The following is a 72,089-nucleotide window of genomic DNA, read 5'->3' on the forward strand; positions in this document are numbered from 1 at the left end:
CATCTGGTGGAAAGAGGACTAACACCAGTCAAAGGTAAGTTAACTAGATCTTTTATATATATATATTGTTTGGGCAATGATACAAAGTTCAATAGTTGGATGTAATTTTCACTTGCGAATTAGTTCAACTGCGGGACTACGTATTAATTATTTATATTTTGTATTGAAAAAGAACTTCCAAAAATGTTCTTAGAAGAGACTCGAATTTTATATCTTTCACTGAGAGTAGATACTATTACGAACTTGATAAACTAGATCTTATACGAATTACTTCAATTTGATCTTGTGGTATATTTTCATATAATGCTAGATGTCATCAAATTTTATTCATGATTGTTGTTACAAAAAAATTATTGTAATATCAACTAGCTAGTGTATCGCCTTAATCTCACATGAATGAGATTGATCGTATGAATTTTCTCTCTTTAATTGCATAACGTTTGAGTTACTATATTCAACTAGTTTACCAAATTACCTAAATTTTATGAATTAAAAGAGAACTATAGATTGAAAATTCGTCAAGTTCTATTCGGTTTCATAGGGTGGGATAATTTCATGAATGGTTTCAATTCTTGTGATTTGATGTTATGACTGAAATTGTATAGATCAAGTGGTCAAACTGATAGTAAATAAACACTAATCCAGTAAGCAGTTTGTTTTGAATTCTATAGTTCATGTGATAAAAACATCTGGATCACTTTTTATATTCAAATAATAATAGTTCCTAATTATGCATTACTTAAAGAATCTCAGTCTATGAGGGTGTTATTCCGGGCAGATCCAACTTTTTGTAAAAAACTCCTAATTTTAAATTTGAACAACGTTCATGTTCTTTCACGTAAGTATTCAATTAATTTTGACATGTTTAGTTTTAATTAAAACGAGATCAAGACAAGAAAAGTCCTTCTAGCAAAAAATTCATACGCTTCTGTTTTTTAAATAAGACAAAATTAATGACTGCCAATAAATTAAATAAGTGTGACAACAATAAATTAAAGAGAGTATTTTTTTATTTTTTTAAAATGGAAATAGTATCTAACAAATTAATGAATAAGAATAAAATCTCTTTCTTCAATTATCTCGATAATTCTCCCGTACATCAGTTGATAACAGAAACTGATTACAACTTCTTTACTGTGATAATTTTTGTTTTGATTTACAGATTTGAGCCATTTAACAAATGAGTATCTGGATACAACTTTAGATTGGGTACCAGGAATGAATAACATTCGGTTGAGAGACTTTCCAAGTTTCATCAGAACAACAGACTCAAAAGACATCATGCTCAACTTCCTCATCAATGAATCAGCTGTGTCCATCAGCAAAGCTTCTGCTATCATTTTGAACACTTTCGACGCCTTGGAACAAGAAGTACTGGACGCTCTCTCCGCTATGCATCCTCGTCTGTACTCCATCGGTCCTCTACACTTGATGGTCAACCATATTTCGGACGAAAGATTGAAATCTATTGGCTCCAATCTTTGGAAAGAAGAACACGAGTGCATCGAATGGCTCAACTCACAACAAACCAACTCAGTGGTGTATGTAAATTTCGGAAGCATCACTGTCATGACACCCAATCAACTCACTGAGTTTGCATGGGGACTTGCTAATAGCCAAAAACCATTCTTGTGGATTATAAGGCCCGACATAGTAACAGGTGAGAATGCAATTTTGCCAGCTGAGTTCTTGCATGAGACTAAAGAAAGGGGCATGTTGGCAAGTTGGTGCCCCCAAGAGCAAGTCCTTACCCACGCGGCGATTGGAGGGTTCTTGACACACAGTGGGTGGAACTCGACGATTGAGAGTGTGACCGTTGGGGTGCCGGTGATCTGCTGGCCGTTCTTTGCAGAGCAGCAGACGAATTGCCGGTACAGTTGCGTGGAATGGGGCATAGGCATGGAAATAGATAGTGATGTGAAGAGAGAGGAAGTGGAGAAGCTTGTGAGGGAGTTGATGGAGGGAAGGAAAGGAAAGGAGATGAAGGAGAAGGCAATGGAGTGGAAGAGGAAGGCAGAAGTGGCTAGTGGACCTGGTGGTTCTTCTCAACTTCACTTGGACAAATTGGTCAATGAAGTTCTCTTGTCAAAGTGATTCCACGAACTTCGATTTGTACTGGCTTTGGTTTATTTCCCAATCCTTTTTTTGGTTATATATTTGCAAGTACAATATCATTATTCAATAATGCAAAAAAATATTTTTAATGTAAGAAGTGTTAGATGCTAGATCAGTAGATGTAGAGAATTGACACTTGATACTTCAAAGTTGAGGAGAGACACTAATCCATTGGGTTATCGAAACATTTGCGAAGAAGAAAAAAAAAAAAAAAGGAGATAGATTGACTAATGGACCCATAGTTATCATTTGATGGAGTTAAAGTCACTTGAAAATATGATGTTGACCAAAATGTTGATGTGAATATGAAAAAAGATTGTTCGCTGTCCAAACTACCCTTACTATTTTCACGTACCACTTTTGTGCAAAAAAGTACAACTCTTATGCACATAGGTACCACTTTTTATGCATAAAAGTACCATTCCTTTTTGTAGACCATATATGTCTGCGTACACAAAAAGTGGGACCTGGTGACATGGTTTATACAAAGAAAAAAAAAAAGGAGGAGGAGGAAGGTACTTGCATACATAATAATGGTATCTTTGTGCACAAAAATAGTACTTACATGCACAAAAGGGGTACATAAAATTAATAATAAGGGTGGTTTGGACAAATGAACAGTGTTTTTCATATATACGTCAGTATTTTGGCCAACTTCATTTTTTCGGAACATTATGACTTTGACTCCATCAAATAATAAATATGGGTCCATAACACCGTGTATTCGTAATAATCCAAAAAAATATAAGGTGTTTTTGTCAAAGTGATTCTAAGGAGATATTTGTTTTTAGAGGTGTACTAAAAGAAGTTACTTTCTAGTTTAAAGAACTGAGGTCTAGGAAGCTAAAAAAAATAATCTTAAAACTGTAAGATGACAAAAACCAACAACGCTTATGAAACATTCGTCACATAGTTTCACTAACCGGATTAAATATTCCTAAAATGTAGTGTGAAGACCTTTTCCTTTTCCTTTTCATTTTTTTGTATTTTCATTTTTCGTTTATTTTTTGAGTTTGGGTCTTGTCAAACCAAACCGAGTCAAGTGATCGGGAATAGTTCCTGACATTTCTTTAGTTTCATTTTTGCGTATTTTACCCTCGTGTCATTATGGATTTGTATGGCACTTATTTATGTTTCACCTTTTGTTACTTGGGGCTATTTGTATGATTGAATTTTGTTAACATTTCCACTTTGGGGTACTTGTGCGATTATCTTTTGAAGATATTTTTATTTGGGACAATAGTGCGATTATCTTTTGAGATATTTTCTTGGAGGTACTTTAGTGCAAATAGGAAAGGTTGGAGATAAGTGTTGTGTTTTGATTAGATCATGTGTTAAAGTTGGATTGGTGGCATATAGAGGGTTATGATGTTGACAAGTTGTGACGACCCTGGTTTTTAGGCCAGCGTGTCCTGTGATGAACTGTAAGGATGATCCGATAACGGATCCGAATGCGGAAGCGAAAACAGAAAACAAGACTCTAAGAAGTCAAAGTGACCTTCCATGAGGTCGTGGAACTCAACAAGAACTGATGCGGAAGCAAAAGATCGAAAATATGACAAATAAGCCCCCAGTGGCAAAATAGTCATTTCTGAAAACTATAGATTCGGGTGCCACCGAGCACACCACTGGAAGGACAACGAAAAACTAATCAAGATGGACTCAAGAATCGCATGATTCGGAGTCCGGATGAAGGAAAAACGGCATGACGAAGAAAAACGAGCACTTAAGGCAAAAAGGGTAAACTGGTAATTATCTAGAAAAAACCGGGTGCAACTGAGCACACCATTGGAAAGACAGCGAAACATTAGTCAAGTTCAAAAAAAAAATTTACTTGAATCGGAGTCCGGACGAAGGAGACACGCCCAAAAGAAGAATTGACGTCGCAGCGGCCCGACAAGGGGCTATGGCGCACACGGTGCCCATGCGCGAGCCCACCGGCATGCATGCCGGCGCCCAAAGACATGGCTGGTGGAAGCCCTTGGCTGCTGCTACATTTTTTTTGATCTGCCCAGAACTGAGGCTTGAAACGGAGGTCAAGATGAGTTTTTCTGGAAAAACACGAAGTAGAAACCCCCCCTAAAATCGAGTTTTCTACCCAACAATGCAGACAGAATCGAAAAAAACTCACTGTGAAATCCCCAAAATGCCCCTAGATCAGAACTGAACAAGAGGGTCATAAAGCTGCTAAATGAAAACTGGAAGCTGAAACTTCACGAGGGATTTCCGGTAGCAAGACGACATTTTCTGAAAAAACACGAAGAAGAAACCCCCCCTAAAATCATGTTTTCTATTCAATCATGTCAAAAGAAGAAAACAAAACTGATGTGAAGGTTCCATAATGCCCCTAAATCAGAATATGCAAAAAAAATGCGAAATGAATTCACAAGAGGCTCAAAACACAAACAATGAGGTTTTGTCCGGAAATGACTATGCACACAAACGTAACTTACCTATTTACACGCGCTACAATGGTCCATGGCTTAAAAATATAGCCGATGCAAAATCCGACCCCCCAACGGGCAAAAAGGCAAAAATGGAATTTGGAATGAAAACTCGAAATCCAAAAATACAAAACGGGATCAAATGACCGTTTGGCCCTTAGCCACACTTCAAACATGATTAATAAGACACTATGAAAGAATGAAAATGGAATTCCCACACCCAATGCAACCATGGTGAAGCAATGACTTGCGATTTTTCAAGATATTCACAATATTTCATGAAGTTAAAAAGTTGTATAGAATACAATACACATGTCATTGGCCTCCGGCCTCATCTCATACATGTCAAATACATTGAAAGGAGTGCACTTATGTACACATTACATACATGGAATCAAATATACATAATTTGACATATAAGTCTACAAAATGACATTTCATGCTAACATTTGCATGAAATGGAAACTTGAAAGCTACACGACATCCAAGGAATGTTAGACTTCACAAACCAAGTCTTCGTACCTGAAATATACCCTAGTATCATAGGGGTGAGTAGCATAAAGCTACTCGTAGGAGATGAGCATGCATCGACCTAGCATTTTACAAATTTATCACCTTAAGGTGAAACATGTTAAAGGGGCTCATGTCACTTAACGTCTATGTCCAAGTGAGACTCGGGGAGCATCTTAAGCTACCTTAGAGTCTAAACAACAAGAATCATGATATACATACGTGTATGAAACGAATCATGGTTGGGATAATCCAAAAAAAACACGACAAGAAGAATGCTTGAGCATAGATTAACATGAATTAAATTTTCAATACAATTGAACTAGGTTTAGAGTAATCCATATAACATGACAAAAGCATATTTGAATACAAGTTAACAAGAATCACATTATCCATGCAATTCAACAACAAAAGAGCATGGTATACAATGCAACAAGGTTTAAGTTCTCAAAGACATCAACTTAGAATCTAAAGCACAAAATAACAGTAGTGGTTCATGCCACCTAATATCTATGTTATAAATGAATCAATAGGATCAATCCTAAGCTTTATTAGAACGTTAAAACACGATTTTCAATATCGATGCAATTTAACCAATATTGGAACTTCCAATACAACGCATAAAGCACAATTTCGCAAAGTTAACATCCTGTAACTTAAAATGGAACAACAAATAAGAAACAACAAGTTACAACATCATCTAGTTATCAACTTGAAAATGAAATGCGAAATCAAACAAAGTGGATACTCGGACGTTACGCCGGATCAGACCGACAACATAGTTACTTTAGGGTTACTAGCCTATAGGTAACCTCCCTACGTGCGCACTAGACCATATAGAGGGACTATCCCCCATACTAGAACCACGTCCTAGCCATAGTCAAACAACGACATCCCCAAGTTTCCAAAATTAATAAGTTGTGCAACAACGCATATATTAACAGGAATATGCAAGATAATCAACTATCTACCAAGCACAACCAAATTTAGAAACCTATACAGTACATGCTCTAAGTCCACAACTAATATGATGTGATGAATGTCGAATCTTCAGTGTGCGATTCGTTACACGCTATGCATGAATGATGTTAAATACAAAATGTGCAAATCATTACACAAGGTAACAATATATTCAATAAGGAAAACATATTCTCATGAGTATAAACATAACAACTATGTTATCCAATGCTCAAAACATAACCAAATGAATATACAACAAGTCCATGTCCAGGATTTTGATATAGAAACAACTTTCAAACACAATTAAATCTATGGCTCAATTCGATAGAATTTAATTAAATAAAAATAATTAAATTCCCTAGATTCTAATTCAATTCCAAATAACCTCAAATTAATACATATTAAAGAACATGGCATGGTCATCACCTATATCCATTCTAAAACTCAATTAGGTTATTGGAACAACAAAGTAGAACTCTAATTAAATCATGCTAATTTAATTACCAAGGTTCTAAAGTAACTTCAAATGGTCCACAATTAATAAATACTAGTAAACAAGTCATGACCAATACAAACATCAAATTAAAACCTTAAGCTAATGGGACCACAAAATAGATTTTAATTAATTCTTTTAATTAAAATCTCTAAATTTTCTAACTTAACCAAATGCTCTCAAATTAACCTATGTTGGAAAGCATGCCAAAAACTAATGTAATATCACATTACAAGTTTATTTCATTCAATTTAAGACCATGTGAATTAAACTTTCACTAAAGTTTAATATAAATTAAAAGTTGCAATTCTCATGCAATTAATCCCAATTTAATATATGTGAACAACTATACCTAAGTTTAATTTTCTAGCATGCCACAATTCTCATGCAATTAATCCCAATTTAATATATGTGAACAATTATACCTAAGTTTAATTTTCTAGCATGCCACAATTCAATTCCAAGTTGTATATCACCATGAGGATTAAATCTTAAACAAGGAAATTAATTAAATGAAAGGTTTCAAAACCTCACCGAATATTCTAAATCAAATATATGTGAAGCTATATGGCATGTAGATCAAGAATATCAAGTCTGAATTCAAATGGAGTGAATAGTGCACTCGGGGCAAATTAAATAATCAAATTAATTAATAATTACTAATTTTCAAAACACCTCCAATTACTTTCAAATTCAACTATGTTGAAGAGCATGCTAAGGCCTAATATAATATGCTAACACATATTAATTTCAAGCTAGTTAAGGCTATGTGAATTAATCTTTCACCTAAGATAAATATTAAATAAAATCTTTAATACTTATTCAAATATTCCAATTTTAATACACGACAATGAGCATATCAAGGGATAATATAAAATCATGTTACATATTTAAACCAAGTCATGAGCAACCGGGAAAAATTAGATCCCGTACAAGAAAAATAAATAATAAAATCTCTAGATTTTATATTTAATCATGCAAACAAGTAGTATAAGCATAACAAGTATGCTATATAATAAGAATTTAAACCTAAAACATCTCCTACCTCAATTTGAGATGAAAATCTCAAATGCCATCAAAATGGAACGGCTCCGAATCCGACAAAACTACTAGGTTTTGTCGGGGACAACGTCGTGAACATAACCCCCATGAAAGCCCCATCAAAATCATAACTTGGCCTCAAAACCAAACTCAAGAAATGGTCAAAACTGAATTCTAATAAGGGGGAAAGGTAGAGCACGGCGAGGGGAACAACAAATGTTAAGGCCGAAGACTTTCCATCAAGGAAAAGTGAACCAAAAGAGGAGAGAGAAGATGGAAGCACCCCTTGGGCTGCCATGGGAGCTCCAGGTCATGCATGAAGAGGGGAGAAGATGAAAAATGAAATATCTCACCCCCCTTTTATAGAAATCTCAAAAAGTGCCCCGAACGGGTCCCGCCGGGTTTGAAAAAGTAAAATTTGAGCAGACGCACTCAAATGGCAAAACTTTATGAACAAAAAAGATTTAAAATGATAAAATATGAACAACGGAAGAAACGGCATCAAAAACCGAGTCCCGAGCAGAAAGTTATGCTCAAAACAAGTTTGGCGAAAACCGGGGCCAAAAACCCTGAAACTGGAAAACATCGACCAGGAGGAAATTCCAATAGTACACAACTCGACGAAATGTGAAAATGAATCCCGTACGAGGATCCAGGCTCAAAACAAGACATTTTGCAATAACTTTCATTAATTGCACAATGGCCCCTCCAAAAAGTGAAAACTGCACTTATGGCCCAGAATGAAAATATCTTCCTAAAATATTTTCTTAAAAACCCCTGAAATAAAATATCTTCAAAAGATATTTACGAAAAACACCCCAAGAAAAGAAAATAATTTCAAAGAACTTTGCATCCATGCACCTATGGACACCGGAAGCAACCAGAGTACTTTCTTGCAAAAGTAAAGATACGTATTTCGAGGAAACCACTCAAGATGAAGGCACGTGAAGTCAAAAACCGACTCCGAGCATGAGAAGTGAGGTTGTGCCAACAATGTGACATATGGGGAAAAGACAGAATAGGGAAAAAGACGAAACAGGGAAAAGGACGAAAGGCGCATAGTGTTCGAAAAGTGAAAATGCAGAAATGACTCGGTCCTCAAAAGAAGTTGTCAATTCACATGAAAGAGTCTCAGAAACCAATTCTGAGCACTCGAGATGACACTAAGCGATACGAAACAGAGCTCAGAAAAGAAAATTAAACGAAAAAAAATTCATTCGTAAAATTTCAAGAAAAAAGGAAAGAGAGGCAAATGACCGGGTCATTACACAAGTGGAGAGTGGAGATATGTGTGTGTGTGTGTGTGTGTGTAAGGTGGTGCTATATAGGTGTATTTGATTTATATCAAATTCTCTTTAGTCACTTTTTCTCCTAATTAATCTTCTTTTTCCTCTTACCTTACTTCGATTCACCATTGTTGCTCAAGCTTATAGCTTGTTTTTCCTTGCCTTCCACTCACCTTCTTGATTTGCCAAATGAGGGAGAAAGGTCGGGGACACTAAGGGCTTCAAAACACTTGTCCCCATTTTCTTTTTCAGACCTTTGTGAGGTTGATATGAGTTAGAGTTGTATTCTTGACTCGCCATAAGAAGGTTTTTTGTCGGGGACACCAAGGGCTTCAAAACCATTGGCTTTGTTTTCAGCTCCAAACACTTTAAGTTTTGGGGGCAGAGTTCAAGTTTGGTTTCGAAGGCGACTATAGGAGGCTTTGTCGATCCTCTAGTCTTCCTTGTAATCCCTTAGAAGTTTTGTCGCATTTGGAGCATCTCCGTTTCGGTGTCATTTGAAGTTTTTACCTTAAAGTGAGGTAGGGGTGTCTTATACTAGTAACTTGCACTTTCTTTGGGTCTTATGGATGTGGGGAGGTGTAAAGTATGTTTAATTGTTAATATGATATATAAGCCATGTATTTGCTTTGTATGTATGTGATATATGCAATGTATAATGTGTAGAAATGACATCCTTACCACTTGGCTTGTATTAGGTATTAGAATTGTTGAGCATGATAGGAAAAAAGGGGAATTTGAATACTTGGTTGCTATATAATTACCTATGCATGCTTTATGAGGAAATGATGACATTATGGATATTTGGTGCTTATGGTGTTATATGAATTGGAGGACTTGATTAAGTGCATATTTGAGTAGTTTAGATATTCTTTTAGCATTGTGATGCATTGAGTTTATTTTCATCATGTGTAGGTCATGGTGTGATTGCCATTTTCGCCATTGTGGTTATCATTTGGTTTATGGGTTATGTATACGTGACATACATGGCATATTTGACAAATAGATTCTATCCAAGTTTTAAAGAGGGGAGCTCAGTGCCCAATGGTTGTAAACCCTTATGTATATTGGCTAATGGAGTGCAGAAATGCACCAATACATTTTCATGTGTGGAATATGATTTCTGGCATGGGCATTATCATGTACATTGTCGTGGTGGTCATTACATGATAGTGTACTATATGTGATTTATGATTCGTATGTGGTTATTACTTGACAATGTGTTGCTTTTGTGACATGATTTGATTATGTGTCATACTTGAGTTGAGTAGGACTATCATGCCATGGAAATTAGATTTAGGGTGTATGATCCCCTTCATTTCACGGAGCTTAGAATCTTAGGTAGCATGACCTTTTATCATTGGGATGCCAATTATTTCTTGCATGTCCTTTAGGATTCCAAAGGACACACTTTACTTGTATAATTCACAAATCCTATTAAGCCGTTCTGCTCACCCCTATTATATAACCATTTTTCAGTAAATGAGTTCTTGGGGTGACTTTTGGAGTTAATGAAATGCCTTGATTCATTTGTGGATGTATTTTGTTGTAAATGTACCTTAATGTATATTTTGAGGATTTTAACCCCTATGTTGTATTTTCCTTTCCTCGTAGTTGTAAATTCATGTAATTGGTACTTGTAGCTAGATGACATGATGTATTGAGGTCGTGAGGCCATTATATTTGCAATGTATGGAGTTATATCTTGTGTGTACTATGATGTATGTTGCATACACACACTTGCTCACTTTTGCCTTTTCTATGTTTTGGATTTCATATGTTGTAATGCATTTCTTCTTGACCATCTATGCATGTGAGGTTCAAGGGGGACTATTTTAATTTCAAATGAGAAGAAATGCATTTTTTGAAAATTTGGTTTTGGTTGAGATTACTATCCACCAGTGGTCAAAGTGCTTAACCGAGCGCTCGCAGGCCTTTTCCAAGCTCTCGAAGCATGTTGGGACCCAGGCGCGGGGGCACCTCTTGTGTGTGCGAAGGAGCATCGAGACACTGTGCGAGCGCTGGCACAGTGTCCTCCGAGCGCTCCCAGGTCCCTTCCTTGCACATTTTGTCCTTACATATTAAAAAATCGGATTTAGGTATTGGTGTTTGCCATTCATGTTAGTATTGGTTCATAAAACTTGTATAGACCTATTTATTTTCATTAGGTTGTTAAAATGACCGTATTAACCTTCGCTTCCTCATTCGTAATTGTTAGGACCTTTTTGTCGATAGGCCCCGCAATAGTATCGTGATGGAGTTTCGTTGACTCTATTTGTGTTTTCATTGTTGCCTTAGATGTGGCTTCCATCTCTACTGACGTCTTCTCTTATAACGCTTTCGCATTCGGACTTGTTATCGGGTCAGGGTTTAGGGTTTTTATCAATGATGTATCGAATCACGGGATTTGGGGCATCACATGTAATGATAGGACCACAAACTGAGATCCTTCGCATCACAATACAGGTATTGTACCAGAATGGACAGCTCACTACACATATATACAACATCCATGATCGATATACCATAGAGAATCCGTGTTCTAAAACTAATGCATTTTTACTTATATGATAAGATATAATTTGTTAGTGACATCTTGACATGTGCGCTAAACAGCCAACCACATACTGAGAATGCCTTCAAAAGGTCAAAAAAGAGTATGACATATATCATCTCCAATAATGCGTACACTTTACTCCACTTGACGAATAAGCTTGGTAGGTTTTGAACCTATAAATTTATCTGTTGAATCATGGGATTATTTATCTTAAAAGCGGGGATCCATTTAGATCTCAATGCATATGTGGGTTATGGGTGTGACCATGCGGTGCCTGCATGGAATTAAACAAAAGTCACATTTGTAGAAAGTGAAAAAACATTTGCGTTAGCAAAAGTCAAACCAAAACACTTTGACTTAGAAAAAATCTTGAGAACTCCAAAGAAACAAATAAATTTAGGTGTGACCACGCGGTGCCTGCATGGAATTAAACAAAAGTTACATCAGCAGAAAGTGAAAAAACATCTACGTCAGCAAAAGGCAAACCAAACACTTTGACTCAAAAAAAGTCTTGAGAACCCTCGAGTCCTCAAATATTAAGTCACAAACCCTAAGAATCTCCCAGGTCAAATAAACCTTGAGTGGCATCCCTCGGCTCCCAAACCTCGAGGGTCAATCCTCAAGTCCTAAAAACCCTGAGACAATCTCAAGTAATCACCATAAACCTCGAGTGACACTCCTGAAGATCTTTGAGTTCTATAAATGTTATGAGTGGAAACACAAAAACAACGATGTTTGAGGAGTAAAACAAACAATCACATATAAGGATACAAGATATATGTGGCTAACCCAAAAATTATGGCTATTTCCACAGAGTGCACTGAACAAAATCCACTATGAAAAATATACAGAATCACAATGAAAATTTTCTCTCAATCTTTCTCAATTGCACTCTCTTGTGTGGGCACAAATTAATTCAATTATTCACACATTCTCTACCCTAAAATCTTATTAGGGTTGGTATAAATAGTCGCACACAAGGGAACATAACTTGCCACACAAGTCTTTCCTTTTTGGAGAGTCAGAAACCAACTTGAAAACAATTCACGCACCTTCCTAGGTGACCTAAACCAGTTCCAAGAAAACACAACCGGTCCATCTTGACGAAACACCGTTCTGGAACCTAAATGGGACCAGTCATGAAAAACAAAATCGGTTCATTTTGGCTAATAGCCAAAAGCACTTTGCAACACCACAAGTGGAACCGGTCCAAAATACTAAGGATTGTCCATTTTGGTCAGTACCCAAAACGAACATCAAAATCTGTAAATTTGACACCTCCAAATTCTCCACAATATGATCAGACTCCACAAACCTCAACAATAAATCCCTGAGACAATCTTAGGTCAAGAGAAAACCTTGAAGAGTAAAGTCCTCAAAGATCTCCTTGAGGCCCTAACCTCGAGTAGGCAAACCCTTGAGCCTTAAAAGGAGCACAATAGAGCCCCATACTAACACAAACTACTTAAGACACTTAGAATGACTTTGGAATGGTGGATAAGAAGTTGGGCTAAGCAAAGGGAATGGTGAAACATGTGTTATGACAAACTCTTACCATCATAGTTAATGTTATTGTTGGATCATTAATGCTCAACCACCATTGTAGTCAACGAGCCGTATGGATTTCAAACTTCTTGGTACTGACCATGAAACTGAAAACTATAAATATAGGCTTAGTAGAGCATTAAATTAAGGACTAGAACTCAGGCAACTAAGAATCACAACAACCTTAAATTGTTCTCTCTCCTTCATTGTCACAAACATCTTTACCTTCACCATTAGTTCTTTTGGTTAGTTTACTTTTTCTCTTTCTAACAAAATCACTTTCTAGATCCTTAAAATTGCATTGTGATATTCCCTCTCATTTATTACTTATTTCCCTATGCTAAGAACCCATTACCTACATAAACAAAAAAAAAAAAAAGGTTCATTCTGTGCCACCACCGGGTTTAAGGTATTAGAGAACTTGTATATGTTTCTCCTTGTTTGCATAGCAAAATTTCTTCATATGAAGAATTTGGAGGTGTCAAATGTAAAAGTTTTAAGTCTTGTATGTATTTATTTACCTATTGGAGAAATATATATATATATATATTTATATATATATATATATATATATATATATCACTCTACTCTTTATGCTTGGCTGGATATGTTGATAATCCTTTATATTTCCATGAGCTTATCCAATTAAGAACTAGGCTCATGTTTGTTTGAATTTGTATTAGAGTTGATGATTGAACCTTTGATCTTACCTATTGAGATCTTTTTAAAATTAGAGGAGAAGAAATGGCAAATCCTATTATTAATTTTTAGAAGTAAAGCTTATTGTGGATTTTATGGACAAAGATTATGTAACAACCCACTCCACCATATGGTATGATATTGTCAGCTTTGGGTCTGAGTCTGCACAGTTTTGCTCTTGAGCTTTATCCTAAAAGGTCTCATACCAATTGGAGATAACACAATTACATATAAGCACTTCACCTTTCCTTTACCCGGCCAGGCGATGTGGGATTGTGCACCCGTAACTCGCCAGTGTGGTAGCCTGCCAGTGTCTCGCACCCGCCCACAGGGTCATCATAATCCACCCCCTTGGAACCCCGACGTCCCCGTCGGCACACTTTCGGTTAGGTCAGGCTCTGACACCATTTATAACGACCCATTCCACCACATGGTATGATATTGTCCGCTTTAGGCCTGAGCCCGCACGATTTTGCTTTTGAGTTTTACCCAAAATGTTTTATACCAATTGGAGATAACACCATCATATATAAGCACTTCACCATTCCCTTACCCATAAGATGTGGGATTGTGATGACCCTGTGGGTGGGTGTGCCGTGGGCGGGTTTGAGACACTTTCAGACTACCACATTGGCGAGCTACGGTGCATAATCCCACATCGTCTGGGTAAGGGAAAGGTGAAGTGCTTATATGTAGGTGTGTCACTCCAATTGGTATGAGGCCTTTTGGGGTAAAAGCTCAAGAGTAAAACCGTGCGGGCTCAGGCCCAAAGCGGATAATATCATACCATATGGTGGAGTGGGTCGCTACAAATTATCTACTCCAAGAAGGGTATAGAGCTTCATTGTGTATCTTTATTTTTCATCCTCCCTCCGTCCCATAAAAAGTGTCACTCTTAGAAAACCGTGATTCTCACAAATTGAATTGACACGGTTCCCGAAATATGACACTATTTTTGGGACGAAGGTAGTATATCTTATTTAGGAAAAGGGAGGTTGTTGTTAGAGTGTGCCTCAAATTAGTTTCCTTTTTCGTTTGGGACTTTTCAAAGGATCTAAACTTATGGAGGAAATTGTTTCTCACTAGGATACTTAAATTTTAAAGTTAGTGATTGATATGGTAACTCTTTATTGGCAAGTTGTGGAATTTTTGTCCAACAAAGATTTGGTAGTTGAAGATTATAAATAAATGTGAGGTTTAGAGAATATTATAAAGAGAAGAAAAGTGTGAAGAGTGAGAGAATATTGTAGACAGAAAAATATGGTAACTCCTCGTTTGTTTGTGTGTGTGCTTTCATATATTAATTTTTGTTGCTATTATTGAGTGAGATCTTGTGATAATTCCTAAAAATTGGCATTAGAGTCAAGGCAGAAAACTATTACAGATGTAAACTACGTGGTCAAAAAGTTTGGTAGAAGAAGGAACGTTAGCCTATGACAACTTCGGATGCGGGATGTACTGATTTAGTATGGTTTAGAGGAGGCACTGGGTAACAAACAAGAGGAAATGTATGGTGCAAAGTGGGAGAAGATCAATTTAAGGGCGATGAGTGCTATTGATTGACGTTAACAGATGATGTGTTGTACGATGTGGTGAAAGAAGTTTTAGGCAGAGACGTGGAAGAAGTTGGAGGGTGTTTACATGGGAAAGATTTCTTGATTTAGAATAAAAAGGCAGGTGAACTTCCTTTGAGAGAGGAAGGGGGGAGGGGAAGCGGAGTGCGAGTGTAAAAAGTGGAGTGCAAATATCGCCTCCTGAAATTATTTTGGCAATAAATATAATTCAATTCATGAAATAAAAATTCACATTAACCCATAATTAATATAGTTTAAATTGTTTTTTTATTAATATACTCCCAACAAATAATATATATATATATATATATATATAATAAAATAAAAAACAAAAGAGGGAAAAATAAAGGAATATTAAAAGAAGCTAGGGAGGAGAATGTGGATTGAATTGAACAATTTTCTCTTGTCCAATTTGGTGGGGAGAAAAAGGAACGAAAAATTAAAATAAAAAATTATTATTATTATTATTTTCATAGGCAAGAAAGACACACTACTTTGTCCCTTATTTGGTTGAGAAGTGAAAGTGTAGGAAATTAAATATTTTTCTATTCTAGACTTTATAAGGACAAAGTGAGTGTTATTTTTAGGATAAAAATTTGATAAATAAAAAAATAAAAGTACACATGATTAACCATGACGATAGCCTGATCTTAGCATGAATTAAAAAAAAGTTGAAAAGCATTCTGAATGTTTACCATTGCTTGCTTTCACTGTCCAAGTGTTGGACCAGGTCTTTTTATTATTATTTTTTATTATTTTTTTTTTTTTGGGCCAAATGAAAAAAAATGAAACAATTTAAATATGACTTCAATCTTAGAATTTAATTTTGTTTATGTACAACAATAAAGAGGTTGCTTTCTATTTTTAATTATATATCTAATTGATTTGGTTAAGAGCCAGAGAGAGATTATATATATATATATATATATATATATATTATTTTTAGAGTGAGAATGTCTCGATAAAAAACAAAATATTATGAGAGGCAATTAGTCAATCACAAGCATTATGTCACATATTTTATAATTCAGATCTATTATATGTGGTGATCGATCAAACATGGAATTTTGTAACATATCCAATTTAAGTTTGGAAAGTCAATTCTAAACCCTTGACTTTTTGTTCTGATTTTGATTTTATTATATTGTATTGTGATGTATTATATTATTTTACCATATCATTATAATCATATATTATATGTACGTATGTGTGTATGTCATGTTTTTAATTTATTATTGAAATGTATTCAATAAAACGAATAAAAAATGATGCTTACGGACATAACTTAGACGCCAGCTATTTAGAGTAACTTATACCGTTGTAGTTCAACGATGCTTGCGGACACAAGTTAGACGCCCAGCTATTTAGAGTAACTTATACCGTTGTAGTTAGTGATACGTCCTTGTCTACTTTTAAAAAATAAATGTATTATAATTCTGGATATTATGGTTATTGATTTTATTTATTTATTTATTTATTTTTTATAGGTATGTGTATCCAACTCATAACACACGAACCATTCAAGTAGGAATACGATTCGAAAGCGAAATCTCAAGTTTTTACCTTTCCAAATTCCTACCAACGTCGCTAAAAAACGAAACACGAAATCCCAAAAATTTACCTTTTCGAATTTCTATCAACGCCGCTAAAAAACGAAACACGAAACCTTAAGAATTTACCTTCACAATCCCTACCACGCTACTATACACCTGGAGCATTTATCCATATCGTAGTAATTCATAAAATATCTCATTTTGAGAGCAATTCAAAAAGATTATTTTATATTGTTTACTCCACAATTATCTAGATTTAGAGGAGTCGCTTAAGTTACCAAATGTTTTAGGTACCAAACATCCACAACAATAGTCATCACATTTTATTGTTTTCCCAATAAATTAATTTTTTTTTGGGTAAATAATCACATTTAATTTTTTATCGTACCATTAGCATCATTTTAATAAATTTTTGTTTATTAGGGTTATATTTGGACTATATATCAAATACTGTAAAACCTAAACATATTCAGTTCAATAAAATTTATTTTCTTAGAGTTACATTTAGAAATTAGAATGAGTTTGATGTTGAGAAGTTTGGGCAGGTGAGAAGTTGCAAGAAATTTATTTTAGTTTTTTTTTCCCCTGTAAATGAAGTTACAAGAAATTAAGCTATATATATATATATATATATACATATATATATTTATATATAAAACTTCTTAAAAATGATCATAATCAATATATATAAATTTTCACTTAGGCCAGCAAGAAGCTTAATAGTCGAGTGATATTTTATCATTTTCTGAAACCGAAGGTTGAAAGTTCAATTAGCAAGGGTGATTCAATATAATTTAAGGTCTTAAGCGAAAAATATAAAACTGACATTTTAATATCTAATATATAATCAGTCCAATTAATCTTTCTTATCATATAATTCATCTTAAAGTTATACAACTTATACTTAATAAAAAAGGAGAAAAAATATGTAAGAAATAAGAAGGAAAAAAAATAAATAAATAAAGAGATAAAAGTTAAAAGAAGATATGGAAAATTTTACAAATTCCAAAATGTGAATGAGAAGCTATGAGAGAGAGAAAAAAAAAAAAAAAAATGCAAAAGAGGTAAAATAAAGATAGAATTCATTTGGCCTTTATTAAATCTTTTTGGGTAGTGTTTAATAATAGATACAAATTAAGTAGATTTGTAAAAATTATGTAGGTCCATGCATAACATTATATTTACAAAAAAAATATATATATATACATAACCGTTGGAGCTCTAACAGTTTGTTATAACATTATTGATACACAAATGTGCAAAATTATTGTGCATTTTACACAACCATATCAGCATATTTCATTTCTCATCCTTCTTTCTCATTCCATTAACGAATCAACCTTTTATTAAGTAGGTTTGTAAAAATTATGTGAGTCCAAGCATGACTCTGGTTGATTGTAAATAAGAAATATATTTTTACACAAAAAACATAAAATAACCGTTCAAGCTGAAAATAAATAATCTAAAATTTTTGTATAAATTTATCATGACACATTATAATTTAAAATTTTTGTATAAGAGTTGGAGATGGGTCGAGCCGGCCACTGACTTGAAGTCCCAAAAATAAAATGAATATGTGAATGTTATTCTTTTAAATTGAATAAAATAATAATAATAATAATAATAATAATAATAAAAAAGAAGATTGCAATCAGGGGCAACTAAACTTTCAACATCAGAAAGGAAGTCCCAGTCCCACCCAATATAGCCAGCCTTCTTGCTCGGGATATGGGCAACACAATTGCCCTTGCGCTCAGCTCAGCTGAGATCACTGATGTAGAAGAAAAGTTATTTTATTATCGTTATTATATTTTTAGAGTCTCGTTCAATAGTCTAGGTGGTAGCTTTTAGAACTTCTTGTCCAAACGTTGATTCCTGATGGATAGTGTTATATATATATATAAAACCAAGCATGCAATATTACATTCACTTAAGTATGACCTCATTTTATAATTTTTTTTTTTTTTTTAGAAAAGTGATAAATATCATGAATTGAATTTTATGATCTTTATCTTGGAAGGCGTTACAATTTTCTTGTTGGTCAATAAGTGACTACAGCCCAAAGATTCTTTGGAAAATTTAATTTATCTTATTCTGGATCCAATATTTTTTCTTCCTAGTTTTTTAATCTATTGAGAAAAAGGAAAAAAAAAAAAGTAGTTCAAACTTTTCCCCGAGAAACGAATGAATAGGCCAAGAGTATTCTCTACTAAATTACATAATTTTTCTTAATAGGTATCGTTCTCACGTTCTAAACGCGCTTTCGCTCTCACGCTCTGCGCGTGCTCTTACCCAAATTCTCATTACTTATGACTTAATTTTGCCACTCTTACGCTTCCGATCTCGAATACGCTTTCGCTCTCGCTCCCTCTTCCTCTCTCGCTTTATGTGAATCAAATTCTCTAATGAGAACCCATCAATAAACTTCATATTTATTTTATGCATTCAGGTTCTATAAAATTCGGGCCGAAATCGTGGATTTCGATTTCTCTTAAAAGATGTGAAGAAAGAAGAAGTGGCTGCTAAAAGATCAGTGGGTTAACGGTACTAGTTTTTTATTTTTAAATTCTACAAGAGTTATTTATTTATTTTTTGTTTTGTTTTGTTTTATTTTTTAATTGTATATGCGGCCTATTAATTAAGAATTTATCCACGTCACCTTCACGTGAGTTCAAAATATGGATCTTGAATGCAACTCAATTTTTTTATATTACAAATGAACCTGAATACAAAAAGTTTAAAAGGGTTTAAACTATGAGTCTCTAACACCATGCGAGACCCCATGCACCCTCCAATGTTGTCATTTTCCATTATCCTACATCAGTAATATTAATCCATCAACTCTAAAGGCAAATACATAAAATGTGAGTTGCACCATGTAAAAAATAGTTTAGAGGGGATGAGTAGGTTCTACTTGCCCCTTTGTTCATTATTTTAATTTTATAATATAATTTACAAAGCATTAATGATGTACAACTAAGGTAAATAGAATTTGAGAGACGATACTGGATTTTTATGTGTGAAAAGTCTTTTTGAAAAATTCAATCAATCGAGATGAAAACCACAAATACTTTCATAGCCAAACAATTCACTAATCTTCGAAACAAAGTACGATAGACTTTGATTCAGGTTTACGCCCACTCCATTCTATTAAGAATCAATTGCTAAATGTCTTCGGCTTTACAATTTTCCCATCTAAACGCTCTGTTGATCCCTATAAAAGGATTGTTGATAGGTGTCACGAACATTTCGCGAATACTTTAACGTACCTCTTTGTAATGTGATCGATTCCTCCTTCAAATTCTGAAATGGTGAAGGCAAAATAAAAACCCTACTTTTACTTAACATAATCAAACTAAATCTTCAATAAGTTTGAAGAGAGCACCACTCAAAGATCACTCTTGTATAAAAGTACATACTCTCAAATACTAGTATATAAAAATATACATAAACATGAAGGATGATTTTCTGAAAATATAAAACAAAAATACTTTTGACCTCAATTTAAATACCATACAACTAAGCACTCGGGTTAAAACAAAAAATGACTGAATATCATTTTCCTCTTTGCTTTGGGTCCATGGGGCCTGGCTCTCTTCATTGTAAAGTTCTTCATATATAAATATAAATATATAATTTGGAAAGCCAGCAAAGCAGAAAATTTTCTGTTGCATACACATCAAAGGACATACCCTACACACACTGTGATGACTCACGGATTTCACAATGACGTAGCAGAATGAAATTGGTTAGGTTTATATACAAATTCTCATGGATTATACCATCATAGGATGAAATTGATGATGAGCATCTTATTCGAAGGCAAAACAACAGCTAATTTTTATGTGCTGTAATCTCTATAAGAATTTTTTTTTTGCCTCCTTTACTTTAATCATGTAATTGACTGGTTCTGGTAACTCTATGACGGGTCTGAAAGATGTGATTGAAAAAGTGAACAAGCAGTTCAAGAACCTAGTAAGATCTCCTTTTCAAGTTCTCTATTGGAAAATTATAATAATATACACTCCATTGTTTATATGTGTGTTAAAAAAGACAAAAGGAAAAAGTCTAATTCTATCATATATATGTAAAAATTATCCTAAAAATGGTACTGGTCATTTAATCCCAACTATCAAAATGATTTGGTTGTATACTCTTGGGTGAAATTTTATGTTTCTCAATTGAAGGCATAATATATATATATATATATATATATTCTGAAGTTAATTATCAAGATTTTCGGTCTCTGTGGTAGCATTGTGGCTTTTATGGTGTTTGTGCTCTTAGGTTCTTAGGGTACTTTTTCCTTGTATTAATCTTTGCTTTGATTAAAGTGATAGACTCACTGATGCGTGGGTTTCTTTGGAGTTTTTAGTCATATCTCATCACATTGACTTTTTAAATTAAGAATAGGGATGATCCATTGTACTATTATCGGGTTGTGTAACTGGTGTTAGTTGGGTGTTTTTCTTAATGGATAGGATTAGGATCATCAAAATCACCTGGTCCTGTCAAATTCAATTTGTTTGCAGGCATACCTTACTGTTTTAGAGTAGATGGTCGTGTGAAATTATTTTGACTTGCTTAAACCCATATGATTCAATTGTCACGTTTCCGTAATTTAGAATCAACAAGCACTACAACAAACGGGGCCTTTTGCGACCAAATTATTTGCGACTAAATTGAAAAAGTCACAAATACTATGTTATTTGCGACCAAAATGTGTTGGTCGTAAAAGTTAACATATTAGCGACTAAAGTAAATTTTGGTCGCAATTGAGAAGCATATTAACGACCAAAATAAATTATGGTCGCAAAATGATTGATTTTTAACGACCAAACTTTGTTGTTGCAAAATGATCAAAGTTTGGTTGCAATTGGTTAAAGTATTAACGACCAAAATAAATTATGGTCGCGAAAGGATTAATTTTTAACGACCAAACTTTATGGTTGCAAAATGATCAAAGTTTGGTCGCAATTGGTCAAAGTATTAACGACCAAAAAAATATTTGGTCGCGAAAGAATTGATTTTTTACGACCAAATTTTATGGTTGCAAAATGATCAAAGTTTAGTCGTAATTGGTCAAAGTATTAACGACCAAAATAAATTATAGTCGCAAAAGGATTGATCTTTTACGATCAAATTTTATGGTTACAAAATGATCAAAGTTTGGTCGCAATTGGGTAAGGTATTAACGACCAAAATAATTTTTGGTCGCAAAAGGATTGATCATTTACGACCAAATTTTATCGTTGCAAAATGATCAAATTTTGTTCGCAATTAGAAAATGTATTAACGACCAAAATAACTTAGGGTCGCAAAAGGACAAATTTTGTTAAGAATACAAGATGACTTCTAAATTTATTATAAAAAAAAATGTGTTGACTAATTAATGACTCATAAAAAATGCCATTAATTGCAAGATAGACAAATTAGTCAGTTATTGTTTCGAGCTTAATTAATTTGTAAAAATGTCAATATAAGAAAAATATAAAGAAAAGTATGAATATATAATTACAAAGTGTTTTATTAATTGTCAATCTAAAATGACTTACACCTTAAATATTTTAATAAATAACTATTGTTAGTTAATAAAAATAAAATATATATATATTATGGAGTATATTTTTAAGAGAATTGACTAAAGTTTAAATATTGAAAATTTTAAGAGCGATATCAACATCGCAAACACTATTATTTTATTTTCTTTAAATATATTATTGTATAATTATATTTTATTTTATTAAAAAAGTCATTTAGATATTGTGATAGAGTTTTATATAAACTAAAATAACTAATTTATGGTTGATTTTATAGAAATTATTTTATTTTTATATCAATAAAAAATATTTTTTATATTAATAATTTTTGTCGAATTAAATTTTCTTTTATTAAAAAACTCATAATAAATAGATAAATACGTAATTTGTGTTAGAGTTTTATAGAAATTATTTAAAAAACTCTTTTTATATCAATTAATAATTATTTTTAATCATTCTTGTCTAATTAGATTTCCTTTTATTAAAAAACTCATAATAAATAGATAAATAGGTAATTTATATTAATTAATAAATATTTTTTATATCAATAAATAAATACTGAAATACTGAAACTCGTCATACTTTTAATAATTTTTATATTTTATTTATATGTATTATTATATATATTATATATTTTCTTTAAATATATCTTTCTTTAATGTGATCAAGTTTTATAGAAAATAAAATAGGTAATTTTTGGTAGAGTTTTATAGAAATTATTTTATTTTCTTTACATATATCCTTGTCCAACTAGATTTCCTTTTATTAAATAACTCATAATAAATAGATAAATACATGATATATGTGATAGAGTTTTAAAAAAAATAAAATAAGTAATTTGTAGAGGAGTTTATAGAAATTATTTTATTTTCTTTAAATATAATCATAATAAATAGATAAATACATGTTACATGTGATTGTGTTTTATAGAAAATAAAATAGTTGATTTGTAGAAGAATTTTATAGAAATTATTTTATTTTCTTTAAATATATTATTGTCTAATTAGATTTTATTTTATTGAAAAAGTCATAATAAATAGATATTGTGATGAGTTTTATAGAAAATAAAATAGCTAATTTGTGGTAAATTTAATAGGAATTATTTTACAGTTGTAGAGAAGACATTTTATTTTTTATATCAATTAATAAATATTTTTTTACTAATAATTCATGTCTAATTAGATTTTCTTGTATTAAAAATCTCATAATAAATAGATAATTAGGTAATTTGTGTTAGAGTTTTATAGAAAGTTTTTAAAAAGCTCTTTTTATATTAATTAATAAATATTTTTAATAATTTTTGTCTAATTAGATTTCCTTTTATAAAAAACATCATAATAAATAGATAAATAGCTAATTTATATTAATTAATAAACATTTTTATATTAATAAATAAATACTGAAGTAGTGAAACTCTTTATACTTTAAATAATTTTATTTTATTATTTATATGTATTATTATATGTATTATATATTTTCTTTAAATATATCCTTGTCTAATATGATAGTTTATACAAAATAAATTAGGTAATTTGTGGTAAAGTTTTATAGAAATTATTTTATTTCTTTAAATATATCCTTGTCTAATTAGATTTCCTTTTATTAAATAACTCATAATAAATAGATAAATACAAGATATATGTAATATATTTTTAAAGAAAATAAAATAGGTAATTTATGGTAGAGTTTTATAGAAATTATTTTATTTTCTTTAAATATATTCATAATAAATAGATAAATACAGGTTATATGTTTAGTCACACAATTCGTTGAAAGATGTTTAGTCACACAATTCGTTGAAAAAGGCCCCGTTCTCAAGCTTCGCACGCGAATTTGCGATTTGGGAACGAATTCGCACAAAATTCGCAAATTCAATTTTTATAATTCACGAATTTGTTATCCTAATTCACAATTTACCAACTAATTTACTTTATATAGTTAAATTTATTAGAGTCTCAGTGATATGGAACACTTATACTACCATATATGCATTTATTACTTACATTATTACTCAATATATATATTAATTAAATTTCAATGTGCTATGGTGGTTCTATACTAACATATATATTAATTATACATGTTTGAAAATATACTACTAAAAAACCTTCCCAATTGGAGAATATTACAAATAAATCATGCATATGAGAAAAGTTAACTTATTTATTACATATATTATTAATGTAATAAATAATCATGAATATATTTACATATAGATTTAAATAAATAAAAATATATAAAATATATATGTTATTAACTGATATAATTTTATTTGAATCTAATATATAGACGCTCTCAAGACGCTCCCGCTCCCAAATTTTTTTGGCTTTGGTGCTTTCCTGCTCTCATTTTCGCTCCCGCTCCTGCTCTATGAGTTATATGTGATAGAGTTTTATAAAAAATAAAATAACTGATTTGTGTTAGAATTTTATAGAAATTGTTTTATTTTCGTTAATTATATTATTGTCTAATTAGATTTTATTTTATTAAAAAAGTCATAATAAATAGATATTGTGACAGAGTTTTATAGAAAATAAAGTAGCTAATTTGTGGTAGATTTTATAGAAATTATTTTGTTATTAAAAGTATAAGGAGCTTCAGTATTTTAGTATTTCAGTATTTCATTATTTATTTATTAATATAAAAAATGTTTATTAATTAATATAAATTACCTATTTATCTATTTATTATGAGTTTTTTAATAAAAGAAAATCATATTAGACAAGAATTAATAATATAAAGAATAGAAAAGAATTATTAATATAAAAAATATTTATTAATTGATATAAAAAGAGTTTTTTAAAGAATTTTTATAAAATATTTATGAGTTTTTTTAATAAAAGAAAATCTAATTAGACAATAATTATTAATATAAAAATATTTATTAATTGATATAAAAAATAAAATAATTTCTCTATAACTCAAAAATAGATAAATACAGGTTATATGTGATAGTGTTTTATAGAAAATAAAATTGCTGATTTCTAGTAGAATTTTATAGATATTATTTTATTTTATTTATATCAATTAATAAATATTTTTTACATTTATAATTCTTTTCTATTTTTTTATATTAAAAATTCTTGTCTAATTAGATTTTTTTTTTATTTATTAAAAAACTCAAAATAAATAGATAAATAGGTAATTTATATTAGTTAATAAACATTTTTTTATATTAATAAATAAACACTCAAATACGAAAACACTGAAACTCTTTACACTTTTAATAATAATATAGATATAAATTTATGTTTAATTTTTTTTTAAAAGTACAAAAATTGTACGTACATTTAATAATAGTGTATATATAGAGAGATAAAAAAATATTTAAGAGAATTGGTAAGAGGAATATTTATTCTTTTATTTAAATATTTAAGTCACTATTTTTTTTTTTTTTTTTTTTAGGCTGGTTACTCTCTCAATATTTTCTTTTCAAAAGTACAAAGATTCATATTCTTCCTCTGGTATTCATCACAATTGAAACATATCAAAGTAGTTTTGCTCTATAATGCATCAGATAATTGTCCATGACTAATTCGTTTAAGAGATACAAACATAATCCTAAATTTTGAAGTTATAGTTCAAACCAACACATAATAATTATCTACATATCTTTCTCTCCATGACTAATTATACATAACTTTAATATATAAATATATATATATACACACACATACTGTGTTCAAGTAAAAATGAAAATTAATTATGTTACATCTCATAACTCATTAAAGATTTTTCCAATTGGAAGAGTAATATGCAAATAAGGTGCAATCATGAAGCGACATGTGGCTTCATCAAAATAAGTCATTTGGTACAAGTAATTACATAAGGACACGTGTCAGCCAAAGAGGGAAGTTACTATTGGGAATATTTTAATAAAAACATAATTAAATTATATTAATTATAGTTAATGGGATTTTATTCCACTAATTAAATTATACTTATGGTGTATATTATTTCAATTATAATTTATCTATTGATTAATTTTTGTTATGTCACTACAAGAAATACTGGTACTAGGAGTAATGATAAAAAAAAAAAAATTATTATTTTATTTTACAAATAGATGAATATTTTTTATTAAATTAAGAAACAAATCTATTTATATGAGAAAATTAGTTTTCTAATAAACATTTTATAAGAAATTCTTCATATTTTGTCCCAAAACCAAAAAAATTTATAATTCCCGCCTTAATTAATTTATTAAATAAATAAAATAAAATATTATTTTTTTAATAGATGAATATTTTTTTATTAAATTAAGAAGCAATTCTACTTATATGAGAATATTAATTTTTTAATAAATACTTTGCAAGATTCATATTTTGCCTCAAAAACTTAAAAAAATTAAAATTCCCACGGGTGAAGGGCTATACGTGGGTCTTATTCCTGCTGCTTTCTTAAAATTTTAGGGGAAATCATTTCAGACCATGTACAGACCACACATACACAATTTTAAGGCAAATCATTTCAGCCTCCCAAATCGCCTCCATCTCTATTCTGGTTCCCAACTCTAAACTTGCCCTCTCTCTATCTATGCGACTGCAAACTACAAAATCTACAAAAATCAGATCATCCTCCCAAATTGCCTCCATCTCAATTCTCGTTCTTAACTCTGAAGTTGCCCTCTCCCTGTCTCTGTGACCGCAAACTATAAAATCTACAAGAATCAGACGAGCCTCCGAAATCGCCTCCATTTCTATTCTCGTTCTCAACTCTGAACTTACCCTCTCTGTCTCTGCAACTGCAAACTGCAAAATCTACAAGAATCAGAACCCATATCGGCATATCATTTCAGATTGTTCAAAATATCGAAACCTATATCCTTCAGCTTTCATCGCCCACTGTTCCAGTTCGGGTTCGCCGTTCGCAAACTTCAGCCGCTGGCCAGCCGTCTCTCAACTCTCAAGCCCTTTCTCTAACTTGTATGTATTGGTTTTATTTTATTTATTTTTTTCTAAATCAATTAATCAATTTTTGTAATTCTTGTTTTGCAAACTAAATCCTATTAAGTGAAATATTTAGGGCAAATCATTTCAGTCTCCCCAATCGCCTCCATCTCTATTCTCGTTCTCGAATCTGAACTTGCCCTCTCTCTTTCTCTCTCTCTCTCTGTGCAACTGCAAACTACAAAATCTACAAGAATCAGAAGTTCAAAACCCATATAATTTTGTTTATGTATCTCTCTCGACTCTGTAACTGCTAACTTGTATGTATTGGTTTTGTATATTTTTTTTTTTCTAAATCAATTAATCAAGGTCTGTAATTCTTGTTTTGCAAACTAATCCTCACTAATTAAAGGGTTGGGAGGGTTGAGCAACTTGGAGGAATTGTATTTAGATTATTCTTCTGTTGACGTGAACTTTTTGTAAAATGCTGGAGTGATAACTTCTCTTAAAGGGATTCGACGGCAGATTAGTAGACTAAGGTTTATATGTTTTATACCATATTTAATTTTTTGGATTAATGTTTTAATTAATCATGATACATCAATTCCATAATATTGTTTGGTTAATTTGTTTTCATTGAATGACCTTTACGAGGTCAGATTGATGATTTTTATTTAAGATTTTATTTTTATTATTTTTTCATGTGAAAATCTTTCCATTTACAAGATTGAATGTAGGCTAACTTTCACTCTTAAGCTTCCTGTGGTTTTGAAAATCGATTACTCTATTTTTAAAGTCAAGTGATAGTAGGTGGAAGCACATGCTTGTTTGTATTCAACACCCATGTTGAATTTCATTTCCTTAGGAAATCAATTGACAAGCATGCCCTTTTAAGTCATTATCTGAAACTAGATTTTTGCTTTACAGCTAAAAAATAACTCTCCAATCCATAGCCCTCAGGTATGATCAGTGGTTAATTAGTACAGTTTTCTTTTAGTAATTCTTAGAAAATTTGGAACAGTGTCTAAATTTTAAATGTGTATTGTCTTAAGGGTCCAAGCATGAACATCAAGGACTCTAGCAAATCACATAATGCTTTGGGCTTTAGGTGTTTTTCATTGCAGTTCAAGTGTTTAACCTCCTATCTCAGGACATGAGGCTCAAATTTGATATTCTTTGTAACATAAGGAAGCTAGATATGATTTTTTTAGTCTAACCCATGTTCAGATAAAATAATCTTGTTCTATGATATTGTCACTGTTGTTTATCATTGGGCACTTGTATTATTACCAAAAACCAATGTCTGATTTTATTTTGTTTTATTTTTTATATATGTTGGCATTACATTTTTAATTTTTTTCCTCACATGATCTATTTTAACTAGCTGATTAGGAGTAGAACAAAATCATTACTTTTGAAGTAAGATTAGGAGCATAGTTCTGGTTCTCAGTCTTCATCTCTAGCAGGTATGTTTTGAATTCTGAATTAGATTTCCAACTTTTGTCGAGCATAGGCTCTTGTCGTGGCTATTACTTTAATGTTGAAAGCTTGGGTCCTTGTCGTGGTCGTTACTTTATTGCATTGATATAACATGGGAGTATGAGAACATCGTATGTGGAGGTTGTGGTTAATTGTTATTTTTTGTTGATTGTTGTGACGTTGTTGTTGGTTGTTGTTGTGTACATCTAGGGCCAATCATAATTTTAAATTATCTATGTTTTTGAAAGTAGGTTGAGTTAGTTAGGTGTTACTTCTATCCAAGGATTTAACAAGGGTAAACAGGAGTTCAATCAATGGAACCTATGGACGTTTTTGTTTCAATTCAATCGATTGACCATGTCAATGGATCAATCCAACCTAGCAGGCTGCACTTTCCAATTTGGTTTCTAACAATAAAGGCCTACTGTACTCAACCCTAAAAATTTTAAACAACCATAGGATTTCAAAACTTATACATACAAGTAACCAAAGCATATTGAAAGCATATAAATTAAGTTAGTGATATTCAAATTCAACTCTGTCCTACCATTAATGTAATGTCCGTTGGCTGAATTTTGAATTAGATTGGATAATTTAATAGGGAATCTAAATTTCTTAAAATTGGAATAAGTTTGATACTGATCAGAAAATCTTGATAATTTGTATATGTAATGAATTGTGTCTACTTTAAAATTGTCAATTGCCATCAATCTTTAACTAACTGAATAAGTTGAAATAATACTAAGTCTAATGGTCAATTAATTTATGTTTATGGTGTACTACCCACCCAATTCAATTATTCTTTTCTTTAAATTATTATTATTCCTTTCTTCTAAAATGAAATTATAAAAAAGTCCACAAACTCACAATATATAGTTCTTTTGAAATCCTATTATTAACTAATTTTGTTTGAAGTACCAGAATTTACACCAAAAAAAAAACAAAAAAACTAGGAACACCATGATTCATCAATCTAAGTGTATTGGTGTGTAGACGTTCGAATTATAAACTCTTCATATCTTAGAACACCATAGAAAAAATGAAGACTTTTCAAATTGACATTGCAGTTTTTTATGTACACCATATGGCATGAAGACTACAAAGATCGTATTTCTGAATGTAAGAATCACAGACTTGTAAATCAAGTGAAGAAAAATAGAGATATTTTTAAAAACATTAAGTTCGCTTCAAATTAAATCTAAAATATGATATAAATTTATAAAAGTCAAAGTTTTCTACAACAAGTTGATTTGAATATGAATTTTGTAGTAACTAGGGATATATGAGATGATAAATAGCATGAGACTATCAAATTCTCAAAATGAATCATATTTTTTTACTCAAAAATAAAATAAAATTATGAAAAATTATAAAAAGAAGTCATGTCCTACCTTAAATCATTTGAAAATAGCCTGGTTTTCATAAGCTTTAGCTATAATACCGTGTCAAATATATAGGAAAGGAAATACCATGTCAGTATGTGCCGATAGATGAACCCTCCTATTCAGTACGAAGGAAGAAAAGCAAAAAAATGAAGCTGCATACATTTTTTAAGAAACTAGTTTGACCCAAGTGATGTATAAAGCAGAGGTTGAATCAGTGGAGGGAGATTACGCGGTTAAGACACAAACATTATCCTGAATCAGAACTTAGAACTGACATACAACATTGAATTGAAACCAACTAAATTCAAGATGGTATTGAGAAATTCTAGTGAAGAATCAAGCACATAAAATGATTCAAATAACAAGAACTTGAATAATATCTATAAAATTAATACTATTAGGTCCTTATCAAAAAAAAAAAAAAAATAATAAATACTATTAGGTATATGTAGTAGACTATTCATATTAGAGAGTAGTTTATTTCACCCCAGTAAGCTGTAGATGACTGTCTTTGGTGCACCGATATTACTGAAATGAATGATTCAAGAGAGAGGTAGGGCAAAATCTACTTAAAGGAGACTTGTTGGTCGCGCCCTACATTAACAAGAACAAGTGGCTTAGGCTAGCTTAATATTTTTTGGTATAAAGTGGATGATCTTAGACTTGCACCATTCTAAACTTATTTGTTGCCGAATCTAAGTTAAGCTCATCCTATATGCATATCGTATAATTTTTATTTTTGTACACTCTATATGGTGAACATAGATAACCGATTGCCTGTCACACTATATTTGAAATGTTTATACTTTTGGTTCGAATCCTGGTATAAAGATTACTATGATTATGCTAAATCAAAAGGGCTGGATGTAGGTGTATCAGTATTTGACATTTTTACAAAATCAATAAAGGTTGCATTTTTACCAAAAGTTCTATGAATCAATATTTGACATTTGCACTTTAAATCATTATAAAGATTACTATGTTACAATTTTACTTTAAATTAACATTATATTTTAATTATTAGGAAACGCTACCAATAGTATCTTACCAACTCCCTGGTGAAAAACTTCTTGAAAAAAAAAAAAAAACTTACTGGGAAAAATGTTGTAATTTATCTTTTTTATTCTGAATTTAGTTTGATTCTTTATTTTATAAAAATAAATTTTCTACACTTATGTGTGACTGCGAATGACACACTAGGACACAGTATGGTGGAATGAACCAAGTTATACTTTCTTGTTATGGGACAATAGTTCTTTTGCTTGCATGTTTAATTTGGAATTTATTCTCCGCTATGATTGTATTTGCAGATTGGAAGTCAATAAAGTTGTAATTTTATTCAATGTAGGATGACTAAAGTGTTGCAATCCTTTCATTCTTGATGATAAAATGACTTTCTATATTATTTTATGAATCATCATATTCAATTTTAAGGTATTGTATATCTAATTAGGACACTCTTAGAAAAAATTGTGTTGCCCTGCTCATCATACGAATTATTTAGTGGTCATAACCTATCTTTAAATTTATTGTTTCTCTTGACAGGTAATCTCTATCATATTTAAGAGAAATGTTGTTATAAAGACAAATTGCATCAAATAAATGGAATGCTGCGAAGAAAATTATTGTTCTAGGAAGTCTACCAATGCTTAAAGTGAGACTGAGTATGGAAAGTCGAAAAGAAAAACTGTTAAGGCTTTGGAGCAATACGAGTAAACGACACAAATGTATAAAACTATCACGGACGAGCTTGACATAGCCTAATTCCTTGAGCAAAGTGATATCTTTAGTAGTTCATTCATATTTTGTTTTCTTTTGGACATGTTAGTTCTTTTATAGTTTATTAGTTGGTTTTTAATGGACACACAATTGATAGATGTAATAGAAATGTCATACATGGATGTATTTAATAGTTTTTTTTTTCATAGACAAGCCATATGGATATATGTATATAGTGTGTAATGGACGTATTTTATTTGAAATAATTAATTGAATTATTTTTTTAGTTTTTACTATATGTGATTAATGGTATTTAATTATTAGTGTATTTTAAATTAAAAAAATTAAAATGTTGATAGATTTATTAATTATATTAACTGTCCAAAATTATTATTATTTTTTTTAACAAAAGAATTGGATATTTGCGACCAAATTTTATGGCTACAAAAGGATAAATTATTTACGACTAAATTTAATGGTCACAAAAGGACAGCTTATTTGCGACCAAAAATAAGGGTCGCAAAAGGTTACCTCATCTGCGACAAAAAATAAGAGTCGCAAAAGGCGAGCTTATCTGCGACCAAAAATAAGGGTCGCAAAAGGCTACCTCATCTGCGACCAAAAATAAGGGTCGCAAAAGGGTCCCTCATCTGCGACCAAAAATAATGGTCGCAAAAGGCTCCCTCATCTACGACCAAAAATGATGGTCGCAAAAGGATACCTCATCTGCGACCAACTTAATGGTTGCAAAAGGGGACCTTATCTACGACCAAACTTAACGGTTGCAAAGGGGTTCACTATTTGCGACCATAAAATTTGTCGTTAAAATTTATTTTGGTCAATAATATAATGGTCGCAAAAAAGGGCTTATTAGTGACCAATTCATTTTTTGGTCGCTAAAAACTATCCGCGTCGCAGGTATCGTCGACCACGGGGCGACCAAAACGTTTTGGTCGCTAAAGGGCATTTGCGACCAATTTTTGACCTTTTGCGACCAAAAATTTGGTCGCAAAAAGCCCAATCTGTTGTAGTGAATTTAAATTTGAGTAGCATGAGCTTTAGGTAGGTTGCTTGATGCATAAATGTTTATTAGTGTAAATGCTTATGTTTAGTTCGTGTTTCTCTTAAATTTGGGGTTTGTGTGTGGTTTTTATACACTTTTTATTCATTTCAAAAGTTACATATCTTAAGTAAACGACAGATGCATCACTTGCACCTCTTGAGTTGCACAATAAAAAATAATGTTTTACGGTCCAAACAAAATCCGCCAAATGGGAAGCCAAATGCTCCCCATCCGGTGGATGGTTATTGCTTGGATGCTTAGCTTATATATATTCGATAAAATGTCTAGACCAAAATTTTTGCTTGGATGCTTAGCTTCCTGAATAATATATTCTTGGACTGTAATTGCATTCAGAAACTACATTTCCGGGTAATTTGCTTTCGTCTCCTAATTCGGTGAAGAGAATCATTGCTCCCCACTGAGTATAATAGCCATCTTATTCTTTCTCATTCATTCAGTTTTAATGCTCACATTTTGTACTGTAGGGGTTCCCACACAAACATATGAAATTGAAATGTGAAAAAATATGTTTTTTTCTCTCTTTTCTGGTGTTGGTGATATTTGAGAAGCAAATATCATTAAACATGGTCCTTGGGAACATACGGAAGCAGATAAAACTTTTGCAATTATTAGTGAGGAGAATGACAATTTTCTAAAGGATTTTCTAAATCCTTTGAGATGCCTATATATATATTTATATTCTTTTGAATTTTTATTTGGTTGATTTGGTTTTTGAATTTTTTCTTATGCTTTTTAAATTGCATCCATCTGTTTGCTACGTTTATGTGTATATGTTTGTCTTAACAAGAGAGGGATGTACTTTCTTGGAGGCACGTGTGGAAATGTTCCCCTCGAGTCATACTTTCAGAAGATTACTTGATGTGTTCATACATCTACAAGTTTATACGAGTAACGAGGATGGGATTAATTTGAAAGCGGCCAACTCACATTTCTCCATTTTGCTTGTGATATTCCATCACTTCATGTGAGAAAGATTTTAGCCTTCACAATTTCTTAGTTTTTTTCCCCCTCAAATTGGAAGCAATTCTTTGAGACAACTGAGAGCATCACTAACAACATATACTTCTTTCTAAGGTATGCTCTTGAGTCCCCATTCCCATTTAAGTTTGGGCTTATTATTATGGTAAATTCATGAATGAAATGTGAAGTTAGTTACTGCTATGCTTTGGGCTTGATCAACCATTAGTTTGTCTAATTTTGTTTTACATGCTTGTGAAGTTAGTTACTGCTATTGTTCTTATTGACAACAATTAGTCAAATAGAGAGATAACTACAGCAACAACTGTACCCTTAAAGAACTGCTCTTTATTGTGAAAACTGAATGTCAAAACATGCCTATCGTTTTTCACAAAGTTATGTGAATAATAACTCTCGATGGATTGCTGCACACTTTGTAAAACCAATAGAATTTTAATCCGAAGCAATGGCAAAGTTTAAATGGGAGAAATGAATTTCTAACTAGAAAGTTGTAAAGTATGCATACAAGAATTAAGTATCCCCATATATAACAAAATACATGCTTACATACATATATATATATATGGTAAATTTCTATGATACAGTGTAAATCAATGGTGAAGCAGGAGGCGAGTGGAGCTAGGGGCAGGCTATATATGATCCACTGGTACTTATTCTTCCTTTTTTTATATTGCAATCCTTCTTAGTGAGAAATTACTCTACAAACTATGTATGTGCTGCACTATGGGGACTCGATAAAAGACATTATTTGAGACTTAATTAGGAATGAAACCTTTTTTTTTTTCAGAAGGTTATATTACTATGATATTGGATTTCCGACATAGGTGAAGTATTTTCCATCCTCAGTAAAAAAAAAAAAAAAAATTATAGTTAGAATTATACTTCTCATTGTATGGTAGAGGAATAAGCTCGAAAAATCTACTTTTCCAAGGTCCACTAGTCCAGTAAACCATCACTCTCCAGAAGATGATCAATTGATCAGTACCATTGGGGCCTATTCCGAGGGTAAATTAAAGACCTCCAAGGCAGGAAGCTTATCACTCATCCATACGAAGTTAATGACCATTTGTGTCCAGTTGTGAAGTTGATTCCAATTCTCATGCTAGGTAAAAATGGATGTTGGTAGGATAACCGAAGCTTTGCCACAGAACTTGACCTGTAGATCCATCCGAGCTAACGTACAAAATTTCTAGGAATCTATAGTGTAGCACTTGTGTTGCTGGAACAGAATCTGGTTCATCGAGATTGTAAGGAGTTGGGGTGTTTAGATTGGCAACCCACACTACATCTTGCATTATAATGTCATCCTGTGGGAAAAATATTCCCAAATAACGGGTCCTTTGATGTGCCAGTGCTGAAGAACTGTAGTCTGAAGTCCCCATTAGCTGAAACTAGGTACTCCAAAATCCTGATGAATAAGGAATAAAGAAGCAGCACAAGAAACCAAGGACGAGGAGGAGAATTCTTTCTCTGGTAGCTCAAGGATGGAATTAGTCTGTTATTTTGATTATTGACTTTTTTTGGCAAGTGAGATTAAGATTTTCCAACCAATGGGCATCTGGCCAGATAGTAAGATCTCTCCTCTCTAAAATGAACTTATGAAAAGGAGCCATGTACATTAAGAAGAGGCGCAAACCCCCTTGTACGGCCAAGGAGAAAAGCCAAAACACCCAAAAAATGTGAAGTTGGTTACTTCTATGCTTTGGGCTTGATCAACCATTAGGTTGTCTAATTTGGTTTTACATGCTTGTGAAGTTAGTTACTGCTATTGTTGTTATTGACAACAATTAATCAAATAGAGAGACAACTACAGCAACAACTGTACCCTTAAAGAACTGCTCTTTATTGTGAAAGCTGAACCTTTTCACAAAGTTGTGTGAATAATAACTCGATGGCTTGTTGTGCATTTTGCTAAGACAACTAGATTTTTTTGGAAGCAATGACAAAGTTTAAATAGGAGAAATGAATTCCTAACTAGAAAATTGTAAAGGATGCATCTTATAAGAGTCAAGTATCCCCATATATGTATATATATATTTGGTGAATTACTATGATATAGTGTAACAAAGGACTAAAATATTAGGAAGATAAAAGAAAAGGTAAATCAACAGTGAAGCAAGAGTCAACCACAAGAGGAGGCGAGTGGAGTTAGGAGGCTGGTACTAGTTACTTTTTTTTATATTGCAATCCTTCTTAGTCAAAAAATACTTGTAACGACCTGAACCCGGGGGTCCGAACCATTAACCGGGTCCTTACTCGAACCCGAGGTCACCTACGTCAAACTCGACATTTCTAGAGTCAAAACGTCACCATTACACTTGAATTATATCTTTAGGAATCTCAAAACACATCTCAATGATCAACATGATAAATGCCAGAAGAATAGATGAAGAGTGACCCAACAACTTCATTTTGGTTGACTGAAGTGGAGCTTCGGTTGGCCAAAATGAGCTCCCTTATTTCGATCGACTGAAGTGTTGTTTCGGTCGACCGGAACCTAAGATCCCTAGAGCATGCAATTGGTTCGGTCTATCGAAATGGCTTGAATGAGCCTTGACCTGATATTGAGTTGCTACCCTTGTGGAGATAAAAGAGAAACTAGAATGGGGACTTTAAAATGATCAAAACTTGTCTCAAACATTCAGAAAATGCATCTTACTTTAATCATGGACCAATATACCAACCCTTGATCCCATTACGACATCATTTGATTCAATTACATGGAATTTATACATAGTCTTTGCCGTTGTCTTAATTTACAACAAAATGAATTCAAGCTTCAAGTTATAACATGATTTACATGCCAAATAAAGTCGGTACATTGCATAACATGTTACTGTACAAATAAGTTCAAGTCTTTACAAAATGCTCTCAAAATGCCTTCAAGTTCTCTTATGTTTGTGGTGGATTGTCATCCGCTAATTCCTTGCCACGTCCTAAAAAATGTTAAATGTATTGGGGTGAGCGAATTGCTCAGTAGGTGGCACTTAAGACACGTCTCTTGTGTCCCCGTGAATCCAACCAAAGAATAGAACAAAAGAGTTCGGGGTCATGCTATGTCAGGAAGATATGACATAATCATCAGTCTCAACATAAACAATAGAATGTCATGGAATGTAATGCATGCCGATGTCGCTCCCCATTTTCAACATTCAAATCTGTTACTTTCAACTGTTAATATAACCCACCATTTGGTGACCCCGCAGCTACACGAGAGAAGGATTGGCTAGTATCCCTGACCCTTGGTACCCCCGTGGCGTCATTATGGGGCTCAGCTTGCTCAACCACGCTAGGGCAATCTCCCTAGTTCCCTTTAGGCTATATTAACACTCCGACCCTTGGGTACTTCCGCGGCGACCGGGTTTTTCACAAAACACTTTCCCCAAAATTCCCCTTTTTTCGTATCAAAACAATTCTTCCCCTTTTGCCCAATGTTAATGCATGAATATATCAATATCATGTTTACGCCCATCATTCTACAATCACTCAAAATTTAATTAGCAAAGCACAATTCATAAATTTTTTTTAATGAACCACAATATGCTTTTATACAATAAAATCTAGCATGATAGGCATATAAAGAATCAACACATAGACATGTTCTTCACAAAGATCATTTAATATCACAATTACTCAATTAGCAAATATACACATCAACTAAGCAATTAGCTTGATTCTATACAAATTAAGCATGTTAATAACCATTTATGAAGAATTAACTCACTAAAGCACAAGATTACATAGAATAAGGACCCCTACTTCAAATTGATGCAAAACCCTTAAAATGGGTCTCCAATTTCGAAATTCCTATAGAGCACCAAATCTAAAATTGTTGGTATAGATTTGAAGGCCTCGTCGTGGGCTTCGATTTGCTGCAAACGACTTCCAAAGACTCCAAGTATTGAAGGAGAAATCTTGATTCAAAGTTTGAATGAAAATAGAAAAAAAAAAAGAAAAAAAAAAGGAGACTTTGAGAGGGTGAGAGAGAGAGTTACGGGAGTGAGAGAGAGAAAATGAGAAAATGACACCAAAATGTGGTCTCTAACCCATTATGTGTGATAATGGTGGGTCCCACCACCATCTTGACTTTTTCTTTTTCTTCTGTCTTAAATTGCATCACACAATTACATGCATGTGCATCATCATATATATAGTACATAAAACACATAAAATAATATGCATAAAATGCAAATGGACCCAACCAAATTCCCCGTGCATAACAATACCGGTAACGGGTTCCACACAGAACCGTCCGGTCCGAAAAATGGAAAAATGCGAAAATGACCAACCTTGCATTTCAAAGAGTGCTGAACTCAATGAGATGCCCCAACAGCTCACCGACACACTCGGCACACCCCACGGCGTCCGGTGCGCAAAACGTGAAATGACCAAAATGCCCTTATAGAGACAAAAATTTTGAAAAAAGAGGAAACATCACATTACTCTACAGACTATGTAGGGGAATGCATTATGGGGACTCGATAAAAGACATTATTCAAGACTTAGGAAGTGAAACTTTTTTTTTGGTCCTTTTCAGAAGGTTATATAAGTCCATTATGCTCCTTTTCAGAATAATCGCTGATGTTTGTCCCTCCAGATAGCATTGCTAGAAGAAAGCAATTTTGATTATTGACTTGGAAAAATAATGTTTGGTGGTTCTTAGATGTTGCAGTAGTTTTGTTGCGTTTTCAAATGAAATTTGATGCACTTTTCCTCAATGCTTGTTCACACAAACTAGGGTTGTTATCCACATAAATGCTCTGACTGTTGTATTCTTAATAGGAAAGAGTTGTTTTGAACCACTTTGTAGATGAATTTCATCAATCCAATAGTTGTGGTTTAGTCCGTTTGAAAATTTGACCTACAAAGTCGACCTGCTTGTTCTTCTTAACCTGCTGCCCAACTTGGGAGGTAGAAAAATCAAACATTTCACAATGCAAAATTTTTTGAAGGGATTTTCAATTTTTCATGGCACTACCGGTGTAAAGAAAGTAGTTGTTTGAATATCATATGCTTCTTTGAGTAGAATTCTTCTACCCTTTTTATAACTTGGAACACAAGTGTGATAACCCAAATTTTTTTAGGATTTTAAGTTATTTTATGATTTTTAGTGATCTTATTTTAAATTGGAGATTCATGATTAAGCTATTTGATTTATTTTAGTAGCAATTGAAATTGTACTATTTTTCTTAATCTGATAGAGATTGCAGCAAAATGGAGCAGCAGGTGGACAAAAATTGTGGCAAGAGTAATGGGTTTGGTTTAGTTTGATTTTATATATGTATAAATATATATATATATATATATATATATATATATATATATATATATTTTGAGTGATGTGTCATTGAATGATGGAGTGATGGGTGGCAGAAGCAAAAGAAAAAAAAGAAAACCTGGGCTGGTAGGCAGTAGGTGGAAAAGTGAGAAAGAGAAATGGAAAAGGAGAGAGAAAAAGTTGATATGGTTGTAGGTTCCATTGGAAATTATTTAATGAGTTTTTAGTTTGTTTCATATTATATATATATATATATATATATATATATATATATATATATATATGGTACTTGATGGGATAAGAAGTGATAAGGAGTGGAGCAACGAAATGGGATAAAGGAAATGGCTTTGGCGCGGGTCTCACTTGATGGTGTAAAAGTGTTTTAATGGTTTTGATTTTTTGTCACATATTTATGTATATATATTGTTTGTTGAAGTATAAAGGTGGCAGCAAAGCAAACGTAATGAGAAATGAAATTGTAATTATTTTGGGTGGGACCCACTAGTGGAAATTTTGAGTCAAGTTCATGGACCTTGGTCTGGTCGATTCACGGGGGCTTGGTCTTGGTCTGATGGAGTGTAAATGAGAAGAAAAGAAAGAAAGGAGCAGGTTGGTAAATGATGTGAAAAGATTAGGAAGAGTAGGTGGTGGGGTTCACTTGTAATGAGTATATTGATATTTGATATTTTGATTGTGTGGTGAGCAAGTTGTTGTACGAAAGTCGGTGCATTCTCTTATATGTGTTTCTGTCTTGTGACTTAGGTAAGCAGTATAGAAAGAGTGAGTGAGCCGAGAGCGTAGAATTGCAGAGAGTGAGTTTTGAGAAAAAACAAAGGAGCCGAGAGTCTGTAGAGGTGGTCTTGGAGCTTGAAGCTTTAATGATCAGCGGGGAATAATTTTTTTCAGTGTAGGGTTCTCTATATCTTGAATGGGTTGGGGTAGTTTTGCTTTAAATGGTTTTATTAAATGTTTTGATTAAATGCATATTTATTTTGTTTATACTCACCTGTATATGTTTATTTTGTGAAGCTGTTTTATTAAACCTCCATGAAATTCTTGTTATGGTTTTTCTTACTGGGATTTTTTGTCTCATCACCCTCCAGTTTCAAGTACCGAAGATGAACGGGGATCATTAGATTCGGTCTTAGGCTGAAGAGTTGGCGTTATAGGATTTATTTTATTTATTTGGAGATTTTTTTGTGTATTTGAGGAAATTGATTTTGTATAAAAGAGGGAATTATTTTTATGATCTTGGGTGTATTTTTCGATCTATTTAGATTTGTATAAATTGAGGATTTTTTTTAGAAAATCCGGGGTGTGACAGCAAGCACTCCAGAATCAATCTTTTTGAACTTTTCAAATGTTTGTGAAAAAGAGACCTTTATATGTATATCTGTTAGAAACCAAAGTGATAACACAAGAAGTAACAAGAACTTCAGGCATGAATCTTATTAGGACGGAGCTTTGGTTGAACATTAATCTAGAATTAGAGTTATGGTTAATTCTACAATCCCATAATTAATTATTTTATGAAGAATCTTGAGACCAATATAAAATTCAACTAACTTGCACCATATATTCAAATTAATGTTTTCAATTGGCAATTCATAATGCCAAAGATCACAAGCTTCTGAGCACAATGTGACCTTACAGGTTTGGTACCAATCATGATTGATGAATAAATATTAGCAAAGAAGTACAGTGCTTAAATAGAAGCATTTCAAATCTACAAAAACTAATAGTGATTGAGAAATAAGATATCCTAAGATAAAATAAAAAAAGATGACTAATCTAAACTACCTTATAAACAGAGTCAGATACATACTGCAAATATGTTTGGTCCAGAAACCATTGGTACCTTTACCTAGCTTCCATCTCTGAAATTGTTACATCATTCAAAGAACAAATATTTCCCATGCCTTGGGAAGTATCTGCCTCTAGCACATTCCCACCAATGAAAAAGGTTGGTTGTTTTGGTGTAGAAAGTGGTGCAGTTTCCTTAGTGAGCATAAAAACAACATCTGACATGGTTGGTTTATCTATTGGATTATCTTGTACACATACGAGACCTACATGAATGCATCTCAGCACTTCATTACCTTGAAATAAATTGTCCAATGTTGGGTCTGCAAGCTCTAATCCTCTATTTTCTCTCCACAATTCCCATGCCTGAAATATATACAATATCACAGGAAAAATCATGATATGTCAAACTTTGAGTATAAATCTAATAATTTTGACCAGAAAACTAGAGACAAAATTAAGATTCAGTTAAGGAACTTACATATCCTATAAGGTTGAGTGGGCGTTCAGAATGATAGCAACTATGATTCTTCTTCCCACTTATAATCTCAAGCAACAACACTCCAAAGCTAAACACGTCAGACTTAATTGAAAAAATACCCTCCATTGCATACTCCGGAGACATGTCACCACTGTATCAGTAGTCAAGGAAATTTTTAGTACTTTAAGACATACAAATAAAATATGTTTGTGACATTACTTGTAGATGTAATATTTACTCACTATGTTCCGACAACACTTTTTGTGTTTGCTTTATATTCATTCTCCCCAAATATTCTAGCCAAGCCAAAATCTGATATTTTTGTGTTCATTTTTTTATCGAGTAATATATTACTGGCTTTTAAATCCCTATGGATTATTCTCAATCTTGAATACTTGTGAAGGTAAAGAAGTCCTTGAGCAATCCCTTCGATGATGTTGATACGATTTTTCCAATCTAAGGATGACTTTTTACTAAGATCAGTACAAGAAATTTGTAGAGTGCATATATACACACACACATGAGCTTTTGGTTGATAATCTACATTATGGGGAAAACTCAAATTACTGAAAATTGCTAACCGAATAAGAAGGAATCCAGGCTTTTCTTGGGCATGTACTCATAGATTAGCAGCTTTTCATCCCCTTCAATGGAACATCCCAAAAGCCTAACAAGATTATTGTGTTGGAGCTTGACAATGAGTAAAATCTCATTCTTGAACTCCACTAATCCTTGTCCTGAACTCCTTGAAAGCCTTTTTATGGCCACGACTTGTCCATCAGGAAAGTTTCCCTGAGATATGGTAAAAAATTATGATATATATCTAATCATTTTGATGAGAGGGTCTCCAGAATTTACCTTATAAACAGGTCCAAAACCACCCTCTCCAAGCTTATTTTTATCTGAAAAATTGTTTGTAGCAACCACTATGCTTTGGAAGTTGAATACTTGCAACTCATGGTCCTTCTTGGTGTCCTTATATTTTGTAGGAACTCCGAGCTCAAACAATATTTTTGTTTTTTTCTTATCTGTTAGATTTACATTGAAGAATAAGACATTGAGAAGTGATTAGCAATCATATTAGAGTGGCAAAATATCATTTTTAGGTCATGAGAAATTACCTTTTTTTACCCTTCTTAATCTTAAATAGCAAAAGTAGCAGAATAAAATTGTAACTAGAGCTCCTCCAAACGCGATGGCAAACCATTTCCACCACTTCATGACTGTATAGACAAACAAACAATTATTGGTATTCAATACTGGCAGTTGTGTTTTACATGCTTCTTTAAATATGAAGTACACAACAGTATGCTATGCATTTTGTTTTGGTGCGTAAAATGAGAAGTACATTGCCAAGTTGCATCAACATATATTACTGTAACATCACACTTTGGAGCTAAAAAGGATAGATATACGGGGTGAGCAATTTCTGGCATGCATGTGAACAATTTTTGGCGTGCCTGTGATTTCTCAAAAAACTGTCCAGACTCGGATGGATTTCAATATTCTGAATATATATGTTGAAGATGAAGGCATCAGTGTTAAGCCTCCAACGGCTATATTGATGGAGGGTAAAGATGACTGGAACTCAATCATGTCTTGTATGTTATTTCATTAACAAAAGGCTCCTAGTTCCGGTGGTAAACTCTATTGCTATGAAACTTATGGAGATTTGATGGCTTGCTAGAGGTATTGTGCATTGAAAATGGACATTTCTTCCTCAAATTCTCAAATGAAGACATGGATGGGGTTCTCGATAGGGGCCCTGGCACTTTCTAGATAGACACATTATCTTAAAGAAGTGGCATTTTGGTCTTCAGTCCAGTGCGAGAAGATTGAGAAGGTCCCTATATGGGTTAAAGCAAATGGAAGTTAGGAAAGCCATTGGAATGCATAACATCAACCTTCTTTGTATTGTGGAGACCAAAGTTAGGAGGGCCAACATGGAAAGAATGTTATACTCTTGCTAAAATGGGTGGAATGTTATCCACAACTATGACCGGTCTACAAAGGTAGAATCTTGGTTTGCTTGAACCCTAGTGTTTTTAATGTCCACGAGATTAACAAGTCACACCAAATTATTACTTGTTCTATTCGGTCGATAAATAACTAGTTTTCTGATGTTGTTTTTGGTAGGATATGTCCCAAATGGTTGAAGATTGCAGAGTTTTGAAGAAGTCCGACCGGTTGCACTTTTGTGGACCAGTCGCACTTTCTCGGCTGTGGAGTTCTATAGAGTTCAACCGGTCCCACTTTTGTGGACCGGTCGTACTTTCTCAGTTGTGAAGTTCTACAAAGTCCAACCGATCGCACTTGTCTGAAAGTTACGGGATTTGTTTTCATGTATGAGAATTTTCTCCTAAGGAATGTAAAACACTAAACACCAAAAATAAAAGGAATTCGAATCAGTCTAAACTTTTGACAAAATTGTAGAAATATTCAAAATTGGTCAAAAACAATTTCTGAATCCTAAACGATAGAATTTGGCTGAAAAGCAGCTTAAGTTTTGTGAGTTAGGCCGTTTCCAATTAGAGTAGGGTCTTGTCGGGTCAAAATGGAGTCAATGTACTTGTCAAAACTACTCCGAAAAACTGTGTCAACCCACCTGTTTGGCCTTTTGGCTGTTTGAATGAGCTTAGAAATCATCAGCAACCTGTTCTACATTAGGGTGGATTCAGTGTGTAATGCAGCAAGCCCTATTTGGGTCAATCTACACTTAGTTGAGGCCTTAGAAACGAACAAAGCTTCCGAGAAATCAACACTCACTACTGCTAGGGGGTGTTACTCATAACCAAATTAACTTGAAATAGACACCTTAGCCATCCACAATTTTTCCAGTGGAGGATGGAGAGTGGAGGCTTCTTACATGGCAGACACTTCTAACAATAGGTTCCTTCTAAAGACGCAAAAAACTAGTATTACCAACTAAATGGGGTGCTACGTGACCCATTATATTATTTTGCACCTGCACGTGAGAATCAAACATAAATCCTCATGGAGAATGGAGGCTTCTTACATAACACACATTTCTAACATTAGGTTGCTTCCACAGACACTAAAAACCAGTATTACCAGCAGGGGTGCTACCTGACCCATTACATTATTTTGCACTTGCACCTGAAAATCGAACATAAATTCAGTTCAAACTTTTTTTGTAGCAAATACTTATTTGTGCTATTGAACGAGTAACTAATGGAAGATTTAGCTAATTCAAGGACACTTGGAACATAATATCTGAGGATGCAAGAAACCTCTCTTCTTATTAGGAAAGTCCTTCTTACACTCCAAACAATATGCATCTTTCTCTTTCTCTCACTTCTATTTATAGAAGTGTACATTTGCCCTAAAAACTTTATCTCAACTCTTGGTGCTATACCAAGGTGCAATCCTCAAAACCAAGTCACTTGTAAACTCCGGGGCACTACACCAAGGTGGAAAACCAGATTCACAGCGATTTTGGAACATGAGGAACCTCTAGAGTTAGCCTGGAATGACTATGAAGAAGCAAAAAACAAGGAAAAGAGCATAGACCAGCCAACAATCTATAGTGATCATGAACCTTACCTTATGAATATATGAGTTATAATTAAACAAGAGCAACAAGATTAGGGGCACATACCAGTTCCGCTTTGAGTCCCATTACACACCGATGAATAAGGTTGATCCGCGCAGTAGCATGTAAACAAATTGGAAATTGAATCATGCCCACATTGCCCACCAGATTGGATACATTGGCTGCAGGATGTATCATTTGTCTTCCACAGCAACCCAAAACCACCGTCAAGAGCTGCTTCAATACTTATTGAAGGTGGAGTGCTAGTTAAATTATCAACTGCTGATTGATAAACTTGAACTATGGTTATGTTACTGCACGTTGACGCTTCACTATTGCTATTGGTGCTTGAATAGGACACATAATAGCCGACGTTGCTGCTATTACCGTTCATTGTGCAATCAAAACGTTAGACAGTACCGGTTGTGTTTGGCCCGGAGTCAAAGGGCAACCATAGTACAGAGTCAAGTTCTGGGTATCGGAAGAATAGCTGAAGAGATTGGAATCCAAGGTAGCATTATAGAGATTTCTTGGACAAACATTATTCCAGAAATCCTCTCTAGCAACTGTGAGAGTCTGTGCTGTGTTTTCGATTCCTAGCACTCGGTATGTTGTTGACAGAATTTTGAGCAGTGTGGCATTTTCTTGGCAACTTAGCTCGAAACCTGGGTAACCACAGTACTCAGGTCGATTCTCTCCCCAGAAAGGATAGACAATGCTCCTAAGGTTTCCACACCGAAGGAACTGATCACGGCAGGCCATAAATTGCTCATCATCGGCACAAAGACATTTAGGGGCGTGAAGTAAAATGAAGATCACGAACATAAAGATTAGAAAGGAGGTTGGGAAGAGATGGGGACGCATTTTTCAGAGAGAGATGAGCTATGAAAATTTGAAGCTACCTAAATTCATAGAGGAGATGGAGTACTAACTACTACATTTCAAATTCATAGAGGGGAAGGGGAACTGCTCAATTTTGAATATTCTTTTCTCGTCAACTGTTATATTTCTTGTCAATTGTTAAAACAAGAAAAATGACCCTTGAAAAAGTTGAGCAATTTTGTTGAAAATTATGCAGAGAGAGAAAGATCAAAGTAGGGGATAGACATTGATGAGTCTTACATGAAAGATAATATATTATCTAGGATACGACATACACCACATGTTAGTTATGCCATACACCGCATGTTAGTTATGTCTTGAATTGATGGCACTGGGTCCAATTGAGTTTGATTGTTTACGTTTGATTTTGTTTTTTTTGGGAATTTTATTCCTAGCATAGTTTATTAACGTGGGTAGTGGACATGTATAGGTCATAGGAATACAGATATTTTGTTTTTGTTTTTGTTTTTCAGTGTGGAAGGGAGAAAATATTTGTTGATGTGGGGTCAGTGTTTGGGTCTCACAAGTCTGCAGGCATTTGTTTGTTTTTGGGCTAATTTTTTTATTTTTTTTTTGGTTTTTTCAGTGTGGAAGGGAGAAAATATTTGTTGATGTGGGGTCAGTGTTTTGGTCTCACAAGTCTGCATGCATTTGTTAGTTTTTGTGCTAATTTTTTTTTTCTAAATAATTTTTATTGCTAAGTTGGCCTCTTTTCTTAGTCACATCGCTCATATAAGTTGGCTTTTAGAGTAATGATATTTTTTTTCCAAAGTATTGGTGAAGAAAATAAGTCCGAATTTGACTTGGCAGCTTCAATCCATTACACATAAACTGCATCTTAAAAAAAAGAAAAAATGAACTCTCTCACCACAATAAATGTTTCATATTTTCCATGTTAAGGTAAAACTTTAAGTTACTCAAAATATTTACTATTAGGTCAGTGGTTAATTTTATGTTGTATTTGGTATGCAGGAATAGAATAGAATACAAGAACGGAATTCAAGTATGGAATGTAAGTGAGTGAAATGAGAATGGGAAAGAAATAGAATGATCATTCTCTTTTTATTGTTTGGTTCTAAATATGAAATGCGTAGGAATGGAATGCTAATAATCATTCTAGTGATAATTTAAAATTTAAAATAGAATGAATGCCCCACTTAGTGACAAATATATATTAAATTAACAAAATAACATTCTTTTCTAATGTTTTTTTTTTAAAAAGAAATCACGGCAGTAGTAGATGGCGGTGATGATGGTGGTGGAGGTGGAAAGTGATAGTGGTGTAAGTGGTGGTGTTAGAAAGAAGCGGTGGTGGAAGGTGCTAATAGTGGTGGTGGCTGAAGGCGGCAGTGGTGTTGGTGGAAGGCGGTTGCAGTGGCGGTGGTGGAAGTAGTGGTAGTCATGGTGGAAGCAAGGATGTTTGCGAAAACCGGACGCCAAGGAGTCGTTTTGTGTCCGTGGCGATAATGGGATATAGAGGGAACGTAGGGAGACTGCCCTATGCGTGGTTAAGTTAATTAGGCCCCAAATGATGCTAAGGAGTTGCCTTAGGTTAGGGATAATTACCCAATCTTTTTCTCATGGTGCCCGGGAGTTGCCTTGGACCGGGTTACATTAACGGTTTGACGGTTGTTGTGATTGGCAAAAGTTTTGGAAATAGGGAATGACATGGCATAACATTGGCATTGCACAACCTTGCATTTATTGTGCTTGGATTGTATGGTGATGAGTATGTGATAATTTTCCCTAAATTAAGTATGATCCTATCTTCTATATCCTATGCTTTGTAGGCGATTCACGTGATCATTAAGGAGTGCTTTTTATGCACTTCCTACTGAGCCGTCGTGCTCACCCTTTATCATCATATTTTAGCTTATAGCAAGGGCATAATTGAAGGAGGACCCTCATAAGCTTAGTTAGGGTCAATGATTACATTCTTCTTTGTAAATCTTTGTATTTAATGATTAAACTTAGTTAAAGATTTGTAAAACATTTGTAATTGAGGCATTATGAGCCTTAACTTGCCACCATATTCTTTTGGTATCAATTTGATGTAAACTTAAGTCATGTAATGTCAACTAATGCAAGTATGAACCATGTTGCTAGTTTGGAACGATTTGAATATATAAAGATTCACATGATGCCCATATTGATGTTTAATGCAAATTAATGATTGACTATATATACTTGTTGTGAGTCGGCAGGACATTGAAGGTCAAAATAACCAAATGAAGCAATGAAAATAGGTTTCGGGGGCACAAAGGGCAAAGAGCCCCATTTTTTGGGTAGTGATGAGCGCTCGTCCGACATTGGGTCTGCGCGTGGTGTGCAATTGTGCGTGTAAGGGCGCACTAGGGGGATGTCCTACGAGCGTTTGTAAGATGCAGACAAGCGATCATAGGACATAGACGAGCGCTCATTATTAGACTTTAGCTACTGTTTTTTTTTTTTTTTTTACCTCCTTCGTTTACTTCGAGCCTCTTCGTGTGGGTCCAACATGGCCTTTAGGATGTACGGGACCCAATGGCCGCTCCCGGTTACGAGTTGAATGGTCCAAAATGTCATTTTTACCCTTTTTATCTATAAAACGGGCAACTTTGAACCAAATTATTTTCTTTCAATTCCAAATGACTTGTTATGACTTAGAAGGTTATTATAAGATCCCCAATGCACTGCACGAAATTACCCTTTTTACCCTAATTGAACCGGTTTAAGGATTAAGTCGTTTCGTTTAATCGTAAGTGATTCATATTGGTTAGCAATGAGTATTATGACATTATCATGGCCTTTAGTGCACGGTATTGGTCAAATAGACCATTTTACCCTTTGGTGGTTTCGGGTCAGGTTAGGACCCGGTTAGTGTTTCGGACCCCAGGTTTGGGTCGTTACAAAATTAGTATCAGAGCTCTAGGTTTGACCACCTAGGGACGACCGGAATGGGTAGACGGGTATTGGTGGAGCATGTGGTATTGGATTGTGTATATGTACCGTACATAGAATTTTTATTTATTTTTATTTTTTGTATTGTAATGGAATGGATAATGATAAAACATGCTCTATATAATTTCGTGTTAATTGTTTAAGTTAAAAAGCATATTACAATGAGAAGTATGATTATGTGTTAAGTGCTACGCATACTATGTGTTATATGTGTTTTACTTGACGAGCATGTTATGCGTTGTTGCCTACTTGTCATGCAAGTGTATGTGTTGTTGCTATAGGTCCTATGCTATTTATCTAGTTTGTCTATGCATAGTTGAGTAGGTGTTGCATCTTTGTCATGATTTGGCATATGTGAGCGTGAACAATGTGGTTAGTGTCATCTTTTGTAGTTCGGATCGACTTTAGTACGTTGTCATTAGAGGTCTTAAATGTGTTGTCATTAAAAGTCTTAAAGTCATATATTATCTTTCCCCGGTATAGTGGTTGAATTCTTTGGATGATGAGCTGGTAGAGCTATATGTGTGGGTCATAGATTTTTTATGTTAGCCATGATATTATAGGCACAAATCATGGTATGTGACTTACCATATTATCTGAGATATGATAGCCACAAATCATAAATTTGACTTTATTTACGCATATATCTAGACATGAAATATGCAATAATTTTATTCAGTTTCCTTTATTGTAATATTAACATGTACTCTTTAGTATATAAATATGAGAGTTGTGAATGAGTGTATTTACACATCATTCATGCCTTTACGCAATTCTCTCATTTTTCTTCTTTTTATATTTTTACTTGGTATTAGAGCCAGGGTGGTTCGACTGCAATACGGGCATTGCGAGTTCGGCACCACCCATTCAGGAATGGTTTAAGGTCACATCACCCATCTGGAGGTGTCGAGTAGGCAGGTGTTCCGACCTCAATGAGGACGTTGCGAATTTGGCACCACCTATTCAGAAATGGTCTGAGGAGACATAGTTGTTTCTTTTTATGGTCTGATGAGACATTGTTGGTTCTTTCATCTATATTAAACATATGTATGAAGGGGAATGGTCTGAGGAGAGATTGTTGATTATTCTATCTACATATTTTAAACATGTATATGAAGGGAAATGGTTTGAGGAGATATTATTGGTTGTTTACGGTCTGAGGAGACATGTTTGGTTGTTTCTGGTCTGAGGAGACATTGTTAAATGTTTATGGTCTAAGGAGACATTTTAATTTGTTGATCGGCACTTCATTTGATAGAAAAACATCATTAATTAGATTTGCATGCGTTAGCAAGACCGTGTTTAAGGATGCATTGTGCAAGTTGGCAATCACATCCACACACCAACTTGAAGGGAGTGTTAGCCATGATATTATAGGCACAAATCATGGGATGTAACTTACCATATTATCTAAGATATGATAGCCACAAATCATGATTTGACTTTATTTACGCATATATCTAGGCATGGAATATGCAATAATTTTATTCAGTTTCCTTTATTGTAATATTAACATGTGCTCTTTTTAGTATATTAATATGAGAGTTAAGAATGAGTGTATTTGTATATCATTTAAGCCTTTACGTAATTCTCTCATTTATCTTCTTTTTATATTTCTACTCTTTCCGTGTAACCAAATTTGGTTAGAGGTTGTGGGACGTGTGTAGTACTTGTGGTATGTGACTTAAGGAAGAATTGACTATTAAGAGAAGAGTGTGGTTGAGAAAGGTAGGTTTCCATCACTGATGGTCGTGTTGGAATTAGGACACGGTGTCCTACTTAGATTTTCATCTTTGGAAGACAGGAGGTTTCAAGTTGAGATTAACCTTAAGTACTGTAATGATCTTGATTTTTCCCTTTTTTCATTTTCTGGAATTTTTTTTTTTTTTTTTTCTGAATTATTTTCGTTTCGTCTCGTTTTGCGTTCCAGACACTACAAGGTGTGCCGGGTGAGTTGCAAGAGTCAGTTAGGGCATTTCCTTAAGTTCAGGACTCTTGAAAATGCATTGGTTGTCATTTCGGCATTTTTTTCATTTTTCGGGCCAGGAGGTCCGAGGTGGGGCCCATTATTGGAGTCGTTGAGCACGAGAATTGTGTTTTGGGTTCATTGCATTTCATCTATTATTATTTAATGCATTTTTTTATGTGGATATATGGTTATTTATGTGGTTGTAATTTATGTTTAGTGTTTATATATTTTTATAATGAGATAAAAAGATATTTTTGTACAGTAGACCCCACATGTCTAAGGCTTGTTCCAAATATATCATTTTGTCCATCATTTTTGGCATCTTCATTTCCCTATCATGTAGCTTTTTGGTCTCTCTCAATGGTGCAAACTTTCTCTCACTAAAACCTTATATTTCAAGCCTTTGATCTTCATTTTCCACTTGGTTTTGAACTTTTCCATAGAAGGCAAAGTTGACGAACGCGTTAAGGGATTCATTTTGATCAGAGTTGATCATGACTTAACCATTCTTGGAATTTCAAATTTTTGGACTGAATTTGGGGTTTTCTTCATTTCTTGAGGTAGAGGTGTTCTAATCCATACCTTTTTTAATATTAGTGAATTTTCCCCTTTAATGTGATTATAAGCATGCTTAATTTGATTATTTTGCCCATGTCTTTGAGGATTTTGTGTTTAATTGGGCTTTATGTGACTATGTGGCTGAAAATATATATTTCTTGGAATGATGTGATGAAGCATGTAAAACTGAAAATTATTGTTGCATTGTATATGTATAAATTGCTGAAATTTCATTTTTTTATTTTAGAAATGAAATATGTCTACTATGTTGGATGTGTTGGGTTTGTTATATGAAAGTGTGATGTGATTTATTTCTAGAAATTTTGTAAAGGCATATTATGTTGTTGTTATTAATCTCAAATTATGAATATTGTATAATGTCATGATTGTATATGGTGTGACGACCCTGATTTTACAAGCCAGTACGTCTTGTGATGACCTGAAAGTTGATCCGAAACGGATCCGAAATGCGGAAGCAAAAACATAAGCAAGGTTTATAGGGATATACATCGTCCCTAAGACACCTAAGCGACTGCCCATCAGGCCACGGAACTTAACGAGAACGTAAACAGAAGCAATGGTTGAAAATAGACCAAGTATGGCCCCAAGGGCAAAATGGTCCTTTCACATAGAAAACGAAGTATCTAGAACCGTACATCATCCCTAAGACACAAACGTGACTCCCTAAGAAGTCACGGAACTCAAAGAGACAAGATGCGGAAAACTAGGGTTAAAAACGACAATGTTTAACCCTAGGGGCAAAATAGTCATTTAAAAAAAAAATAGGTGTTACCAAGCACACCATTGGATAGACAACGAAAAATTAATAATGTAATATTTTCAATTTTTACCATTTTCTATTTTCTGGAATTTTTAGATTTTTAGAAGGTAATTTCGTTTTTTTTGGTTTTACGTGCCAGACACCATGGGGTGTGCCGATTGTGTCTAAGAGTTGGTTGGGGCATTCTATTGATTTCAGGACTCTTGGAAATGCAATGGTTGTCATTTCGTCTTTTTTTCATTTCTCGGGCCGGAGGTCCCATGTGGGACCCACTACCGGAATTCTTGTGCACGGGGGTTGTGTCACCAGTCAATTGCATTTCTTACATTTTTATTTTTATGCATGACCTTTAGTTGTTTATTAAACTGTGTGGTTAGAATTTAATTTGTATGTGCATATATATATATATATATATATATATATATATATATATATATATATATATATAAAAGGAAGATATTTTATGTTTGTGGTGCCCACCCCCATTTTTATCATTTTATTGGCCAATAGGCCATTATAGGCTCTCATTTTTCTCTCCCTCCCATCCGATACTCTCTCTCTCTCTTTTTCTTTTTTATCTTTTTCCTTTCTACTCAATTTCAAGCCTTGATTTTGATCTAGCCTTTGGGAATTTGATAGTGCCGTTTAAGACAAAGTTGAGGAGCTCGTTGAGACCTTCAATTTGATCGGAGCCAAGTCCCGTTTGGCTAACCTAGGGATTTCAAAAATTTGGGCATTTTTGGGGCTTTTGCTTCTAAGTTGAAGTAGGGGTTTCTAAGCCATGAATTCTTTGACTTTTGTGAGTTGTTTCTCTATAATTTGTTGTATAGCATGCTTAATTTGTGTAAGTTTCTTGCAAAATAGCTTAAATGTTATATATGAAGTGTATGGCCATGTGTTAATTGATTTATCATGAAAATACATGTTTAAGTGATAGTATTACATGCCAATGGTGTTTAAATTACTATGTATTAGTTGAAATTGTATGAAAATGTATGTTTAAGTGATGGTATTTCATGTATATTGTTTTTAAGTTGCTAGATTTTGTAATATGGAAGCATGTCAATCATTTTTAGAAATTTTCCTACAATGAATGTTGTGATGTTAATGTTAATACTTGTTGGATATGAAATTTTCTATTGGCATGGCATGAAAAGCATGGTACATTCATGCATGACATGGGGTAAGAAAATGGAAAATATGATTTGAAAAGGAAAGAAAATGATTTTTGGGAAAAAGGTTTTGAAAGAGGCTTGCGAAACCCCGGTCGCCTAGGAGTTATCTAGGGTCTGTGGCGTTAGTGTGATCTAGAGGGAACTGGGGAGACATCCCTAGCGTGGTTGAGTTACCTGGGCCCCAAATAACTCTATGGAGTTGCCATAGGTCAGGGACAGTTAGCCAATCCTTTTCTTGTGTCGCCATAGAGTTACCATGGGATGGGTTGCATTAATGGTTGGAAATGATGACGGATAAATGTTTTGAAATGGGGAGCGACATTGCATACCATTGCATTCTATAGCGTGGTATGATTTGATGAGGGTTTTGATGTATTGTTGTTGGAATTGTTGCTATGTTTTCCCTTCCGATTAAGTATAACCCCTCTTTCCTTTTCAAATGCTTTGTATGAATTCACGGGGTCACAAGAGGTGTGTCTTAGGCACCTTCTACTGAGCTTTATGCTCACCCTTATTATATTAACATTTTTCAGGAAATAGGGGTTGCCTTGGAGTTTCTAACAGGTGTTTGATGACTTCTATTGAAACTTTGGGACATTATATGTGTAGCATTTTTACTTGAATTTAATACATGTAAATCCTTATATATTTGTCCATGTAAGATTCATGGTGTAAATTGTAATTGATGCATAAGGAGGCCATGAGGCCATTTTGAATTAAATTGAATGTTACTCATACCTTTTCCTTATAAGTATGATTGGGAATTTTCATGTTCAAGCCTTATATCGGGGTTATAGGATGTTTTATGTTGAGTTTAAATCTTAGTTCATGGCCATGGTTGATGCCAAGGAGGTTCCAAGGTCCCATGCACTTGCAGTAGCCAATTTCAGGCTTCCTAGGTGGGGAGCCGGCTCCCTCTGGAAGAAAACCGGCTTTTTTTTTGTCTAGTAGCCTCTTTTCATCAAAATCATAGCATGGAGCCTGCTCCTTTGGAGTGGAGTATGCTCATTTGGAATAGAACCTCCTCTTTTGGAATAGAGCATGCTCCTTTGGAGTGAGTGGAGCTTGTTCCTTTGGAGTGGTGCCGGCTACCTTGCTGCTTGTCTTTTATTTATTTATTTATTTATTTTTATTTTTTTTATTCAGACCTTGGATGGCTATAACTTTCCTATTTCAAATCCAAATGGGTTCATTCTTGAGTCAAATTTCAAGTATTTTTAGTCAGTTTTCCAATGAAATTAATTTCACTCAAAAATTCAAATCGTAAATAGAGTTATGACCTTTTTAGTGTGGACTGCTCTAGAATTCTTTAAAAGCGAAAATGGTAATTATGTAAAATCCTCATTCTTAGGTCCAGGACTTTGCGTGATGGGTTCAAATGACCCTTATGACTTATGTTGACCTATTTAGACTCATTTAGAATTATATAATTAATTTAGACCATTTTACCCTCGGGTATTTTTGGGTTCAAGTAAGGACCTGGTTAGCGATTCGGACCCACGGATTCGGGTCATTACAAATTTGGTATCAGAGCAATGGTTTAAATACCATTAGGACAATGGGTAGAGGCCTACCTAGGATTGCATGGAAAAGTTGAATTGCATGACTTTGTGCTTATGTGTTAAGGTGTTTAATTGTTCGAAAGGCATGCTTTCTTGCTTATCTGCCTATTTGTTTATATGATCACATGTTTATATGTTTAAAATAATGTATATTGTTACCATGATAATGATTGAAAACATATTAATTTTGATATAATGATAAGTATAAGGTGTATGGTAGCGGCAAGTGGTAGGCACAGTGTGAGCAGGTCTTTTTTTATGATATTGAGACAAGTTAGGAGCATGGTTGTATCATGGTGTGGGTTATGATTATTATAAGTATATATCCATGTGTATATACAGTTGACCATGGGATGGTTGTGTGAGTTTTGACCTGAGTAGGCGAGGAGCTCTGTTACTCCAAGGTTGTTGGGTGTCAGTTCTTATCGAATGGATGGCTTGGTCTTTTAGCTCGTGGATTGAGCTATCTAGTGTAGAGTTTTCCTGATCTTCTTGGTGCATTTTGTGCGATGCTTAGATCACAACTTTAGAACAAGTTCGTATTTCATGACATGATGACTGTGTTGTGTGTGAGTTTTATGCATCGGTGTATGGGTTCTTGTGACCGTGGAGGTCAGGTGTGTAAGATGGAGTTTTTGTGGGAGAAGGGTATGACCTTAGGAAGGTAGGGTTTGCAACTTAGGTCACGGTTTGGTGTGGAGGTTCTTTTCGAACCGGTTTGCGATAGGTGCAATGGGGTTAGAGGTTGGCATAGTTGTCTAGAGAATCTCGAGGTTATGTTTAGTGGTTACTTTTAGTTGTGTAGAGCAAGATTGCACTATAAGGCAGGTTGTATAAGGTCATTGAAGTGCTCGATCATTTGCGGATGAAGTGATTGATGGTAAATACTGTGTCACCAAATGAACTATGTTTTGGAAGTTGAAAGTTATGGGCTGGAGTTGTATTTCAAGTTGTGTCTGACGTATCAGGAGATAGTGCTTAGTGTTTGAGGATCCGAAAATGTAGACTGATGATAAGAATGATTGGGATGAGGTTGATCTTGTAGGTTTAGTTGGTAGCCCCATTTGACTTTTGTCGAGGCCAAGGATGTTTTGAGGAACGGGAATGAGGAGAAGTAATGATGTTGAACTTAGGGCATGAAATTTTCTTGTTAAGCATGTAGATCGGCTTAGGAAGAGTGGTTTAAGTAATCGGTTAAGCATTAGTGATTGATTGCATCGTTGATGATTTTAAAGAGACAATTAGGTGTTAAGCATTCTGAGATTTGTGCTCATTTTGTTTTGAGGATTTATCGGCATGGCATTGCCACATGGAGGTTCTTTTCTAGTGGTAAATAGTGGTCATTGTGGGGAGTATCGAGAGTAATGGTTATTTTCTTGTTATAATGGTGTTGTCTCAAGGATGTTTGAGGAAGAATCGCTTGGTAATGACTTGATGACCCAGCGAGATGAGAGGTTTGAGTTATCCATCGGCAATAATGGTATTAAAGGTGTTATGGTGTGAGGTTTAGTGCTGATGAGTAGAACGGTTTAAGGTATGATCCGAATGTGGTCCGGGAATTATGAGTTGTTTGTTGTGTGCTGATAGGTAGGTGATAGGATTGTGCGCCAGTTGAGGTGATTGTGGATGGTTTAGTCATTAGAGCTAGTGAAGACAATGTTACCGGTTAGACACCTTTTTCTTTTGACGAGTAGTGGGTTGTTGTGACTAAGGTCATAGGTCTTGTGTGCACAGTGTTCGAGGTAGTGTTGCCTGGAAAGGTAGCGATGGAATAGGTGGTAAAGTATCATTTTATGGCTTAGAGGTTGTCATTTAGGAGTAACAGGTTCCAAATGGAATGGGTCGCGGTGTCCAACGTACTGTGATCGTTCTTAGTGTTAGCACGTTGTGAGCAATTAGTGCCCTTATCTGATTGGTTTTGGTTAGCGATTCGGATCCAGGGGTTCGAGTCGTTACAAATTTGGTTAGCATGGGTATGGCGATATAGTGTAAGTAAGGTTCCAGTGTTAATAGTGTATGACGGTCCGTTAGTGGCGAGGTCACCTAAATTTGTGTTTGTAGTCCCGTATGTGTTTCAAGTTAGTTCTTCTCCTTGTGTGTAAAGAGTTCTTTTCATCTTAAGTGAGATCGGGTGTCTACGGTTGGATGATTGGTAAGCAAAGGGTGACAGGGTGTCAGGTGCATTCAGGAAGGAGTTATTAGTTTTGGGTGAGTGTGGGGTTTATTACCTTTCTATTTGTTCTAGTTTTGACAGGGACCTTGTTTATCATATATTTTGTCCTTCATTTAGGAATTATGTACGTCCACGGATGGATGGACCTATGTGTGGTTTGTTACGCTGTTAAAGTTCACCGGTATGGTTTGGTTGAATAGGTCGACTCACTCCCACGGAGGGAGGTGGAGTTTTTGGTTTTTATAGTGCTTGTTCTGAGAGTGGTTTTGACCGGTGAAATGTGAGGCACGGGTTGCCAAATAAGGATTGTATGTTTCCAGTGTTTAGTACTAGCGGTGATGGATAGGGAATGTGCCGTGAATGGCAGTTTGAGGATGATTAGGTGATGTGATGTAAGTCATGTAATTGGATGTTTTTATAGGCATTTGATTCAAGCAATGTCTTGAGGACAAGTGTCGATGTTGCCTTAGAATTACATGATTAGAGAAAATGAATGTGGGACTCCATTGAGGAATAATGGGGATAATTGACTTTGGTTTTCAGGTTTTAGGCATGAAATGGTCGTAGTGTGTGTTTTTGACAAGGTAAGACTTAAATCGAGTAATGTTATAAGTAATTTATCTAGTATAGGTGTTATGAGGAAATTAGAGATCTCTCGTACTGGTTGATGATTGTAACATTTGGTGCCGTGTTGTTTTTAGCTTGTTACGAGCTGTATGATTGAGGAATGATTGGGACTTTTAGAGTATGTATGTGACTGTATAGCTGTTGAGGTTGCGTAGAATGATGGATTGATAGTGAATAGATCTTATGAATATTTTATGGACTGTGTGAGATTGTGTTTGAGGTTTGGACTTGAGGATAGGAACGACGTCTGTGTTGAGACCCGATCGATGATGAGAATGGCTTGGCCAACCATTTCTCCTAAGTTAGTCCATCTTTAACACGATGTTGGGTCAAAGGTCCATGATTGTTTTGGTTTGTCAAGAACAATGAGAGCACGGAATTGCGGGTTATGTCGATGTGACATTGTAGATTCAGGTGGTTTGTCTCAGGTGACGAGATGTGTTAGGTAGGACCAAGTGTCCGGTAAAGGGTTTGTGGTACGATCATTGATCATTGAAGATCTTGTTTTGAGGATTTGTGTCTTAGGTACATGATGGTGCGCTTTACTGATTTGGTGACTAATGTTTATGCAGTTGTTTGGAGAATTGTTGTTTGGTTATCTTGAGGTTGATAAGTATGATGATTGTCGTATGGTGCGGTGGTGTAGCTATGTGTTAGATGGTGAGTGCTTGGTTTGACAGAGATGTATAGAATTGGGATTTTGTGTGTCCTTTGAAGGATGAGTTGAGTTGGACGTTATCTTATTTGGTGATTTGGTGACTGTTCTTTTTTCATGTTTTGGAGCCTTTCGTGGCAGTGTAGAGTGGACCGATGTCCATTTTGAGTCAGGCGTAAGGTCTAGTTGGTCTTGTGTTTTGATGTGGTAAGTGATAAGTACCCGCATTGGGTTTTAGTGGTGGTGACGTTTGATTACCTGTTGACTTCAGGTGTTAAGACAATAAGGTTGGTGACCTCATAGTCTTGGGGTTTTATGAGGTGTTCTCAGGAAGGTTTGTGGTTGTAGGTCTTATTCCTTAAGGAGGGTAGATTTTGAGGACAAAATCTTTTAAGGAGGGTAGAATGTAATGTTTCCAATTTTTACCATTTTCTATTTTCTAGAATTTTCTGAATTTTTTGAAGGTATTTTTGTCTTTCTCGTTTTGCATGCCGAACACCATGGGGTGTGCCGGTTGTGTCTAAGAGTTGATTGGGACATTTCCTTGAGTCCAGAACTCTTGAAAATGTATTGGTTGTCATTTCAACATTTTTCTGTTTTTTGGGCCGAGAGGACCCAAGTGGGACCCGCTACCAGGGCTGTTGCGCACAGGGGTTGTATCACGGGTCCATTGCATGTCATGTATTATTATTTGTACATAAGTAAATTTTTTAAATGTTTAATCATGGTTGTGCTTGAATTTGGGTGTATATATATATGTAATTTTAAAAGGAAAGTGGGATTTTATAAGTGGTGGGACCCGCCCCCTTTAGTGGTCATTATAAAATGACCTTGTATGGTCATTTAGTGACCATTTCTTCAGCCCTCTCTCCTGCAGTTTCCCCTCTCTCTCTTTCTCCATTTCTCTTTTTCTTTTCTTTTTCTACATCAAAACAAGTTTGATCTAGCTATAACCTTTGGGAATTTGATATTGCCGTTTAAGGCAACGTTAGAGAGCTCGTTGAGACCTTTAATTTGATCGGAGCTAAGCCCGCTTGGCCAACCTAGGGATTTCAAAAATTTGGGCATTTTTTGGGCTTTTGCTTCAAAATTAAGGTAGGGGACTTTAAGCTATGAATTCTTTGACTTTTGGGAGTTGTTTCTCTATAATTTGTTGTATAGCATGCTTAATTTGTAAAAGTTTCTTGCAAAATAGCTTAATTGTTATATATGAAGTGTGTGGCCATGTGTCAATTAATGTATCATGAAAATACACGTTTAAGTGATAGCATTACATGCCAATGGTGTTTAAATTACTATGTGTTAGTTGAAATTGTATGAAAAAACATGCGTAAGTGATGGTATTTCATGCTTATTGTTTTTAAGTTGCTAGATTTTGTAATATGGAAGCATGTCAATCATTTCTAGCAATTTCCTATAATGAATGTTGTGTTATTAATGTTATACTTATTGGATATGAAATTGTCTATTGGCATGGCATGAAAAGCATGGTACATTCATGCATGACATAGGGCAATAAAATGGAAAATATGATTTGAAAAGGAAAGAAAATAGTTTTTGGGAAAAAGGTTTTGAAAGAGGTTTGCGAAAAACCCAGTCGCTTAGGAATTGCCTATGCCCGTGGCGTTAGTGTGACCTAGAGGAAACTGGGGAGACTTTCCTAGCGTGGTTAAGTTACTTGGGCCCCAAATGACGCCATGGAGTTACCATGGGTCAGGGACAATTTACCAATCCTTCTCTCGTGCCGCCATGGAGTTGTCATAGGACGGGTTGCATTAACAGTTGGAAATGATGACGGATAAAGGTTTTGAAATGGGGAGCGACATTGTATACCATTGCATTCCATAAAATGGCATGACTTGATAAGGGTTTTGATGCATTGTTGTTGGTATTGTTGCTATGTTTTCCCTTCCGATTTAGCATAACCCCTCTCTCATTTTCCTATGCTTTGTATGGATTCACGGGGTCACAAGAGGTATGTCTTAGGCACCTTCTACTGAGCTTTATGTTCACCCTATTATATTAACATTTTTCAAGAAATGAAGGTTGCCTTGGAGTTTCTAACGGGTGTTTGATGACTTCTATTGAAGCTTTGGGACATTATATATGTAGCATTTTTACTTGTATTTAATACACGTAAATCATTATATATTTGTCCATGTAAGATTCATGGTGTAAATTGTAATTGATGTATAAGGAGGCCATGAGGCCATTTTGAATTTAATTGAGTGTTACTCATACCTTTTCCTTACAAGTATTATTGGGAATTTTCATGTTTAAGCCTTACATCAGGGTTATAGGATGTTTTGGGTTGAGTTTAAAGCTTAGTTCATGGCTATGGTTGATGCCAAAGAGATTCCCAAGGTCCCATACACTTGCAGTAGCCAATTTCAGGCTTCCCAGGTGGGGAGCCAACTCTGGCTCTTTTTTGTCCAATAGCCTCGTTTCATCATAATCATAGCATGGGGCCTACTCTTTTGGAGTGAAGCATGCTCTTTTGGAGTGAGTGGAGCCTAATCCTGAAAGAAGGCGGCTTCATCGAAAATGGGAGCCAGCTCCCTTGTTGCTTGTCTTTTATTTATTTATTTTTATTTTATTCAAACCTATGATGGCTATAACTTTCTTGTTTCAAATCCAAATGGGTTCATTCTTGAGTCAAATTTCAAGTATTTTCAGTTAGTTTTCTAATGAAATTAATTTCACTCAAAAATTCAAATCATAGACTGAGTTCTGACCTTTTTAGTGTGGACTGCTATGGGATTCTTTGAAAACAAAAGGGACAATTATGTAAAATCCTTATTCTTAGGTCCAGGACTTTGCGTCATGGGTTTAAATGACCCTTATAACTTATGTTGACTTATTTAGACTCGTTTAGAATTATATAATTAATTTCCACACCCTAGTTGACTATTCTACCCTCAGGTGTTTTCGGGTTCGGATAAGGACCCGGTTAGCGATTTGGACCCACGGGTTCGGGTCATTACAAACCAACAATCTATAGAGATCATGAACTTTAGCTTCTGAATATGTGAGTTATAATTAACAAGAGAGACAAGAATAGTGTCACATAACAGTACCACTTTGGGTCCCGTTACACTGCTGATCCTTGCAGTAGCAAAGATTGCTAGTAGATCAAACAACAATCCTCGAATGCTTTGATCCTTTCAAAGTGTGATCGTTTCACCTCTGTTCTTCAAGATCTAGATTTGATGTAGAAGAAGTAGATCAACTTTCTCTGATCGTTGTAGATATAATATTCAATGATACTTTGATCATGATCATAATTTCAACAATACTCTAAATCAGATTTGATTTTCTGCAGAATATCTCTCTAATAGGCTTTTAAGAAATCTGAAGATGTAATGCAAAAGCCGTATCAACCTAGATGAAAATCAAGATTTATATAGACCTTTCAAAGACCTAGATATGCATAGGAAAAGGTAATCTTCGTGCATAGGACTTTTGAAAGAATTCTAAACCAAATAGGAAGCTTAGACAGAATAGGAAACTAATTACCTAAACTGCACTAGCAAGTGGAACTGGTAACCAACTTTGGAACTAGTTCCCAAAGGACAAAATGTTTCCTTCGAAGTAAAGACTCTTGAACGGGTTCCCAAATGTGGTACTGGTTCCCTCTTGACAGAATTCTGAAGGAAGAATTGAAACTTGAAAAAATTCGTGCTTTGGTAACTTCGAAAAACATACCATGTAAGTATAGTGTCCTAAGTGGGAAACAACTTCCTAAAGTGTTGTTCATACCTTTTTCGTAAGTCAAAAGTTTATCAAACTTGAACAGCTTTCCAGTTTCGTAGCCAATTTCGATCTTGATATGGTAACTTGAAAATTACAATTCAATCGGACTTGTATTGACACAGAAATTAGCCAATTACAAAAATTATATCTCGACGCATGGATTAAGATGAAGATCATGAACAGAAAGATGAGAAAGGAGGTTGGAGGAGTCAATATTTATAATAAAGGAAGAAGAAAAAATGGTATGGAAACATTCCAAAGTCAACCATATTTAGCAGGTTTATATGACATCACCATTTTGTTATTTTTGAAGGTAAGAGATACCTCTGAATGTAACAGTCAGTGAAGGGGAAGATTAGGTGGATGATACATCAAAAAGCCTATTTGAATCGATCTACACTTGGTTTAAGACAATGGAAATGAAACAAAGTTTCGAGACATCAACATTGACTACTGCTAGAGGGTGTGTTACTCTCTATAAACAAAGTTGAAAAAAAGGAACTCGGGCTTCTACAATTTTTCCAAAAATCAGAGACTTTGTTTAGGAGCATTGCCCACTTACATTCCTTCTCAATATGGGCAATGAAGGATGGACAAGCGACAGTGGAGGCTTCTTACATGGTATTGCATCTAAAGACACTATAAACGAGTATTACCCTGCCTAGGTGAGGTGCTACTTGACCATTACATTATTTTGCGAGATCGAACATAAATTATCATGTTTGTTAGTTTAAATTACTTGGATTGAGGTTCCTTTAGTCAATCACACAAAGCATTACTTGTTCACTTAAATGAGCAATTGATAGATAAATATACCTAATTTAAGGACACTTGTGAAAGTTGCAATTGATGGGCAATTGATTGCACCTTCAAGGACACTTGTAAATACCAGGAATCTCCATATAAAGTTTAAATACCATAGTCCTAGTGATTTTGGACCATGAGAAACCTCTGGAGTTAACCTGGAATGGCTATGAAGAAGTGAAAAACAAGGACGAAATCCTTAGACTAACCAACAATCTATAGCTATCATATATGGACTTATCTTCTGAATATATGAGTTATAGCTAAACGTACGTACAAGATGGAGTAAGAAGATTAGGGGGCACATACCAGTTCCGCTTGGAGTCCCATTACACGCTAACGTATAAGGTTGATCCGAGCAGTAGCAAGTAAACAAATTTGAATCACTATACCCACATTACCCACCGGATTGCTCACATTGCCTGCAGACTGTATCATTTGCTTGCCACAACAACCCAAAACCACCGTCAAGAGCTGCTTCAAGAAGTGTTGAAGGTGAAGTAGTGCTTGGTAAAGCTAAAGCAGCAGTCGTAGCTGCTGATTGGGAAACTTGAACTATGATTTTGTTACTGCATGTTAACCCAGGAATGGTAGTGGTCACTAAATAGGGCTGGTAATAGCTATTGTTGTTATTACTATTCGCTGGGCAACTAAAATGTCTAGGCGTTTGGCCAGAAATCAAGGAGCAATCATACAACAGGGTCAAGTTGGCAATATCAGAAGAATAGTTGAAGAGATTCCAATCCAAGTTAGCATTATAAAGATTTGTTGGACAAATATTATTCCAGAAATCGTCTCTAGCAACTGTGAGTTTCTGTGCTGTGATGTCGATTTCTAGCACTTGAAGTGTTGTAGACTGAATTTTGAGGCGTGTGACATCTCCTTGGCAACTAAGGTTGAAACCTGGGTGACCGATGTACCCAGGTCGATTCATTCCCCAGAAAGGATAAACAACTAATCACCACAGGTCGTGAATCGGTCATCTTCGGCACACACAGATCTCGGCGCGTGGATTAAGATAAAGATCATACACATAAAGATGAAAAAGGAGGTTGGGAAGAGGTGGGGATCCATTTTTTCAGAGAGAGATGAGCTATGAAAATTTTGAAGCTATCCCAAATTCACAAGAGGGGATGGAGTGTCCTCAAATTCAAAGCCAGGATGTGGACACTATTGAAAAATTGATTTATCATCAACTATCATGCATATCAAGAAGAAACTGAGTATCATTGATAAAGTAGAGCACATTTATGGAAATTTAATTTTCAAATAAGTGGAAGCTTCTATTGGAATGGAAAAGGCTCCCTCTGTCCCTTATTAGTAGTTCATTTTTCTCTTTTTGCATGTCCCAAATTAGTTGTCCTCTTTGAAATGTCAAAACATTTTTTCTTTATATTTCTATCATTGTCCTTAATCTTTTTAAAAAATTTTAAACTTTGTAACTACATATATTTAAATTAAAAAGGACAATTTGGTAATTTTAAAAGGGGACAATGCATTAATTGCATATCCCCTTAAAAAGCTATAAAATTAAAGATCAACAACTAATAAGGGACGGAGGGAGAATAAATCTAAAATAGCAAACGTTTTCTGCATGGGATTTAGATAGATTATGAACATGCATTTACAACTTGAAACTGAAATTCTCGATGGGCTGGTGGGGTAAGCATATCAACCTTTTTTACTCCTTTGTTTTTTCCATTTAACTCTATATATATTCTTATCAATCTCTTGACTATGGCTTGAACCCACACCCACTTGGGTTGGTTTATCTTGAGAGGGGGAGAGAATAATCAATTGCCTTCCTTAAATGGCAACCAAAGGTGGGTATTTATAGAGAAACTGGTACCCCTTGATTAATAGACGTATCCCTTTACTCGTATCCCTTCTACAAAATTTAGTTTAAACTACCCTTCACACACCTATTCACTTTAGGTGTGGCTATTCACTTTGGGTGTGGTTCACATTAAACAGACATAAGTTTGGGTTGTACCTCTTCCTCTCACAGCACTTTATCGCATCTTTTATGTGTAATGCATCCCTTAACAATACGATAAGTTTCATTCACATATTCCAACACTGATAAGATCAAGATATGCAGATTGGTAACGAATACCAAAAAAGCCTCAATCATGAAATTCGTTTACACTTAATCAAGAGAGTGAAAATAGAAATAGAAGGCCAAAAACATGAATAATTAAGCAGAATTAAGTCTGTCTAATTTTCTTCCTCTTTCCCTCAAATATAAATTGTATAATACACTGTACAAAACTAACCCAAAAAACTCCCTACAACTACAAAGCAGCTGAAAGTAGCTAGAGCCATTGAGAATTCACTGAAAATTCCTGCTGACAATTCTAGCAATAATGTAAAACTTAAAATATCACTTATACTAAGAAGTTTAGGGGCAACTGCATATCCACCACTTAGCCATTTTGGAATCTCAACTTGAACTCGCACCAACTGATCCCCCCTCATATTACTTTTGTTCTGAAACGGAATGCCCTTTTTTGCCATCAGCAGTGTCATTCCTGGCTGAGTACCAGCTAGGATTTTTAGATCCACCATTCCATCCACTGTAGGAACTTTCATTGTGGTTCCTAAGATGGCATCAATGTAAGTAACCTTACAAGTAAAGAGAATATTGGTGTCATCACGTTTCAGTACAAGGTCTAGAAGAACTTCAATTGTCACGAAAAGATCTCCAGGGGGACCCCCTCTCCTTCTTGCATTACCTTTTGACCGGACCCTAAACCGGCTACCGGAATCAACCTTAGCAGTAACTTTCTGGCTAATACGCTTTGACTTCCTTACTCGCCCATCACCACCACACGTGTTGCATGGAGTAGAAATCTCCCCCGTACCACCACAAGTAAAGCAGGTCATTACCTGTTGGAAGACACCAAGTGGGGTCCTTACTGATGAGACAACTTGCCCTTGCCCACCACAGGTGGTACGTTTGGATGGCCTGGTCAGCCCCTGACCCATCACAGGTGCCACAGGTTTCAAGCTGAGTTATTTCAATCTCTTTTTCTACTCTAAATATTGCTTCTTTGAAATTTAAGATCAGATTGTAGATCTGATCTTCACCCTTTGTGGCCCTATTCCAAGAACCTCTTCCACCTATGCTCATACCACCCATACCTCCCAAGCCATCAAATAATGACTCAAATAGATCAAAGGGGTTGCTAAAATCCTGTCATGACATGAAGTGTGTGTTGCGAAATTAAACAGAAAACACAAGAAATAAATCAAACACACACATAATAAGAACACACAGATTTTTCTTGGTTCACCCTAATTTAGGGTTACGTCCAAGGGTTGTAGGGATTTCACTATGATGATAAAAAAAAAAAAAAAAGGCGACAGATACAGAAAGTTTAGTATGAATAAATACTCTCGCATTAGGGCAACATAATGAGTGCGAAAATAACCAAAATACCCTCCAAATAAGTTAGGCCTTGGTGTGCAGTATCTATCAGGCTTCACACTACCCATCAATGTCCCACTTGGAGACTGATAAACATCAAACTGCCAACTCCCACATGCCTTCATACATAGCAAAACACTACAACAACTCACTCATTTGTCCTCAAGCCTGAACACCAACTAAAGCTAAATAAAGCTTTAGTTTCTCAATTATCACAGCCTTAATTAACATATATGCTGGATTTTTACTCCCATGGATCTTCTCAAGTGATAAAACTTTATCCTCTAAGTGTAAGCATATGAAATGGTACCTCAAATGCATATGCTTTGTTCTGGAATGGAACGCCAGATTGTTAACAAGATGAATTGCACTCTGACTATCACTATATAAAATACTATCCTCTTGCTTTTTACCCAATTCTTCCAAAAAAACCCTGCAACCAAATCATCTCTTTGTTCGCTTCTGTAATTGCAACATATTCAGCTTCTGTAATCGATAGAGCCACAATCTTCTGCAACTGAGAGACCCAACTCACTGCTGTACCACCCAAAGTATACACATACCCCATAGTACTCTTCCTATTATCCATATCACTAGCCAAGTCTGAATCAACATAACCATGCAATGCAACACCTTTTCCAGTATAACATAGTGATGTTTCTATGGTACTCTTCAAGTATCTAAGGATCCATTTTACCGCCTCCCAATGATACTTGCCTGGATTACTCATGTATCTGTTCACAACTCCCACTGCATGTGTTACGTCCGGTTTGGTATAAACCATGACATACATTATGCTACCAATAGCTGAGGCATATGGAACTCTTTCCATGTATGCTCGTTTTTCTTCTGTCTTGGGTGACTGTTCCTTAGTTAGTCTGAAATGACTAGCTAATGGAGTGCTCGTTGGTTTTGCATCTTGCATGATGAACCTGTTGAGAACCTTTTTAACATACTTTGTTTGTGACAGCTTCAAAGTACCACTCACTCTGTCTCTGCAAATCCTCATGCCAAGAATCTGTTTTGCTTCACCCAAATCTTTCATTGCAAAATGCACAGACAATTGTTTCTTCAGATTTTTAATCTTCTCGAGACTTAACCCAGCAACCAACATATCATCAACATACAATAGTAAGATAATGTAGATGTTGTCAAACCTATTAACATAACAACAATGATCTGCATAGCATCTCGTGAAACCATTACTGCACATGAATCCATCAAACTTTTTATACCACTGTCTGGGGCCTGCTTCAAACCATATAAGCTCTTTTTCAGCTTGCATACCAAACCTTGCTTTTCTGGCACTGTGAATCCCTGTAGTTGTCTCATATAGATATCTTCTTCCAAATCACCGTGAAGAAAGGTAGTTTTCACAATTAACTGCTCTAAATGCAAATTTTCTACAGCCACAATTCCAAGCACTAATCTAATTGTAGTCAACTTCACAACCGAGGAGAAAATCTCAATATAGTCAACACCATGCTTTTGCTGAAATCCCTTCACAACCAATCTGGCTTTGTAACACTTGTTACCATCATGTTCTTCCTTGATTCTGTAAACCCACTTGTTATGTAAAGCCTTTTTGCCCTTTGGTAGTTCAGTTAGCTCCCATGTTTGATTTGACATGAGTAAGTCCATCTCATCCTGCATAGCTGACTCCCACTTGGTTGAATCACTAACTTGCACTGCTTCATCATAACTCTCTGCTTCACCACCATCAGACAACAACAAATAGTGTAAAGAAGGTGAGAAACACTGCGTAGGTTTGGAGACTCTAGAGGACCGTCTCAATGTAGTAATAGGTGTACCTTGTTCCACCTATATTTTTTGGATTGTTCTGAACTCTCCTCTGCATATCTTCCTCGGAGATTTTGTCCAACTTAACAAACTCATCATTTTCAGCATAAGCACCTGCATTAGTAGAATCTGATGCTAACCTATCCTTATACATTATTTTTTCATTGAACATGACATCTTTGCTTCTAATTATCTTCCGATTTTGATCATCCCAAAACCGATAACCAAACTCATTAGTGCCATACCCAATAAAAGTACATTTTTTTGACTTTGGATAAAGTTTGCTTCTAGCATCAGAACTTATATATACATATGAAACACAACTAAACACTTTCAGATGTGAAAGATTTACCTGTTTTTTGCTCCAAGCCTCCTCTGGTAAGCCTTTATCCAGAGGAACAGAAGGTCCCCAATTGATTAAGTATGTTGCAGTATTAATTGCATCAGCCCAAAACATTTTAGTCAATCCAGCATGTATCCTCATACTCCGAGCACGCTCATTCAAGGTTTTGTTCATGCATTCTGCAACCCCATTCTGTTGTAGGGTTTTAGGAACAATCTTCTCCATTCTGATCCCATTAACAGCATATAACTCTTTGAAACCTCTATCTTCATACTTACCACCATTATCAGACCTCAAACACTTCACCTTTAAGCCTGTCACATTCTTCGCCATGGCCTTCCACTTCTTAAAAGTATCATCTATTTCAGATTTATTTTTCAAAAAATAAATCCATACCTTTCTTGTAGAATCATCTATAAATGTAACATAATATAATAAGCCGCTAAGAGATGAAACTGGAGAAGACCCCCACACGTCTATATGAACCAACTCTAATTTCTCCGTCTTAGGTGTCCTGCCAACCTTTGAAAAACTGACCCTCTTTTGTTTCCTAAAGATACAGTCCTCAGACAAACTAATTTCAACTAATTTAATACTCGACAATTTTCCTTTCAACAGAAGTACCTTCATCCCTTTCTCACCCATATGACCTAGTCTACAATGCCACAGGTTTGATTCTATGCCAGCATCAGCAACAACAATGGCATTTTTGGTGTTTGTTGTCATGTATAGAGTACCTGCCTTGCTTCCACGAGCCACGACCAAAGAACCCTTGGTGATTTTCTACGAGCCACCTACAAAATTAACTACGTGCCCATCATCATCAAGTTGTCCCACATAGATCAAATTTCTCTTCAAGCCAGGAACATGCCTCACATTCTGAATCTTCCATATAACCCCATTAGGTTGCCTGATCCGAACATCACATTTACCCACAATATTCAAAGGCTCATCATCAGCCAGATAAACCTTTCCAAAATCACCACTAACATAGTTGTCCATGATTTCACGATGTGAGGTAGAGTGAAAGGATGCACCTGAGTCTAGAACCCAACACTCAACCGGACTATCTATACTCAAAATCAAAGCATCAACAATCTCTTCTCTGACGGCATTTACAGAATCCTATTTTCCTTCGCTCTTTTTCTTTGGTGCTCGACACTCAAACCTTAAATGTCCCTTTTTCCCACAGTTTCAGCAGGTTCTAATTTTGACTTGCTTCTATGTTTGGATTTGGATTTACTACGATCCGAGTCTGATCTTTCAGAAGTTCTTCTCCTGCCCTCGGTATTGAAAATAGATCTAGAGGATTCCCCTGTGTCCCTTTTGCGAATATCTTCGCTGAGGATCAAGTCTCGAACATCATCAAACTTCAATTTTCTTTTTCCTAAAGAACTACTCACTGTTGTAACAGTACCGTTCCAACTTTCTGGTAAAGAGGATAAGAGAAGCAGCGCCTTAACATCATCATCAAACTCGATCTTTACAGAGCTTAACTGAGTCGTAACAATGTTAAACTCGTTCAGATGGTGAAGCGCCTTATGACATTCTTAGGTTAAATAATCGTCGTATCAAATATACCTTGTTAGACGCAGTGGGTTTCTCATACATATTTAAAGAGTAGTCATCAAAACTACTGTTGTCGTCTCCTTTGCTATGTTGAAGGCAACATTACGCGACAGTATCAATTGAATGACCCTTAGTGCCTGTCGATCAAGAAAAGCCCAATCATCATCCTTCATCTCTTTCTGGTTTATTGTAATACTCCCTAATTTTGGAACACGGGTTGATCAAATCCGCGCACAAAATTAAGGGATATCAAAACAATTGAAGTATTTAAACAAGCACATATTACAAAATTTAAATAAAAAGAATAAATAATTCGCTGCAGGAAAAACTATTAAATAATAATTCTCCAAAGGTTACAACTCGGAAATCCCATAACTCAAGGACCCCTTAACCAAAATCCACTATTCAAAAATTCATTAATAAATGCTTAAGTAATAATATCCTACTTTGAAAAAAAAAAAAAAAAATGGATAAGTCTTCCAGCTGCGGATCATCAACTTTGAGACTTGGACCTCCTGTAACCTGAAAAAAAATCGCGAGTTAAACCCTACGAGCAAGTTCTCTTTACCAAACCTCTAAAAACCAATAAACAAATCATCTATACCAAATTCAACTCTAATAAAGTTTAACTTTAATATACGTTACTACACATATATATAATACACTAATCCTATCCATTAACGGTTTCATTACATTGTCAAAATCATTAACCAATGATTAATTAATAATCATATCTAAACTAATCTACCAGTATATATATTTATTTAAAAAAAAACTCCTTTGACCTTAACTCCATTCTAAACAATTATTTAATCATTTAAATAATAAAATATAATTAAGGGAATATAATAAATAATCCAAAACCCAATAATGATTTTCTTTAACTATTTAGATCATGCAACTAATATCTAGGCTTTGACAAATCATCCATGTCTCCACCAATATTATTTTATTGATATAATAAAATAATGGCTAACCTGTAGTTACTAGATTATTCTAATAAGAATAATCTAATCCTAATCCAACTGGAACATACGATATACATAGATGAATTTTAAATCATCTAACACATAACAATTTAATTATGCAATAGCAATTCAACCATGCCATTACAAATATGTTTATTTAAATATTAGCAATTCAACTATACTTCCTTAAGTATATTTATTTATACTCTTAAATAGTAATTCATCCATGCTTCCCCTATATGAAATTTATTCATAAATAATAAAGCCATATATTTAAGCCTTTGGCAACTCATCCATGCCTACAATTCAACCATATACCAAATCTTAAAACTAATTTAACCATAAACCAAACCATACCTGGGCATTCCATTTAATTTAACTACCGGCCTATTAAGATATACCAATTAAGAATAATAATTTAATCATCTTAAATAGTATATACACATACACATATATTACTTAATATAAATATATGTATAACACCCTCCATAATAATTCTTGATTACTAAAATCATATATATATATATATATATATATATATATATATTAAATACCAAAGTGACACTCTATGGCTCTTAAAATACCACGAACGCATCTGCTGATGGTTGTTTTCAACCCTAACAGTTTAAAAAACCAATTCTGGGAATTCACTAGACCACACAGGAGCTTTTGGGGACCTCAAACACCACTGCACGTGCCCCCACGCGCCGCCACACTTGCCCAGACTCACTGCACGCGCTTCCACGCGCCATCCTTCACTGGCAGGCGCGTCCACGGGCGGCTATGCTCCTGATCCACTCTCAGCGCATGTTGGTAGCTTCTAATTGGTTGCTGTTGGTGCTCTGGTAAACCGCGCTACACTGGATAATTATTTTTGTTGACTAAACTAAGTCAACAATCCCGATCGCATGTGCACCATACTCCCATGTTCTATACTACACTGAATCATCTCCCTTTCACCAATTTAATCCAAGGGTCCAGATTAGCATACTTACCCTTATACTATAAACCTCGCCACACTGGAATACCCACTCTTTTGACACACCGATCACAGAAGCCTCCAATGTTGTGTAAACAAAATTTAATGTATATATATATATATATATATTTTTCCAGAATAATTTAATACTATTC

At 34.5% G+C, this 72,089-nt stretch overlaps 3 protein-coding genes and 1 pseudogene across 3 annotated transcripts in view; 1 reads left to right on the forward strand and 3 right to left on the reverse strand.

Moving 5' to 3' along the window:
- LOC132298744 (7-deoxyloganetin glucosyltransferase-like) overlaps positions 1-2,160 on the forward strand; it is a 2,673-nt gene extending 513 nt beyond the window's left edge. Inside the window, exons 1-2 of the mRNA XM_059795116.1 lie at positions 1-34; positions 1,163-2,160. The exon at positions 1-34 is cut by the window's left edge and continues 513 nt beyond it. Coding sequence (XP_059651099.1) covers positions 1-34; positions 1,163-2,094 — 966 coding nt within the window. The 3' untranslated portion in view covers positions 2,095-2,160. The remainder of the gene's footprint in view (positions 35-1,162) is intronic.
- A 38,687-nt stretch (positions 2,161-40,847) lies between these two features.
- LOC132298745 (receptor-like serine/threonine-protein kinase SD1-7) lies at positions 40,848-45,979 on the reverse strand. Its single transcript, XM_059795117.1, has 6 exons — positions 45,033-45,979; positions 42,535-42,636; positions 42,272-42,441; positions 41,995-42,205; positions 41,414-41,564; positions 40,848-41,298 (listed from the first exon to the last, which is right to left on the reverse strand). Exons 5-6 carry the CDS (start codon positions 41,555-41,557, stop codon positions 40,990-40,992), a joined length of 453 nt encoding a protein of 150 aa, XP_059651100.1. The 5' UTR covers positions 41,558-41,564; positions 41,995-42,205; positions 42,272-42,441; positions 42,535-42,636; positions 45,033-45,979; the 3' UTR covers positions 40,848-40,989.
- On the reverse strand, positions 41,990-45,360 carry LOC132301461 (G-type lectin S-receptor-like serine/threonine-protein kinase CES101). Its single transcript, XM_059798711.1, has 3 exons — positions 45,033-45,360; positions 42,272-42,441; positions 41,990-42,205 (listed from the first exon to the last, which is right to left on the reverse strand). The coding sequence occupies exons 1-3, from the start codon at positions 45,358-45,360 to the stop codon at positions 41,990-41,992; spliced, it is 714 nt and encodes a 237-aa protein (XP_059654694.1).
- Positions 45,980-65,116: 19,137 nt separating the features above from the next.
- The window catches only part of LOC132301462 (chaperone protein dnaJ A7A, chloroplastic-like), an 8,454-nt pseudogene continuing 1,481 nt past the window's right edge, over positions 65,117-72,089 (reverse strand).

The sequence above is a fragment of the Cornus florida genome, unplaced genomic scaffold (assembly GCF_030987335.1).
Source record: "Cornus florida cultivar Cherokee Brave unplaced genomic scaffold, ASM3098733v1 CherokeeBrave_3.0.0_Hap2_Chr03, whole genome shotgun sequence".
In the NCBI taxonomy this organism is placed as follows: domain Eukaryota; kingdom Viridiplantae; phylum Streptophyta; class Magnoliopsida; order Cornales; family Cornaceae; genus Cornus; species Cornus florida.

Coding starts and splice junctions, on each gene's coding strand:
- LOC132298745 (XM_059795117.1), bottom strand. CDS start 41,557: ATGTCTCCGGAGTATGCAATGGAGGGTATTTTTTCAATTAAGTCTGAC. Junction 41,299..41,413: donor CACTCAACCTTATAGGATAT/GTAAGTTCCTTA, acceptor TATATATTTCAG/GCATGGGAATTGTGGAGAGA.
- LOC132301461 (XM_059798711.1), bottom strand. CDS start 45,360: ATGAACGGTAATAGCAGCAACGTCGGCTATTATGTGTCCTATTCAAGC. Junction 42,442..45,032: donor TGGGACTCAAAGCGGAACTG/GTATGTGCCCCT, acceptor TAAATCTAACAG/ATAAGAAAAAAACAAAAATA. Junction 42,206..42,271: donor GTTTTGGACCTGTTTATAAG/GTAAATTCTGGA, acceptor ACCATATCTCAG/GGAAACTTTCCTGATGGACA.